The sequence below is a fragment of the Bufo gargarizans genome, chromosome 5 (assembly GCF_014858855.1).
Source record: "Bufo gargarizans isolate SCDJY-AF-19 chromosome 5, ASM1485885v1, whole genome shotgun sequence".
Taxonomy (NCBI): domain Eukaryota; kingdom Metazoa; phylum Chordata; class Amphibia; order Anura; family Bufonidae; genus Bufo; species Bufo gargarizans.
Window position 1 is genome coordinate 428,998,781 of NC_058084.1, and position 72,089 is coordinate 429,070,869.

General features: G+C 45.9%; 1 protein-coding gene across 2 annotated transcripts; it reads right to left on the reverse strand.

Annotated features, from left to right (window-relative positions):
- Positions 1–24,280: 24,280 nt before the first annotated feature.
- On the reverse strand, positions 24,281–55,806 carry ITGB1 (integrin subunit beta 1). Of its 2 annotated transcripts, XM_044292749.1 has the most exons (17): positions 55,581–55,806; positions 43,313–43,379; positions 42,326–42,411; positions 38,489–38,705; positions 38,232–38,402; positions 37,775–38,013; positions 36,172–36,327; positions 34,963–35,058; positions 34,782–34,871; positions 34,557–34,697; positions 34,248–34,450; positions 33,018–33,256; positions 32,702–32,924; positions 31,137–31,369; positions 30,854–31,020; positions 28,339–28,419; positions 24,281–25,921 (listed from the first exon to the last, which is right to left on the reverse strand). In XM_044292749.1, the coding sequence occupies exons 2-16, from the start codon at positions 43,377–43,379 to the stop codon at positions 28,345–28,347; spliced, it is 2,403 nt and encodes an 800-aa protein (XP_044148684.1). In that variant the 5' UTR covers positions 55,581–55,806; the 3' UTR covers positions 24,281–25,921; positions 28,339–28,344. The 2 variants fall into 2 exon arrangements, with proteins under 2 accessions (XP_044148684.1, XP_044148685.1); XM_044292750.1 differs by lacking the exon at positions 28,339–28,419 and having other exon boundaries at positions 55,581–55,805.
- Between the last annotated feature and the right edge of the window lie 16,283 nt (positions 55,807–72,089).

The window sequence follows — 72,089 nt, forward strand, 5'->3', positions numbered from 1 at the left end:
TTCCATAGTAATATATTAGTGCCGGATCCAGCATTCTAAATACTGGAATGCCAGATCCGTCCGTAGACCGAAAAAAAGGTGAAAAAAAAAAAAATGCTGGATCCGTTTTGCCGGATGACAACGGAAAGGATCCTGATCAGTCTTACAAATGCCATCAGTTGTCATACGTTTGGCCGGATCACTCAGCCGCAAGTGTGAAAGTAGCCTTAGTTGAGAGAATCTAGACACAAGACCTCCATGTGTGAGCTCCTTAGAGACTACCCTCGAGAGAAAGAAAACAGACCTTTACGCTGGGTTCACACCTGAGCGTTCTGAAAGGAGCGCTCTGTATGTGCGATTGTACCGGCGTTTACAATCGCGCATACAGAGACAAGCGAACGCCCATTGTCACGCGTTCCCGAAAGTCTATGTACGGGAACGCGCGACAAAACGCCCCAAAGAAGCTCAAGAACTTTTTGGGGCGTTTTACAGCACGTTCAAACGCGCTGTAAAACGCTCAAGTGTGAACCAGGGCCATAGGGAAGCATTGGTTTTTATGTGTTGAGCGTTTTACAGCGCGCTTGAACACGCTGTAAAACGCTCAGTTGTGAACCCAGCGTTCTAGAACGTACTGCTCGTTTATGGCAATAACACTTTACTGCTTGTGAAAAGGGTATATTGCTTCGGCGCCACCAAACTTTGAAGTAGACTGGCCACCCTGATCTGAGATCTGCACCCTGCATCCAGGAACTGCAGAAAGCATTGAGCATGAGAACAGAATTGCATGCCTGTAGTTATTTGGAAAGATTGCTAAGTGAACTTATCTATGCAACATACTCCAGACCTGTGCCTATTCCTGCCATATGAACTACTACTCCCATGATCAACTCGGTAAAGAGAGACTTTATTTATTGCAACCAAACATGCCTGGTCATTGACTCTACCATCCATCTGCTCTCCTGCCTTGCCTTAATTATCTATTAAGTGTGGTGTCGCTGTACTCAGGAGAAGTAGGGCAATGTGTTTTGGGGTGTATTTTTACATATACCCAAACTTTGTGTGAGAAATATCTCTGCCAAATGACAACTTTGTATAACAAAATTGGAAAAGTTGTCTTTTAGAGAGATATTTCTCTCACCCAGCATGGGTATATGTAAAAAGACACCCCAAAACACATTGCCCTAGTTCTCCTGAGTACGGCGATACCACATGTGTGACACTTTTCTGCAGCCAAGATGCGCAAAGGGGCCCAAATTCCAATGAGTACTTTCAGGATTTCACAGGGCATTTTTACGAATTTGGATTCCAAACTAATTCTCACACTTTAGGGCCCCTAAAATGCCCGTGCAGTATAAATACCCCACATGTAACCCCATTTTGGAAAGAAGACACCCCAAGGTATTCCATGAGGGGTATTTTTAGTTCATGTAAAATTTTATTTTTTGTCACAAGTTAGTGGAATATGAGACTTTGTAAAAAAACAAACAAAAAAAAAAACATTTTCCGCTAACTTGTGACAAAAAATAAAAACTTCCATGAACTCACTATGCCCATCAGCGAATACCTTAGGGTGTCTACTTTCCGAAATGGGGTCATTTGTGGGGTGGTTCTACTGTCTGGGCATTGTAGAACCTCAGGAAACATGACAGGTGCTCAGAAAGTCAGAGCTGCTTCAAAATGCGGAAATTCTCATTTTTGCGCCATAGTTTGTAAACGCTATAACTTTTACCCAAAACAATAAATATACACTTATTGCATTTTTTTTTATCAAAGACATGTAGAACAATAAATTTAGAGAAAAAATTATATAGAAATGTAGTTTTAATTGAAAAATTTAACAACTGAAAGTGAAAAATGACTTTTTTTTCAAAAATTTCGGTCAATTTCGATTAATATCAAAAAAAGTAAAAATGTCAGCAGCAATGAAATACCACCAAAGCTCTATTAGTGAGAAGAAAAGGAGGTAAAATTCATTTGGGTGGTAAGTTGTATGACCGAGCAATAAACCATGAAAGTAGTGTAGTGCAGAAGTGTAAAAAGTGGTCTGGTCATTAAGGGGGTTTAAGCTAGGGGAGCTGAGGTGGTTAATATCTGATCGTTGAGGGTCCAACACCCTGCATCCCCACTGATCAGCTGCTCCCTGCACCCTCCGGCACTGGAACTAGCGCTGTTTAGAAAACAGGAAGCGCAGCTCTATTCAAAGTGCAGTGGTCATGTTGTGTTACTGCAGATTACTCCCATTGACTTCAATGGTAGTAGGCTACAATAACCCAGCATGGTCACTACACTTTGAACAGAGCTGCGCTTCCTTTTTCATTCAAGTTCTAGTTCCATCCCTGGAGGCTGGAACGGATATTAATGACCTATCCAGAGGAGTGTAGAAAACCCCTGTAAGATTAAAGGTGATGAAACCTGCTGATTTTAGCGGGACTAGCCAGCAATCTAATGTAAATAGGAGTGTCCCTATGTCAGGAGATAGAAGGATTGGGTTGCTGGATTCCAATATGCCCAACCCTTTTGTGGTCAGGGGCATAAGACACCCCTATAAAAAGCTGGCTATGCACATTAGATCTATGTCGGCAGGTTCAGCCGACCATCTAATGCGTATGGGAACAGGCGCAGACTGGGAACTTAAAAGTAGCCCTGGGAAAAAACTAAAATAAGCTCCATGTTGTAGGTGGGCCCAAACTGAAAGAAGGTGGAGCAATACAAGTAGGCAGGGACAACAGATGTAGGAGGGGCTAGCAATACTGTTGTGCAGCACAAAATACCGCCCCAGCAGAACCAAATACTACAGCACAAAATACTGCTGCCCCTGCTGCAGTTTTCAACTGTATCACAGAATGGTGATACAATTGAATTCAGGAGGGCACCTGGTGCATAAGTACCTGATGTCCTTAGCATTTATTATTGCTGAGAGCTTCAGATTGTTATGTACCTGGCCAGCAGTGTAAGGAGGGCTTGGCCGGCCCCCGGGGCATCGGCACTTCGGGACTTCCTAACTCTTCTCTGGCAGCTGATGTCGGAACAGATAAGGATCAGGTGCATTGGATTTTAACTGCCCAATCCTTTTGTTCTCAGGAGATAAGCCTTTCACATCGGTGTCTGGCCGCGGCTTTCTCCACTCTCCCGATTTACTTCATATGCATACTCAGTCGTGCCGAGCATGCATACAGTGGGGGAAATAATTATTTGACCCCTCACTGATTTTGTAAGTTTGTCCAATGACAAAGAAATGAAAAGTCTCAGAACAGTATCATTTCAATGGTAGGTTTATTGTAACAGTGGCAGATAGCACATCAAAAGGAAAATCGAAAAAATAACTTTAAATAAAAGATAGCAACTGATTTGCATTTCATTGAGTGAAATAAGTATTTGAACCCTCTAACAAAAAAAGACTTAATACTTGGTGGAAAAACCCTTGTTTGCAAGCACAGAGGTCAAACGTTTCTTGTAATCGATGACCAAGTTTGCGCACATTTTAGGAGGAATGTTGGTCCACTCCTCTTTGCAGATCATCTCTAAATCCCTAAGGTTTCGAGGCTGTCTCTGTGCAACTCTGAGCTTGAGCTCCCTCCATAGGTTTTCGATTGGATTAAGGTCCGGAGACTGACTAGGCCACTCCATGACCTTAATGTGCTTCTTCTTGAGCCACTCCTTTGTTGCCTTTGCTGTATGTTTTGGGTCATTGTCGTGCTGGAACACCCATCCACGACCCATTTTCAGTTTCCTGGCAGAGGGAAGGAGGTTGTCGCTCAGGATTTCACGATACATGGCTCCGTCCATTTTCCCGTTTATGCGAATAAGTTGTCCTGTGCCCTTAGCAGAAAAACACCCCCAAAGCAAAATGTTTCCACCCCCATGCTTGACGGTGGGGACGGTGTTTTGGGGGTCATAGGCAGCATTTTTCTTCCTCCAAACACAGCGAGTTGAGTTAATGCCAAAGAGCTCTATTTTGGTCTCATCAGACCACAGCACCTTCTCCCAGTCACTCTCTGAATCATTCAGGTGTTCATTGGCAAACTTCAGACGGGCCTGCACATGTGCCTTCCTGAGCAGGGGGACCTTGCGAGCCCTGCAGGATTTTAATCCATTGCGGTGTAATGTGTTTCCAATGGTTTTCTTGGTGACTGTGGTCCCTGCTAATTTGAGGTCATTAACTAACTCCTCCCGTGTAGTTCTAGGATGCTTTTTCACCTTTCTCAGAACCATTGACACCCCACGAGGTGAGATCTTGCGTGGAGCCCCAGAGCGAGGTCGATTGATGGTCATTTTGTGCTCCTTCCATTTTCGAACAATCGCACCAACAGTTGTCACCTTCTCTCCCAGCTTCTTGCTAATGGTTTTGTAGCCCATTCCAGCCTTGTGCAGGTCTACAATTTTGTCTCTGACATCCTTGGACAGCTCTTTGGTCTTTCCCATGTTGGAGAGTTTGGAGTCTGCTTGATTGATTGATTCTGTGGACAGGTGTCTTTTATACAGGTGACTAGTTAAGACAGGTGTCCTTAATGAGGGTGACTAATTGAGTAGAAGTGTCTAACCACTCTGTGGGAGCCAGAACTCTTAATGGTTGGTAGGGGTTCAAATACTTATTTCACTCAATGAAATGCAAATCAGTTGCTATCTTTTATTTAAAGTTATTTTTTCGATTTTCCTTTTGATGTGCTATCTGCCACTGTTACAATAAACCTACCATTGAAATGATACTGTTCTGAGACTTTTCATTTCTTTGTCATTGGACAAACTTACAAAATCAGTGAGGGGTCAAATAATTATTTCCCCCACTGTATGTACAGGAGAATTGGGAAAGATATCTGTCGGATGAACGATCGTTTGTTTATGCACAGCTTTAGCCTTAGCTTACATGGACGCAAACGTTTGTGTTTTGCGGTCCACAAAAAAAACGGATGACGTCCGTATGGCATCCTTTTTTTTTTGCAGATCCATTGTAACAATGCCTATCCTTGTCCGCAAAACAGACAAGATTAGGACATGTTCTATATTTCTTTTGCGGGACTACGGAATGGAGCAACGGATGCGGACAGCACATGGACTGCTGTCCGCATCTTTTGAGACCCCATTGAAGTGACTGGGTTTACACGAGCCGCAAAAAAAATGCGGCTTGGATGCGGAACCAAACCACGTTCATGTGCATGTAGCCTTAGGCCTCTTTCACACGACCGGTTTTTTTCCCCGTTAAAGGGCCATTTTTTGCGTTCCGTATACGGTCCGTATACGGTCCGTATACGGAACCATTCATTTCAATGGTTTCGGGAAAAAAACTGAATGTACTCCGTATGCATTCCGTTTCTGTATTTCCGTATTTCCGTTCTGTTGAAAGATAGAACATGTCCTATTATTGCCCGCAAATCACGTTCCGTTGCTCCATTCAAGTCAATAGGTCCGCAAAAAAAACGGAACACATACGGAAATGTATCCGTATGTCTTCCGTATCCGTTCTGTTTTTTGCGGAACCATCTATTGAAAATGTCATGCCCAGCCCATTTTTGGTAATTACTGTATACTGCCATATGGAAAAAACGGAACGTAAAAACGAAACCGAAATGGAAACACAACGGAAACAAAAAATGGAACAATGGATCCGGAAAAAACTGCTTGCAAAACGCTGAAAAAGCCATACGGTCATGTGAAAGAGGCCTTAGATGAAGTTCCTACAGTGCATTATTTAAAGGGTAAATCTGACATATCATTTTCACAGCATTGGCTACATGCACACGACCGTATGTGTTTTGCGGTCCGCAAATTGCGGATCTGCAAAGAAACGGATGACGTTCCGTATGGCATCCGTTTTTTTTGCGGATCCATTGAACTTATGCCTATCCTTGTCCGCAAACTAGAAAAAAATAGGACATGCACTATTTTTTTTAACGGAACGGACATACTGATGCGGACAGCACACGGTGTGCTGTCCACGTTTTTTGCGGACCCATTGAAATGAATGGGTCTGCATCCTACCCGCAAAAAAAACGGATCGGACACGGAAACAAAATACGGTCGTGTGCATGAGGCCTTAGATTTACATCTGTAGGTAAGGATTGTCTGGCGTCTTTTACTCTGCCCATCAAGTAGAGAAGTATTTAACTCATGTATGGTTTTAAGGGCTCGTTCACATGAATGTATTTTGCGTTCCGTATACGGGCCGTTTTAATGCGTTCCGCATATGGTCCGTATACGGAACCATTCATTACAATGGGTCCGCAAAAGATGCGGACAGCACTCTGTGTGCTGTCCGCATCCGTTGCGTGGCCCCGCAAAATGATGAGTCCTGTCCTATTTTTGTCCGTTTTGCGGACAAGTAAAGGCATTTCTATAATGGGCCTCCTGGGCCGTTCCGCAAATTGCGGAAGGCACACGGGCGGCATCCTTTTTTTGCGGTTCCGCAATTTGTGGACCGCAAAAAAACGGTACGGTCATGTGAGCAAGCCTTTAAGGGAATATGTCATCAGAAAATTGCCTATTTTTTTATGAAATTACATTTTTGTGGTAAACATTTTTTTTTTGTTGTTTTTTTTTTTAGATATTCGATGTCCGTATCCATGTACAGTATCTCACAAAAGTGAGTGCACCCCTCACATTTCTGTAAATATTTAATTTTATCTTTCCATGGGACAACACTGAAGATCTGACACTTTGATACAATATACAGTAGTCAGTATACAGCTTGTAGAACAGTGTGCATTTGGTGTGTCCTCAAAATAACTCAACAAATGGCCATTAATGTCTAAACCGCAGGCAACAAAAGTTAGTACACTCCTAAGTGAAAATGGCCAAATTGTGCCCAATTAGCAATTTTCTCTCCCCGGTGTCATGTGACTCGTTAGTGTTGCAAGGTCTCAGGTGTGAATGGGGAGCAGGTGAGGAAAATTTGGTGTTATCTCTCTCACACTGTCTCATACTGGTCACTGGAAGTTCTACATGGCTCCTCATGGCAAAGAATGCTCTGAGGATCTGAAAAAAAGAATTGTTGCTCTACATAAAGATGTCAGAGGCTATAAGAAGACAGCCTATGAGTGCTGCCAGCATTGCTGCAGAGGTTAAAGGGGTGTCAGTGCTAAGACCATACGCCGCACACTGCATCAAATTGGTCTGCATGGCTGTCATCCCAGAAGGAACCCTCTTCTAAAGATGATGCACAAGAAAGCCAGCAAACAGTTTGCTGAAGACAAGCAGACTAAGGACATGGATTTCTGGAGCCATGTCCTGTGGTCTGATGAGACCAAGATAAACTTATTCGGTTTAGATGGTGTCAAGAGTGTGTGGTGGCAACCAGGTGAGGAGCACAAAGACAAGTGTGTTTTGCCTACAGTCAAGCATGGTGGTGGGAGTGTCATGGTTTGGGGCTGCATGAGTGCTGACGGCTGTGGGACCTACAGTTCATTGAGGGAACTATGAATGCCAACATGTACTGTGGCATACTGAAGCAGAGCTTGATCCCCTCCCTTCAGAAACTGGGCCGCAGGGCAGTATTCCAACATGATAATGACCCCAAACACACCTCCAAGACGACCACTGCATTGCTAAAGAAACTGAGGGTAAAGGTGCTGGATTGGCCAAGCATGTCTCCAGACCTAAACCCTATTGAGCATCTGTGGGGCATCCTCAAATGGAAGGTGGCGGAACGCAAGTCCTCTAACATCCACCAGGTCTATGATGTCGTCATGGAGGAGTGGAAGAGGATTCCAGTGGCACTCCAGTGAACTTCTAGTGAACTCCATGCCCAAGAGGGTTAAGGCAGTGCTGGAAAATAATGGTGGCCACACAAAATATTGAAACGTTGGGCACAATTTGGCCATTTTCACTTAGGGGTGTGCTCACTTTTGTTGCCAGTGGTTTACACATTATGGCTGTGTGTTGAGTTATTTTGAGGGCACACTAAATTTACACTGTTATACAAGCCGTTCACTGACTACTTTACATTGTACAAAAGTGTCACATCTTCAGTGTTGTCCTATGAAAAGATATAATAAAATATTTACAAAAATTGTGAGATACTGGTTTATATTTTAAAAAATATCCTAACATAATGTAGTTTTCACACTGGCCACTAGGCCTAAAATATGTCAAGACTTCCTGTCCTTGGAGAGCAGCCACATGGGCCATAGACACAATGGACAGGAGGTGACCTCATTTTTAATTTTCAGACCAATTTAAATTCTGTTGGAGTTCTTGACAATGGTACAAAAAAAGCATACTTTTTCCCAAGCTGTTATAAAAAATATGTATTTCTATATCTTTTACCAGGAACCAGACTGACCTCTCCTCTCCGCTGCTCCACCCAACCATTCAAAAGACTATTTGATACAAAGACTCAACTGTTCAGTTTTCTTCCACTGGATGAAGCAAGTGGGTTCATTATCACATCTGAAACTTAATTCACATATGTACGAGGTCCCATAATTATTCCTGTTTGAAAAGGCAGAGCTTTGGCGAGAGCGCTGCAATCTATTCACAGCTTACCAAGCACAGCGCCGTACATTGTATAGTGACTGTGCTTGGTATTGCAGTTTAGCCCCATTCACTTGAATGGAATTGAGCTGCTCCTAGGCCACGTGACCAATGTACGGTAACATTACTGGCCAAGAAGAAGGCCTTTGCGCTCATGGAGTGCTCAGGTCTCTTTGAAAAGCTGATCGGTGGGAGTCCAGGGAGTCAGAACCCTGCCGATTTGATATTGATGACCTATCCTGAGGATAGACCATCAATATCAAATTCCCATATAACCCCTTCAAGGGTATGTTCACAAATAACAGAAAAATCTGTTGCAGATTTTGCCAGAAATTCTGCAGCAAAATTGATTTTGGCACAGATTCACAGCGGATTTCATCCTTCTGCATTGAGAGAGGTGAAATCCATAGTGCAAATCTGCAGGAAATATTGACCTACTAACCTCATGTAGGACACTTTTATCCAATGCTTCTTCTACAGAGAGAACACATCTGCTCTACCAGAAAAGAGTCAACAGAAATGTACCAATGGACTATTCCACTCTTCCGCCTTTGACTATGAAGGGCCTTGGAAAAGGTAAGCTATAGAAAGACACCTGAACATCTGAGCCAGGGTCACAGTGTCGGACTGAAGTTCCTTGGGCCCACCAGAGGAAGTGATTCTGAGAGTTTTACACAGGCAGACGTACTGTAAATGATAAAGGGCCCCTGTGTAAGGAAAGTATGTGGGCCCCTTTTATATAGTTTGTTGGATGTGAGGAGCTCATCATAAAACTCCTTTCTAGCAAGTTGTTTGATGTTGTACCGACTTCTCTTCCGGATTGTAATCCAGCAGTACCAGCAGTAACAGCCACGACAATAGTTAAAGGGGTATTCCAGTTGGTACAAGTTATCCCTAACCACAGGATTGGGGATTACTTTAAGATTGGTGGGCGTCCTACTGCTGGGACCCCTACCGATCACAAGAACGGGGGCCTTGTACCTGCAGGGGGTACGGGGCCCCACATTCTTGTGATCTGTGGTTGTCCCAGTGGTAAGGACCCCTACCGATCTTAACGTTATCAACCGGAACTTGTACCAACCGGAATACCCCTTTAAAAACTACTTTACATGCAATGTAGGTATACATTAGGAAGCAATGGTGTTTTCTTGGTAAGATGGTGGTGGACCCCTATTCCTACTGGTTCCCTGTGCAGCTGCAAAGACCTCACATATGGTATGTCCACCCGTTATCTAGTTATTGGTGCCAAAGTCAGCTCCAAATGGGATTATCTTCTGCTAGACCTTTGGGGCCCTGTTTTATTAGAGGCTCTTTTTGTGGGGCAGTCCGACCCTGCAAGGTCACCACACCACAAACAGTCCTATAAATAAAGGTCTACCTTGCTGTTGACTATTTCTATATGAAATAGTTTGGCCATTACGAAAATAACTATTAAAGGGGTTATCCGACTTAAAGGGAACCTGTCACCCAAAAATCGCCTATTAAGCTGTTTACAGTACCTTATAGTGCTGTATAGTCGTTTCCTGATGCACTTTTTGTTAGTTTTGCAGCATGTATGCTCAGTCAGAAATCGATGTTATATTCAGCTGCTGCCCCGTGCTTCAAGTCAGGCTTGAAGTCACGGGGGCAGCGGCCTCGGCGTCTTACATGGCCCTCTCCCCGCCCCCTGCCTCTGTGACTGACAGCCGAAATCCGATTCCGGGACCGCGCTCAACGGCCGCATGCGCAGTAAAGGGCGGCAGGAGTGCGGTCCCGGCTGCCGCGCGTACTACGCGCCGTCTTACTTTCGCCGCACTGCGCATGCGCCCGACATCCTGTATCAAACGCGCCCGCGCCCAGATGCCGGGCGCGGGCGCGTTTGATACAGGATGTCGGGCGCATGCGCAGTGCGGCGAAAGTAAGACGGCGCGTAGTACGCGCGGCAGCCGGGACCGCACTCCTGCCGCCCTTTACTGCGCATGCGGCCGTTGAGCGCGGTCCCGGAATCGGATTTCGGCTGTCAGTCACAGAGGCAGGGGGCGGGGAGAGGGCCATGTAAGACGCCGAGGCCGCTGCCCCCGTGACTTCAAGCCTGACTTGAAGCACGGGGCAGCAGCTGAATATAACATCGATTTCTGACTGAGCATACATGCTGCAAAACTAACAAAAAGTGCATCAGGAAACGACTATACAGCACTATAAGGTACTGTAAACAGCTTAATAGGCGATTTTTGGGTGACAGGTTCCCTTTAAATAAATCTATTCTAATTGCTTTTATTGTAGACCAGTGAATGATTCTTAAAATCACTTTCATCACCTATCTATCACTATTTGGCCAGTTCAGTTCTGGGTCATGTGACCCCCGACGTCAGCAAGCCTGCTCTGCTGATGACGTTTCGTTTACAGCCTTTTCCCTGCTTGAGGGAGTGTCCAGGCTGTGTAAACGAGACGTCAGAGCCTCTGGTGCCCTCCCCCCTCCAGCTCTCCTCACAATGCCTCGGCTCTGGTATGCGATCTCTCATGCCCAGTACATACCAGAGCCGAGGTGATCTCTTCTCCAGCAGCAGGGTATGTTTGACTGTTTGTCCCTCCTGCATTCACTGGGGCTAGAGGTGGCAGTTTGTAAACATTCCCCTCTGCATCTGGGGATCATTATTACAGCCCTGTCCCCCCCTCCCCCACTAATACACATTGAACACCCCCTGGGAAATATAAATAAATAATTGGCCATCATTATCATCATCATTGTTCAGCTATATAAAATCCTTATCTGCCACCAATATATATATATATTTATCTAAGCAATATCCATATTGAATATATATTTGAATAATATAGATATTGCTTAGATACAGATAATGCTAATGATATTTTCACACTAGCGGCAGGACGTATCCGACAGGCTGTTCAACCTGTCGGATCTGCCCTGCCGCTATTTGCCCGTGCCGCTGGACGGATCCGTTATTGCAATTCATTTCTAGACTGATCCGCACCTGGATCCGTCTACAAATGCTGTCCGTTGGCACGCAGCTCTGACGACGGAGCTGCCTTGCGGATCCGGCATTGCAAGACAACTGAAGGACGGATCCATCCTTCCGGTCTGCGCATGCACAAACCGGGAATACTGTGAAAAAGACTGCCAGAGGGATCCGTCTATCCGCATGACAAGTGTGTATTTTTTATATTTTTTGCAAAGTGCAGAGCAGGGTGAAGGAAAGGTCAGGTTGTTCACGCCCAGAAATATTCATGAGGCAGAGCTCAGGCTTTGTCGGTACACGCCCCCTCAGCATGTACTTCAGCATGTAAACACAGCAATAACACAACCATGAAAAGGTGTACATATGGGTTTTAACTTGATGAAATCTAGCTTAACCAAATTATATGTATATCCTGATGGATTTTAAGTGTTTTTTTTTTTTTTTTTAATTAACTCGGATAACCCCTTTAATAGAGTTACTGCATATCTCTGTGTAGTTACCAAAGTCTCATCTTTTTCATGATTCTGAGAACCTGAAATGGCTACTCCTTACTCATTAGGCTGTTGATTTCACAACAGTCACACTACACCAAAAAACTCCTCAAAACAGCTTTCCTTTGCCTCTCGATCAGAGCTAGAAGTTACCCATTTGTAACCTTTGTCATGATGCTATGTGGTTAGAATCATTATGTGTAATACCAACATTGCTGACTCGCGGTGCGATGTCCTCAGTATCATATCCACTTTTATTTTTGACTTTACAATGTAAAAACCAAAAACTGTCTGATTTAACAGTGATTGCCAAATACTTTGCTTTTTCAATAAAAAGAGATTTGTTAAAAAAAACTGCTTTCCTTTTATTTCAATGGGAAGCAGCACTTGCTTTTTTTTCCACGTGGACAAAAGAAGCCGCGTGCTCTATCTTGAGGCGGAACCCATGCTGAATGTCCCATTGAAATGAATGCTTAGCATAGGAAAACAGCTCCATGTAACTCCATGTAATGTGTTTTTGTGTGTTTTCTGACCGAGCTGAAAATGCAGCTTTGTATCAAACACCCATTTAGGCCCCATGCACACGGCCGTTGTTCACAGCCGTGTGCGGGCCGTGGAACCGCGGCCTGGATCCCTCCTGAGAGCAGGAGCGCACGGCGTCACTGGTTGCTATGACGCCGTGCGCTCCATGCTGCCGCCACTGTACAGTAATACACTGGTATGATCTATACCAGTGTATTACTGTACTGTGCCGGCAGCAGGGAGCGCACGACGTCATAGCAACCAGTGACGCCGTGCGCTCCTGCTCTCAGGAGGGATCCAGGCCGCGGTTCCACGGCCCGCACACGGCTGTGAAACACGGCCGTGTGCATGGGGCCTTAGTGTTAAATACAAAAACAGCGTCAAAAACCACATAAAAAAAAATGCTATAAAAAAAAAACATACATGGATTCTGCGCTGAATTTTGTAAAATTTGTTGTGTGAACATACCCTATAAAATACATAGCAGGATTCTGTCCGGGTGTAGTAAGAGAGTTCTCCTTCTCTGGGAGAGCCAATACCTCCCTTTAAGGGTTTCCCCAACATTTTTTTATACTTATGACCTATCCTCAGGATAAGGGCTCGTGTAAATGGCCGTTGCCCGACTGTGGCCGTATTGCTGCCTGCATACAATGCAATACACGGGTACCGGCCGTGTGCATCCCGCATCACGGATGCGGACCCATTTACTTCAATGGGTCCGCAATCCGGGAGATGCGGTGCGGAATGGAGGCACGGATCGTTTTTGTGTCCTTGCCTCTGCACTGCAAAAAAAAGTAGTGCATGCACTACTTTTTTACGGTGCGGACCGTCGGATGTGGATTGTGGACCCCATTCAAGTGAATGTGTCCGCGATCCACATGCGGCGGACTCACGGTCGGTCCGCAGCATACATTGTAAAGCGGCTGTGCTTGGTATCGCAGCTCAGCCCCGTTCACTTGAATGGAGCTGATCTGCGCGCCTTCTTGCAGCTTAACTTATGCCATTGACTTGATGTTCACTGGTCACGTGGCCTAGGCATGTGAAACTGTCAAACAGCTGATCAGCAGGGGTCCCGGGTGTCAGACCCCCACCAATCAGATACTGATGACCTATCCTGAGGATAGGCCATCAGCATAAAAAAGTCAGAAAGCCCCTTTAAGGTGCACCCACAGCATCTCACTCAGCCAGAACCCTACTACGTACTGATGGGCACAAGCGCCCAAAAACAGCGGTGTGCAGATAGGTATATGGCTTGGCTATTTTCCATGACTATGTATCAAGGCTTGTTGAAAAGTTGAACACTAACTCATAGGGAGCCTCCTCCAGTAGGGGGCGCTGGCAAGGCGTTTCTCTTTCTCTGGTAGATACTTTTTTGCAACTGTAGAGAAAAACAAATTCTCCTCATGTATCATTTATGGACACACTAAGTCTTCACTTTAGTAGTGGTCTGAAGCTCCATATATGTGTTGGTATCTAGAACTTCCACAGTGGAATTTCCGTTAATGCTCAGTTTATCTATGAAAGTTTAGGTTTCTGTGGAACTCCTGATTTTGTTTCTCTCTATTGATCTAGGTTCCACAGGCATTCCATCAGGGAAATGGGTAAGCACGTGGTTTATTTTATTTATTGGCTTTCTGCACGGGAGAATGGAGGAGATTTAGCAGAACTAGTGCATGGGGAAAAATAGAGCAGCTGGCCATGGTAACCAATCAGATTACAGTTTATGGTTTCCAAAGGAAAATATGAGAGATGGCATCTAATTGGTTGCTAAGCTGCAGTCAGATCCCTGTATTTGCTCCCCTCTCACTTCTCTTCTGCCTTCATCTGTGAGGAAAAGGACCTGTGGTGACGTCACTGCGTTCATCACATGGTCTATCACATGATCCAGCACCACGGTGATAGACCATGTGACGGACCATGTGATGAGCGCAGTGACGTCACCACAGGTCCTTTTCCTCACAGATGAAGGCAGAAGAGAAGCCAGGCTGTGCGAACAAGTGGATTAAGGGGAGTTAAATTTTTTTAAATTTTTTTTTAACCCCTCCAGCCCTATTGTACTATGCATTCTGTATTCAGAATGCTATTATTTTCCCTTATAACCATGTTATAAGGGAAAATAATAAAATTTACACATCACCTAACCCAAACCCGAACCTCTGTGAAGAAGTTCGGGTTTGGGTACCAAACATGCCGATTTTTCTCCCGCGCGTGCAAAACGCATTAAAATGTTTTGCACTCGCGCAGAAAAATCACACATTTTCCCGTGATGCACCCGCATCTTATTCTACATTATAAATGTATACTTTCAGGATTTATGTGCGGACAATCCGTGCGGTCTATCCGCATCAATTCGTGCAGATATACATGCGGATTTGCATGAGGATTTTCCACTTGCAGAATTTACTCTCCTTATTGAAGTGAATGGAGAAAATGCGATCAGGAAAAAAATAAAAATAAATTGACATGCTGCAGATTTTAAAATCTGCACCTTAGGTTAAAATACACACGGAAAAATCTACATCGTATGCATGATAATTTCAAGTTCTCATAGAATATAACGTACAGGACCTACGGTGCAGATTTTCCGTACGCAATCCTGATCATGTGCATTTACCCTAAGCTGCCCTCTAATGCTGAACGTGCAATGTAAAGAAGGGAAAGTGAACACACCACGAATATCTGCTCTATATGATAGCTGAAAAAGCTATTCAGACACCACACATGGAACTCGAATATCCAGATATTAAAAGTTAGCAGTAAAAGTCACACCAGAGAATTAAGGTTTAGATTTAGTGACCTCATGTCTGCAAAATGTATTTGAGGGCTGGTGATGTCACTTCTGTCACATGATACCTTCAAACACCCGCCATATGCAATGTATAAGGTCTATTTCAAAAAGTTGGAAAGGTTTTCTTTCATCTTTCTGCTGGGATTCCTTCCAGTTTGTCCCGAAAAAATAAAGTACAAAACGTAACACAATCCTCAAGAAAAAAAACCACTTGATTCTCTATATGTCCGTGTACTGGATTGTATCACGGGGTTCAGATGAGTATTAATATCTAGAACAATAAGCGCTACACAAAGTATTACTCGTAAAGTGAGTTTCTTGTGATATACATTTCTAGCCTATTTTCAGGATCATACATCAGTGCCTGATTATTGGGATTTGATCTGTACAGATGAATTAACTATTTCCTGATGCACTGCCTTCCTGGAGCAATAACTTTTTTATTTTTCCATTCCGTGTGTTGCCTCTCATGGCTTCAAACTGGCATTTTTCAGCAGAATAATGGTCACCCACACACAGCAAGGGTTTCCCAGGAATGTCTCCATTAGGCCTCTTTCACACGACCGTATAGCTTTTTCAGTGTTTTGCGGTCCGTCTTTCACTGTTCCGTTTTTTTTTTCTCTGTTTCTTTTCCGTTCCGTTTTTCCGAATGACATATACAGTATACACTAATTACATAGAAAAAATTGGGCTGGGCACAACATTTTCAATAGATGGTTCCGCAAAGACGGAATGGATACGGAAGACATACGGATGCATTTCCGTATGCGTTCCGTTTTTTTTGCGGACCCATTGACTGGAATAAAGCCACGGAACATGATTTGCGGGCAATAATAGGACATGTTCTATCTTTCAACGGAACGGAAAAACTGAAATACAGAAAAGAAATGCATACGGAGTACATTCCATTTTTTTTGCGGAACCATTGAAATGAATAGTTCCGTATACGGACCGCAAAAAACGGGCCGTAAACAGAAAAAAAAACGGTCGTGTGAAAGAGGCCTTAGAGTGTAAGGGTGCTGGCACACAGTGCAGTTAGGATGCAGTTTTTTATTGTAGCTAGCTGAATTTCATTAAATCATTCCCACTATGCAGAACACCAGGGTTTACTGAGGCTGCTAAACTGAAACCTGCATCCTGAATGCATGTCAGAACTGCACTGTGTGCCAGCACCCTAAGGCCCTTTGAAGACGAGAGTGTGCGGATTAGGTCCAGATGCGTTGCGAATGCGTTCAGTGAAAAATGTGCGATTTTGCAAAAAAAGTCAGTTTTGTCTGCGATTGCAATGCGATTTAATGTTCTTTGCACGCATGTGATAAAAAACGGAAGGTATACAAACAACATTGCTTAGCAACCATCCGTGAAAAACGCATCTTGCGGATGCGATTTTCACCCAGCTTATTCACTTCTATGGGGCCAGCGATGTGTGAAAATCGCAGAATATAGAACCAGCTGCGATTTTTCATGCAACGCACATGTACACAGACCCATTGAAGTGAATAAGTCCGGATTCCGTGCGTTCGCATCACGCATTGCACCCACGCAGAATACTTGCTCGTGTGAAAGGGACCTAAGACTTCCTTGACCTGCCTGATCACCAATAAAGCATTTATGGGACCACCTGGGATGTCAGCTTTGGCAACCTAGGAGTGTGTAGGATCTACAGGCCCAGCTGGAATATCTGTGGGCAAATGTGCCACAGGATACCATACAGAACCAGTGTCCTTCATGCCCAACCGTATCTCATCTTGTATCCAGGCTAGAAGCGGCCCAACAGGGTCCTAGAGCCTCCTTCAATTGTACAGTTTTCCCCAATAAACTTCTCCTTTCGCTCTAATATTGTACAGTCGTGGCCAAAAGTTTTGAGAATTACATAAATATTGGAAATTGGAAAAGTTGCTGCTTAAGTTTTTATAATAGCAATTTGCAGAGTGATCAGATGAATTGCATAGTCCTTCTTTGCCATGAAAAATTAATTTAATCCCAAAAAAACCTTTCCAGTGCATTTCATTGCTGTCATTAAAGGACCTGGTGAGATCATTTCAGTAATCGTCTTGTTAACTCAAGTGAGAATGTTGACGAGCACAAGGCTGGAGATAATTATGTCAGGCTGATTGGGTTAAAATGGCAGACTTGACCTGTTAAAAGGAGGGTGATGCTTGAAATCATTGTTCTTCCATTGTTAACCATGGTGACCTGCAAAGAAACGCGTGCAGCCATCATTGTGTTGCATGAAAATGGCTTTACAGGCAAGGATATTGTGGCTACTAAGATTGCACCTCAATCAACAATTTATAGGATCATCAAGAACTTCAAGGAAAGAGGTTCAATTCTTGTTAAGAAGGCTTCAGGGCGTCCAAGAAAGTCCAGCAAGCGCCAGGATCGTCTCCTAAAGAGGATTCAGCTGCGGGGTCGGAGTGCCACCAGTGCAGAGCTTGCTCAGGAATGGCAGCAGGCAGGTGTGAGCGCATCTGCACGCACAGTAAGGCAAAGACTTTTGGAAGATGGCCTGGTGTCAAGAAGGGCAGCAAAGAAGCCACTTCTCTCCAAAAAAAACATCAGGGACAGATTGATCTTCTGCAGAAAATATGGTGAATGGACTGCTGAGGACTGGGGCAAAGTCATATTCTCCGATGAAGCCTCTTTCCGATTGTTTGGGGCATCAGGAAAAAGGCTTGTCCGGAGAAGAAAAGGTGAGCGCTACCATCAGTCCTGTGTCATACCAACAGTAAAGCATCCTGAGACTATTCATGTGTGGGGTTGCTTCTCATCCAAGGGAGTGGGCTCACTCATAATTTTGCCCAAAAACACAGCCATGAATAAAGAATAGTACCAAAACACCCTCCAACAGCAACTTAATCCAACAACAGTTTGGTGAAGAACAATGCATTTTCCAGCACGATGGAGCACCGTGCCATAAGGCAAAAGTGATAACTAAGTGGCCCGGGGACCAAAACGTTGACATTTTGGGTCCATGGCCTGGAAACTCCCCAGATCTTAATCCCATTGAGAACTTGTGGTCAATCCTCAAGAGGCGGGTGGACAAACAAAAACCCACTAATTCTGACAAACTCCAAGAAGTGATTATGAAAGAATGGGTTGCTATCAGTCAGGAATTGGCCCAGAAGTTGATTGAGAGCATGCCCAGTCGAATTGAAGAGGTCCTGAAAAAGAAGAGCCAACACTGCAAATACTGACTCTTTGCATAAATGTCATGTAATTGTCGATAAAAGCCTTTGAAACGCATGAAGTGCGTGTAATTATATTTCACTACATCACAGAAACAACTGAAACAAAGATCTAAAAGAAGATCAGCAAACTTTGTGAAAACTAATATTTGTGTCATTCTCAAAACTTTTGGCCACGACTGAAGTCACTTCCATATATCATTACATTCACACATAGAAAGTTTCATTCCATTAACTGCTTCTTGGTGGGTGGGTGGGTGGGTGGGTGGGTGTGTGTCTGTGTACACACACACTTTCACAGGGCTAGATTCAGTGGAGTAAACATAAATAATATAAAACAGACTACTTTCTGTCTTCTAGAATTCCCGAACGTTTATAGATAATGACCCTCGGAAACATCCTGCTCAGCAAATAACATGGCGGACGGGGCCTTTACAATTACAGGTTTCTCCACATAGAATGTAATTGGATTAAAAAGATCTAGTGAATGATGTAAATGTAATAAACCGGTGCAGATATAGAGCGGTTCTGTGTAGTGGCTGCATTTAATGTAACCAAATCTGTACACACATCAGTGATTAGAATATTTCCCAGAATAGAGAGAAAGAAATGTACTTCAAGGCTATGAAGACCATTTTATTTAATTTTTTTACTGCATCCATTTACTTTGGACACAAAAAAAAATTATTTCCTCAATTGGCCTTCATTAAAAATCCCGTTTGTCTTCTATAGCCTTCAGGTTTCACTGCGTCTGCAGACTGTTCTTTCTGCTTTTTAACTGAAGTCTGTGAGACAGCTGCCTTGACCTACAGATGTAGCAGAGTTAGGCCCCTTTCACACGAGCGAGTTTTCCACACGGGTGCAATGCGTGACGTGAACGCATTGCACCTGCACTGAATCCGGACCCATTAACTTCAATGGGGCTGTTCAGATGAGCAATGATTTTCACGCATCACTTGTGCGTTGCGTGAAAAATCGCAGCATGTTCTATATTCTACATTTTTCACGCAATGCAGGCCCCATAGAAATGAATGGGTCTGCGTGAAAATCGCAAGCATCCGCAAGCAAGTGCGAATGCAATGCGATTTTCACGCATGGTTGCTAGGAGATGTAAGTAAATTGATAAAAGTCTATTCCCTGTATTATTTTCCCTTATAACGTGGGTATAAGGGAAAATAATAATAGCATTCTTAATACAGAATGCTTACTAAAATGTGGCTTTAGGGGTTAAAAAATAAAAATTACTCGCCTCATCCTGTTGATCGCGCAGCCGGCAGTCTTCTTTCAGGACCTGCAAAAGTACCTTTCGATTACGTAATCGCGCTCACCATGTGGTGAGCGCAATTACGTCAAAGGTCCTGAAAGAGGATGCCGGCTGCGCGATCAACAGGATGAGGCGAGTAATTTTATTTATTTTACCCCTAAAGTCATTGCACTATGCATTGTGTATTCAGAATGCTATTATTTTCTCTTATAACCACGTTATAAGGCAAAATAATAAAATATACAGAACACCGATCCCCAAACTTCAGTGAAGAAGTCCAGGTTCGGGTCTGAGTACCATAGTCAGATTTTTATCACGCGTGTGCGCAAAATGCATTGCACCCACGCGATAAAAACTGAACATCGGAACGCATGTCAAAACTGACCGCAATTGTGTACCTACTCGCACAATTTTCCCTGATCGCAGACGCAACGCATCCAGACCTAATCCGGACACGCTCGTCTGCAAGGGGCCTATGTGTATATGAGCATCTTTTTTCCCACGCATCAGTTCTGCGTTGTGTAAAAATCGCAGCATGTTCAATATTCTGCATTCTTTACGCAGCCCTGGCCCCATAGAAGTGAACGGGGGGGGGCTTCAGTGAAAAACGCATTGCATCCGCAAGCAAGTCCGGATGCGATGCGTTTTTCACGCATGGTTGCTAAGAGATGTTGTTTGTAAACCTTCAGTTATCACGCGCGTGAAAAACGCATCAAAACACATGAAAAAACTGAACGCAATCGCAGACAAAACTGACTGAACTTGTTTGCAAAATGGTGCGAGTTTCACTGAACGCACCCGGAGCCAATCTGCCACACTTGTGTGAAAGAGGCCTTAGGGCTCATGCACACGAATGTGTGCCCCTGTGCACTTCGTATTACGCATGAGGACCCATTGACTTCAATGGGTCCGCAATACGCAAGATACAGAGTGGAGGCATGGACTGGATACCCAGGGAAGCACTAAGTAGCGCTTCTGTGGGATTTTGGTCTATCTCCCTGCACCGCATAAAATTTTTACACGGCCATTTTTTGGGAGGTGCGGACCTTCTCTTGCGGATCGAGGACCCATTCAAGTAAATTGGTCCACATCCGCATGAATGGTGTCTGTGCATTGCGGACCATAGCACAGGCCCATTCCTGTGCATGAGCCCTTAACAGTCACACCTGGAGAGGTATCGCATCTAGCTAACATGTTAGGACTCTTAACGCTGCTACATCTGTAGATCTCCAGCTTCTCTCTCTAGATCCCTGACAGCGCATAAACTAATTTAGAGGCGCCTTCACACGCTGCAGATTTTTTTGCAGATTTTTCTGTGAATAAAAATCAGTTCCAGTCACCTGAATGGGGCTTGCAGAAATCCAGGTGCTTGCCTCCCCATTCAAATGAATTAAACGGATCTTCAGTAGCGGAAAATTCTACAAACAAAATCTGCAGCGTGTGAAGGCGCCCTAAGGCTCAATAGGGGCTACAGAACAAGTTGTCCGTCTGCAGAGTGGAAAGCTGAAGGCAAACAATTTCTTTGTGTGCTATGATATGCACTAAAAAAGAATTTTGCAGCATGCTCTAGGTATAGAAGATAAATGCACCTGTTTAAGATTTGGAAAAAAAAAAAAAAAAGCACGCTGGAAGGAAGTGCTGCCAGAGCAACTCTGTGTAGCATCCATACAGCCTAAGGGCCATTTCAAACAAGTGTGTCCTGTGCGAAAATCATGCTCTGTGTGTGAGCGCGATTTCCCCGTCATGGACACTGCTGGTTTTACAGGAGCACACAGCATTATGATTTATAATGCTGTGTGTCTCTGCATGACCTTACTTTTAGACAATCATACTGACATAACGCTGTCAGTATAATTCAGTAGATATAGGTCATGCAGAGACACACAGCATTATAAATCATTATGATGCCATGTGCTCCTGTAAAACCAGCAGTGTCCATAACGGTTAGTCACACTCACACACCGAGCACGATTTCCGCACAGGACACACTTAATAGGTCATAAATGCAGGGCGGCGTTATATATTGACCACTGACTGATGCAAGTTACCCCAAAGGGCACTGGCACACCTGCCAAGTAATGTCAAACACACACTCACCTAAAGAATTATTAGGAACACCTGTACTAGATAATCATTAATGCGATTATCTAGTCAACCAATCACATGGCAGTTGCTTAGAATGCATGTAGGGTTGTGGTCCTGGCCAAGACAATCTCCTGAACTGCAAACTGAATGTCAGAATGGGAAAGAAAGGTGATTTAAGCAATTTTGAGCGTGGCATGGTTGTTGGTGCCAGACGGGCCGGTCTGAGTATTTCACAATCTGCTCAGTTACTGGGATTTTCACGCACAACCATTTCTAGGGTTTACAAAGAATGGTGTGAAAAGGGAAAAACATCCAGTATGCGGCAGTCCTGTGGGCGAAAATGCCTTGTTGATGCTAGAGCTCAGAGGAGAATGGGCCGACTGATTCAAGCTGACAGAAGAGCAATGTTGACTGAAATAACCACTCGTTACAACCGAGGTATGCAGCAAAGCATTTGTGAAGCCACAACACGCACAACCTTGAGGCGGATGGGCTACAACAGCAGAAGACCCCACCGGCTACCACTCATCTCCACTACAAATAGGAAAAAGAGGCTACAATTTGCACGAGCTCACCAAAATTGGACTGTTGAAGACTGGAAAAATGTTGCCTGGTTGGATGAGTCTTGATTTCTGTTGAGACATTCAAATGGTAGAGTCCGAATTTGGCGTAAACAGAATGAGGACATGTATCCATCATGCCTTGTTACCACTGTGCAGGCTGGTGGTGGTGGTGTAATGGTGTGGGGGGTGTTTTCTGGGCACACTTTAGGCCCCTTAGTGCCAATTGGCCATCGTATAAATGCCACGGGCTACCTGAGCATTGTTTCTGACCATGTCCATCCCTTCATGACCACCATGTACCCATCCTCTGATGGCTACTTCCAGCAGGATAATGCACCATGTCACAAAGCTCGAATCATTTCAAATTGGTTTCTTGAACATGACAATGAGTTCACTGTACTAAAATGGCCCCCACAGTCACCAGATCTCAACCCAATAGAGCATCTTTGGGATGTGGTGGAACAGGAGCTTCGTGCCCTGGATGTGCATCCCTCAAATCTCCATCAACTGCAAGATGCTATCCTATCAATATGGGCCAACATTTCTAAAGAATGCTATCAGCACCTTGTTGAATCAATGCCACGTAGAATTAAGGCAGTTCTGAAGGCAAAAGGGGGTCCAACACTATTAGTATGGTGTTCCTAATAATTCTTTAGTTGAGTGTATATCACCCATCTGTAGGAGCTTCATGGTGGATCTTGTAATATTCACTAAAACACTAAGCATCCTTTTGCCACTCAAAATAGCTTTAAGGGTACATTCACACGTGACAGATACAGTATGCTGTGTGTTTTTCCGTCTAGATTTACAGGTGGAAAATCTGCAGTGTACTATAGTTGCAGCAGATTTCCACTAACCTCATCCACAGGCTGCGAAGTCAGTATGGAAAGTTACCTGCAGTGCGCGATGCATTATGTGAAATCCATGGCAGAACATTTGTCCATATAGATGTATCCTTGGGCTGAAGCTAGACTACTTTGGACAATGAAGCCAACCTCTTATTTTGTTCAGCAGATCTTTTTTTTATTATCTGGCAGTTACCAGACATACTTACTGGTGGTTTAGGTTGGGTTCACATCTGTGTTGTGAATCCCAACACTGATCCAGTCACTGTATTGGGCATAAATGCAGGACAAAAATAAAATACAAACTACACGCAATATTTTTTTGCCTGGCTTAAAGCTGGCATATATGGCGGGAACCAGCCGGATCCCATTATAGTGAATGGGAATCTGGCGGTGCGATCTGGCTATTGTGAACTCCGGCAGTCTTTTCCTCCATGCAGATGTGAACATGGCGTTAGTGGGTCTGTTTCTAATAATTACTCTGCCAGCACCAACCTTACACTGGCTTTAAATGCCTTGATGACATATGCCGTATATGTACGGCACATGTCATCTCTTTAAAGATGGTGCCTGCTCCGGAGCGGAGCCAGCACCATAGCCTCCGGGTGCCTGTTTCACACAGCGGATACTCAGGACTAACAGATTGCAGACATTTAACCTCTCAGACCACGGCATCAGAGGTAGCTTTTCCTGGGAGCGCTGCGATAGGGGAAGCCATTCGTTCATGTTATTAGCCTGAGTCTCTCTCTCAAGAGTTCTGGCTATAATTAAAAAAAATAAAGATCATATCCATAGGACAGAATCACATTGCACTTGGGATAAATTACTACTAATCACCATTTTCATAAATCTGGTGCAAAGCAACTCCAGTCTGACAACTAATCTCAAATACACCTACAATGTTAAATTCCCCCAAAGTGTCTATTCCTGCACCACATCTATCATCCTGTGATAGAGCTGGTACAGGCCTAGACAACCTAAGCTTACAGCATTCGCCCATACAAATTTACTGAAACTGGAAAATGAGCAGTAGCAACACTGAATGAAGCCTGCAGGGGGCGGAAGTGGTGGATTGCTCAGACCCACAGGTGTACAACTATTAACGTACATAGGAAAGAATCACTGGACAAGCCCCGTTTTAGGTCATTTTATTTAATAAATAAGTTCCGTTAACAGTACTGTAAAAAGTGAACGACTGCTAAAATAAAAAGGCACTTAAAAACAAGAAATGTGACAAACATGAAACGGAGGCAAAGCAAAATGGTCCGAGGGGTAATATACAATGAATCTGTATGGCACAATTAAACAAAAACAATGTAACAAAAGGCTGCATATCATGAAATGGTCACAACGTCCACAACCAAGCATTACAGATTCAGAACTCCTGATGATAGACATTAACAGGAAGATGAGGAAGCACCAGATTCAGAATAAAATTAGAAGGTTCTCTGGGACCAGCATAGGATGAGCCATGGATATCAAGTCGGTGGAATCTGAATTTCGGCACCCAAGTCATTCAGCTGTTTGAAGGGGCCGTCGCACTTATGTGAGATTGTCAGCCTCCTCAGTGTTCATCTAGGTCCGTCTACCTGCAAAGCTGTACACAGAGTAGTGGTGGTGCAGGGGACTCCGGTTTGGTCCCATTCAAATGAATAGGCCAAAGCGGCAATACCCTGCAACACCACTACTATATGACGGACTGAGGTAAGCACTGAAGAGGCTGTGGTCCCTTCAACCAGTTGATTGACAGGGGGGGTGAACAGCCACCCACCGATCTGATATTAAGGATACGCCATCAATACACTTATCCCAGAAGACCCCTTTTAAAGGGTTTCCCACAGTTTTGAAAAAGTTCTGCCTTTAAATTTTTCTTTTACAGAAACAGCACCAGATCTGTCCACAGACTCCGTTATTTCAGCTCAGACCTATTGATTGGCATAGGATGCGCTGTAAAACCGGACACAGACTATCGACAGGAGAGGCTCCATTTCGAGGAAATAAAAAGCATCCTTTTTTGTATGCCTGGAAACCCCTTTAAGGAGAAAAGCAACCATATGCACGCTTTTAACAAGATTTAAGGCCTTTAAACAAATAATGCACTGTGATTTTTTGGGGGGCTAGATAAAGTTAGGCAGCAATTTGTGCAGAGCTGGAATTTACAGAGGATGCTCCAGGACCATGCCATCCGCTTTTCAAATATATACAGCATCTTGATTTTCTTCTCACTTTCACCGATATACACTCATAAGACATTACAAACCCAGTCTACCTTTCTGCACCTGCCAAGCCCGCCGACATCTGAGGTATGCATCGCATCTGTAAATTCCAGCCCCACCGTTCCCTGTGAAGCAGACCTCGAACACTTTGATTGGAAAAGCCTTCAGCGATTTACCCTCCATCCCTATAGACATCCGCTTACACAAAAAGGTCAAAGGCACAATGTGACCTTCAATGGCAAAGGTTGCGCATTCAAAGTGGCTTTTACAGTCCAATGGCACTGATTGCTTTTATCTTGCAAACCGGTTTTGCAAAAAAAGATTATTTTTTTTTACATAAACTGTACAAGTGAAAATCTGAACATCAAACACTGTTATGCTTTAGGGAAATCATTGCAGTACTGCCCATCTGATCCCAGCGGGTGGGGGGGTATGAAAATCAAAAACGCCGCTTTGCATACAGTGTAGTCAAATGTACACAAAATAACTGTTCATTTTCCCTCATATTTCGGATTCACCACCGTTGTCACCGCACTCTTGTAGATGGGATTTTCACCCTAAAAAAGTCAAAGAGGAAGAGAAAAAACACCATTAGTACAAAAACCTAGTGGGGGCGGGGGGGGGGGGGGGGAATGTAGAATAATCACAGCAGAAAGGAAATTGTGCAGCGATATCAAAGCATTCCTGCTGAACACGCACACGGACAGGAGCACACAGTGCACTCACGACACACAGATGCCACAACTGTTAGCACAACCGAGTCCATGGGTAAAAGTGGAACCATGTATCACAGGTCTGATGGTTCAAGGCCTTGGTGAAGTAATAGGGAATGATTAGGATATAAATGGTCAACTATTGAAAATAAAGGGGGGGGGGGGGGCATTCTTGCTGCCTAAGACCTCACACACATGGCTGTAAGTGTTTTGTGGTCCGCAAATAGCAGATCCCCAAACATGGAACCGGCCATGTGCATGCTCCCATTTTCTTTTTAACCAATAAAAATATCCTATACTTGTCTGCAAAACAAACAAGAATAGGACATGTTCTTTTTTTCGCGGGGCCACAGAAAACAGACATACGAATGAGGACAGCACATGGTGTGCTGTCCGCATCTTCGGTGGCCCTATTGAAGTGAATGGGTCTGCATCTGAGCTGAAAAAAAAATAAAAAAAAGGATCGAATATATCAGGGCTGGCCAACCTGCGGCTCTTCCAGCTGTTGAAAAACTACAACTCCCAGCATGCCCAGACAGCCTACAGTTATTAGTCTACAGCAGGGCATAGTGGGAATTGTAGTTTTTACAACAGCTGGAGAGCCACAGGTTGGCCAGCCCTGGAATATATGGTCGCGTGCATGAGGCCTTAGTGGTTTCCACATGCAACTCTCCAGCTGTTGCAAAACTACAATTCCCAGCATGTGCCGACAGCCTCCAGTTTTCCATTTACACCAAACCCATGTCCAAATCAATTTGCACTAGCTAGTGCAAATGCTATTTCCATCTGCTTTGGATGAGTTCAGTCGTTAACTGTTTAAAGACTGTACACCTTTGGGTACATTTTTTTTATTGCATTGTACTCGAGCTAAAAAAATAAAATAAAAATTTCAGTTGGTCTTTATTAAAATTTTTGAAACCCTGTCTTGTACAGTCTTGAGTATCTCTAGTAGCAGGATCTGAATTTGCACATGCTGACGGCTCTTTATCTCTGCCATTATAAACACTCATTATAGCTCAATTCTTATTTTACTGATAAGAATGTTGCTTAAATAATTGTTTACGATCTTTAAAAGGGACCTTTATAGAGGCCGAGAATCCACCAGATAATCGCCAACGAGCATTCATATGATCGCTTGTTTTTTTCAGCTGAAGGCAGGAGTGGATTCAATAGGAATAGGGGGATATAAAAGGACTTGCACTTCTTCCTGCTGGATCCACGCATTGCAGTGGTGTTCTTCCAAAAAAATGCTTTGCGTGAAACTACTCAAGTTGAAATTTTTTTTTTATTGAAGGACACGTCCCACTAATGCTTATAGAAACCTGGTGGACTGTAAATGAATCCAGACAATTCTGGAAAAGGTCTTTAAAAAAAAAATTAAAAAAATCATGACAACAGCTTCAGAGAGCAGTGTGTGCAATCTGACACGAAGGTACGGGAACACTACAGGGCTTAAAAAGGTTTACGGAGAGTCACTCAATGTCAACTATTTCAAGGCACTGCAGAAACTAACCAGGGGAGCAGCAAGTTATAATGATGATCTCATGGATAAACTAACCACTACCCTCAATGGGCAGGAGGGGAATTAAGCAACTGAGCCAAAAGTTCAAGCAGTGAAGTCATGTAACTTCAGTAAAGGAAATGCATGAGTAATATGAAGAAGCCTCCCTCAGAGGACAGAGGTGGTTTCCAAAGAGACATCAATATAAAACAGATGGAACCAAAATGTGTATTGGTAACGCATCTTCTGAAGTGAGGAAAGGTCCTGTTCTTACATATAGCGGAGAGCCACTGTAAATAGCAGCTATCCCTATGAAAGCCACTGCAACATTACTGTGCATTCACTGGCATGACAGACAATAGGGACCCAGCAGTGGGACCACCCCCTCACATTGGGGTAGCTGTAAATTAAAAGGAGGTTTGCCCAGATAAAAAGAACCCCCCTTCAATTATTCAAGACTGGATTACCAGAGAAGTGCTCCAGATGCAGCTCTTACCCCGCCAGGCAATTCTGGAAGTTTTCCCAAAGGCATTCTCACACTTTGTGCAGAGCAGGAGATTACAGGATGCAGAATTATATAATTTGACTGCCAAAAAACCACTCTGAAAACTGAAGCCATTTGTAAAACTAGTTTTACCATAAATACAGCAACCCCTCACCGGTGAGCAAACGCTGGTCCACACAGTGTTAATAGAAGATAGAGCAGTGTGCACAGAGCATGCATGAAAAAGGCACGGAAAAAAAGAGAGAAGATACAAACTGAGATTTAGAGAGCAGCTTTACGTCCATAATTTGGATTCTTGAAATTATTTATAGGACTCTTGTAAATAGGATTCTCTTGCTGGAGAAAGGAATCCACAAAGAAATAGGTTCACATTGAGACAGCAGAAATCAGACAATGTATGGAACAGTAAAATCTGACGCATGGATGACCGGAGAGGAGACCCGGTCCACTGTGGATTTGTGAAAGTTCTACTTCACTAGACCCATACTATAATCACTGCTGTGCATTGCCAGGCCGATGTATGTGACCCTACAAGAAGCTTGTCTTCATGTAATACTACTGGGAAATGCCTGAAGAACGGCTGCACAGCCTGGATACAGGAATATCCCATAACTCCTTTTTATCTAGAGGAGCAGACAATACACAATAGAACATACGTCTGTGGTCAAGGTGCTCAGTGTAACATACTTCCTGGGCCCTAATTCAAGATCTGAAAATGGGCCGTCAATTAACAAGTGCCATTGAAGATGCTGGGGTCTTATGCTGCTCAGCAACCTTTGATCTTCTTTAAGCACCAGAGCCCAAGTACGACTGACTTCAGACTCCCCCGTATAGCTAACCCTATGTATCTGCTACATGGTAATGATTCGAATGGTCATTTATTACTTAAAAGGGTTTGGCCATTTTCTAGTAAAACAGCTGCTCGAAGTTACGAGAATAACTAACGCCTAGTGTTACTAAACGGCATCTGTCGGCAGTACGTAAGTAATTGGCTGACCTGCTGCACGTGCACTTTAAGGCTAGGTCTACACTGCAACATTTGTTGCGCGACAATTTTTATAATTTAAGTCTATGGTGTCGCAATGCGACATGCTGCGACGTGACAGTAGCAACAAAATCCATCTTGAATGGATTTTTTGCGACTGTCGCTTCGCAGTCGCAGCATGTTGCAGTGCGACACCATAAACTTCCATTATAAAAATTGTCGTGCGACATTGGTTCAACAAAATGTCGTTATGTAGGCCTAGCCTAAAGCTGAAGGCATCTGCCTGGCCCTGTCAAAGTGCAGAGAGAGCTGAGCCTCTAGGTGTAACCGCAACACCCCTGTTGCTCATTTCCATATATTAAAACATCATGTTTCTCAGCAATGAGGGCACATATGAACATGGGACCAACACAGATGTCTTCAGCTGCCAAACGCATATGCAACAGGTCACCCAGTGTTATAAGTTCTACTTCTCCAGCCTGATCTGTAATGTGTTTGACGAAGGCAAATAAAATAACTGTGTTCATAGTGTCCCCAACAAATATACCCAGTCCTTTGTGTCCTCAAGGGGGATGAGCAGTAACAAGCTCATCTGAGCATGTATGTTTGGGGGAAGTAACTGTTCGACAAATACTGTACGACTACCTTAAAAGATCAGCTTCCCATTACTACTGTGTGGAGGTAGAAATAAAAATCAATTCAGAGGCCATACAGGAGATAATCCACTTAAGTCACCAGTTTCAATAGTTTCTACAAAATGTACCATAACATGGGCTGACCTGTTTGTAAAACCCATTCTCATACACCCTACTAGGGAATTCTGAGTTAAAGAGTTCCCTGTGTTCAGGATCCTCTCTTCTGGCCACAGTTACAAAGTGCATCTTTCGACCAGGAGGACTTGACCCGTCTGATATGACACAGAAAACCCCCATTGCTTCGAATAAGCACTGTGTAAATTTTCAATTTTTTCCAGGGCAGTTTAAAAGGTTTTCCCCCCCATCACAAACACTTAAGGTTTTATTAAAGCTCAATGTGGCAAACAATTGTCAGGCAGGAAGCGTTCCCTCGTAGCAATTGCCTGCTTGCTAGCGGAGGAGACCGCTGCAATTACATGCAGTCATCTCCTCCGCAGCATGGGGGAGGGGGAAGAGCGATCCCTTTGCCATCGCTCGTTCCCATACTGCATAGTAGTTTGCTGGCAGCAGATAGTTATTAGACACCACGATCTGCTGCCTGCAAATTTAAAAAAAAAAATTTTTTTTTAACATGTGAAAATATTTAAATTGCCTGATGATCAAGCTCGTTCACCGGCAGCAGTATTAGGACGTCTTCACACGTGGCAGAAAATCAGTTCCATTCGTTTGATCGGGGCAGCAAGCGCATTAATTTCTGCAAGCTCTGTTAAAGGTGAACAGAACTGATTTTCAGTTGTGGAAATTTCTGTAAAAAAATAAAAATAAAATAAAAAATAAAATCTGCAGCGTGTGAAGGCGTCATTACACTGCAAGATGATTGCTAAGGAGCGTTGATGCGAACATTCGTTAGCGATCATCTGCTGAAAAATCGGGCAGTGTAATACAGGCTTTAGGGAATAAGAGGATAAGGAGCCCGACTGCTGAGGTAGTTGGCGATTACAATAGATGTGTTTCTCGTTTCCCTGTCGGCTGATAAGTTGCTATGTGCAACGAGAACAATTCCGCTCGTTTTGATAAAAGGAGACCCAAAGAAAATCATCCTTTTAATGAGACAATTTTCTAAAACAATAAGAAGCCATTTGATACTTACAGCGTCCCATTTGGCATTCATTTTTTCTTTTTCAAATTTAGCAAATTCTCTTCTGTCATGGATGATCATCAGAAGCTTCCATATTAGCAGCAGCGCCAGTCCAATGAGAACAATTCCAGCAACTACACCAGCGACAATTGGGATTATGTCAGGGCCACTGGGACATTCTAAAAAGGAAGATAAAAAAATACATACATGATTAATTAAACTACCCACCAGAGCCAATGTAACGGGGGGGGGGGGGCGGGGCACTGGTAAAGACTGGTCCAAATTCAGCATTTACCTGGATCCTTCACCACATGTACATGAACCTCAGAGTTTGCATTGACAGAGTAGGTAAAGTAGAACCAGCAGTCGTCGGCGTCCTTCTCTTTGCAGTGTGTGAGAGCATCAACCTGTCCTGGCTGAGGTAACTTATCACGGCTATCCACCATGGTATAGTTGAAATGGAAGCACTGACTATTGCACACGGCTTGCTTCTCTCCTTTCTGGAAGGCTCTACACTGAACACACTCCCTAAAAACAGCCAAAGAAAAAAATAACTCATACAGCTGAAATACAGGACAAAAAAAGGGGGTTACAGACTGGAATATGAGGAGAGATGCACCGCAAAAGGGCATGAGAGGTGGGTGGTAGATACTGAGCTAACACCGTCTAATAAACTAACCTACCATGAGTTTGGCAGAGAAGGTGGTACTAATGACAAAGCACTAAAGGGGGTTTTCTGAGATTTTGATCAGGATAAAGCTACTTTCACACCTGCGTTTAGGTGCGGATCCGTCTGGTATCTGCACAGACGGATCCGCACCTATAATGCAAACGCTTACATCCGTTCAGAACGTATACGTTTGCATTACCATGAAAAAAAAATAATTTTTTGTTCATGATAGTGCAAACGGATCCGTTTTGACTTTACATTGAAAGTCAATGGGGGATGGATCCGTTTGAAGATTGAGCCATACTGTGTCAACTTCAAACGGATCCGTCCACATTGACTTACATTGTCCGTTTGCCTCCGCACGGCCAGGCAGACACTCGAACGCTGCAAGCAGCGTTCAGGTGTCCGCGTGCTGAGCGGAGGACAAACGCTGCCAGACTGATGCATTCTGAGCGGATCCGCATCCACTCAGAATGCATTAGGGCTGGACGGATCCGTTCGGGGCCGCTTGTGAGAGCCTTCAAACGGAACTCACAAGGGGAGCCCCGAACGCAAGTGTGAAAGTAGCCCAAGTCATCAGTATCTGATCAGTGGAGGTCTGACACCGGGACCCCAGCCAAGCCGCTGTTTGAGAAGGCACTGGCACCCCTGTGTGCGCTGAAACCTTCTCATAGCTCACCAAGCACAGGTCTGTACATTGTATAGCGGCTGTGCTTGGTATCACGCTCAGTCCCATTCACTTCTATGGGGCTCAGTGTCATACAGAGCACAGCCGCTATACAATGTACAGAGCTGTGTTTGGTAAGCACGGAAAACTCACATGAGCCCCGCTGCGCTCTCAAACAGCTGATCGGTTGAACCCTTACTGATCAGATACGGATGACCTATCCTGAGGATCAAAATCTGAGAACCCCAGGAAATTCACTGATAAACCAGGCACAATGCATAGTCACCTGGCCTGGCATTGGTCAATCAAGGGAAAGGAGGGGCTGGCAGAGGAGGCAAGGGTCCATCCTCATTTCCATATGGATTATAAGTTTTCTGTAGTGTAAAGCAACGGACTGCTAAGTGAAAGTTATTACATGCAGCTGAGCTAGTCCTGCAAAGCATTGTGCCTGGTTTACCAGGGAATTTCCTGGTGGTCGGGTTGAGAATGAAAAAATAAAAATAAATTAACCTTAAATACTTACTTGTGATCAGTGCAAACACCAGCACAGGTCTGACACATCTCACAGGTTTGTCCTTGGAACTTAGGATCTGTACATTTACACCTTCCACATTCACAAATGCCTCTTCCGTTGCATAGTTGGCCATTCGATGCCATACACGTTGACTTATCTTCCGAGCAATCGCACGCACTTCCAGAGAAATTAGGGAAACATTCACATACTCTGCATTTACAGATTCCATTACCTGGAATAAAATAAATAAATAAATAAATAATGGAATGACTTGATACTAAGGGGGAGAGAATAAAAATAAAATAAAAAAGGATTACACTCATACCTCCACAGATCTGACCATTGGATCGGTCACAGTTGAAATTGTCACAGTCACAGTATTTGCCAGAATACACCTCATTGGGATTGTCCCTCTTCTTACACACACATTGCCCACAGATACAATCACCGTTGTTGCTGCAAATCTCAGAGCTGTTTTCCTTCCTGCACTGAGCATCCATATCTTCATTGCTGACCTGCTCGGTACTGCACTCACAATGTTTTCCAATACGACCTTCATTACACCTGGGGAAAGGGAAGGAAAAATATATATATTTTTTAAAAAGGACAGCATTCATCAAAAACACCCCCATCTAGATGCCATGGTAACTTTACGAGTAAGTCCACATGGAACAATCTGCAGTGGCAAAATCTGCATGAGTCACATGCTGATTTGTCAGTTTACTCCCTGTGCATTGCATCTTTCAGACCATTCTCAGCATATTTGCCAAAATGCGGCCAGATCGCCGCTGGTCCCAGTTAGTGTGAATTGGGCCGGACAGAGCCTTACAACCCTCCGGCAATGCCAGATCTGATGCTAGTGTGCATTTAGCCTTATGCTGCAATTTCTTCAGCAGCGGGTGGATGAGATTTTCTAAAATCTCATTCGCTTTACTGGTACTGTAATACGCTGTGGATGTACCATACACAAATCCATAGTGTATCTGTCCCATATGGTGAAGGACCCTGAAGGTCATGATGAAGGACCCTGATTTACTTGTGGTCCGAAACGCGTTACTGTAACCTGTGATGTTTTGTATTGGATTTTAATCGCACAATAAAGATTCCACCTTTTGTATCTTGCAAGCTGGATTTTTCTAGGTTTTGGACATTGACAGCAATCAAGTCCGGAGTTTGCCATCCGTGCTCGAGGCAAGTGGACAGTGGCCGAGAGCTGCTATACCTTCTTTGTCCCATATGGTTGTACATCAGGATTTAGTAATTGATGGCCTAACCTCAGGATAGACCATCGATATCTCATTGGCCGGAGTTCTGACACCCCAGGATTAGAGCAATATGGCTTCTTTCCTCCGAATAGAGTGCGACTCCTGTCCTAACGTTCTGTGCGGTACTGCAGATCAGCTTCCTTCATTTCCTAAGTTGCAGTTACCAGTACCCACAGGTATGAATGTTAGAAGCAGGATAGTGGATGGGATACTATGTCACATTTGCAGCCAGCTAATCTATTGAAAGTCAACAGAACATAACTAACATGAACGCAAGGACATTAATTTACCTGCACGCTCCACATTCAAATGTGCCATTTCCATTGTGGCATTCGGGGCTGTCAGGTGTGCCACTTTCTTGGCAATCACATTCGCATATAAACTTCAGCAGGATCTCTACTTCTTCGGTAAAACCCAAAGGCTTGATTTTAATAGATTCGGGCTGGTCTTTCTTGGGGCACTTGTGTGCAGTGACACTGATCTCAAACTGCACCTGAAATAAAACCCGCAGGTCAGCAAGAAGCAGAGCTCTGCGCCTAATGCACTCAGCGCAATAATCACTTCATGAACAGGGAGGGAATCGCCACATGAACACCTACCTGATCTCCCAGGGAGATGTTGGAGCATTTCCTTCCATTCTCTCCGGTACCAATGACTCCGTTCTTGCAGAATGACTTATAGCTGATAGTTACGCCTTCCGGTAATTTGCTGTTTTCCAAGATCAGTTCTGAAGACAGTGACTGGAAAGAAGAATAAGATTGTTTACTGATCAGAATGCACATGACCCCTTTTGGATGCTTATTCTACGAATTAGCTATACTCACATTGTAGGAGTCAATGATCAACTGGATGACGTTGCTGGAGTTTGACGACAGAGTACCTACGGCTGACTTGGGAATCAGGTTCTTCAATTCCTATTAAAAATAACAGCAGCACAGATCTATCACTGGCTTTCTAGACGATTTTGGCCAACTGAAAGTATGGAACAGTAAGAAAATACTGAACCTTGTAAACTGGCTGGAAATCCTCTGTGACAGCAAAGATAGTCTGGATGTTATTTTCACTAAGTTTCTGGACTATATGAGCAATGGATGGATAGTCCTGTGGGAAAACAATATGGACAGGCAAGATTTAAAACTGACAGGCAAGACATGAGACGGACATCTCAATAACACCAGGAATAGGTGAAAGACATGATGATTTCTCAGACCCCTCCTCCTTCCCCATTTACACCCCGAATATACAGAGGACCAAACGTACTGGAGTTTGTGACAAAGGCTCCTATCGGCTTATGTCAGACATTCCTTATATTTAATGGGTAGTAAAATCAGGGTCTGTTTTGGCTGTGATCACATCAAAGCAAACGAGAAATGCTCTGGCTACCCACCGACTGTGCACGACTCACTTGGCCAAAGATTGCAATGCAGTGCTGTCTACATGACAAGTAATCACAACCAATGTAAGTGAATGGGGCAATGAGACCTCATTCTTTCACACTAGTCGCAGTTACTTGCAACGTAGGCAGTGCTACACCGCAATCTTTGGCCATGCGAGTCCCAGCCAACATCTGAATGTCTTTCAGGTGTTACAGTAGATGTTCCACATGTGTGTCTAAACCAGACGAGATGATGCATACACTAATAACTTAGATAGCGCACACTTATGGTCTCTTTACACCTATGTGTCAGCCGTTCTGTAGGGAAGATGACAAATACAATTTAAAAGAAGAAAAAAGTTTGCAGTTTCTTTGGCTTCATTGTAAAACAAAATATGGAAGAAAAAAAACAAACAGAAAAAACATTCAATATTAGGCCACGTTCACATCAGCATCATAAACAATGGGCTGCATGCCTTCAATCCGCTGTGTGTGAACTTTTTTTTTGTTTAAAAAGGAAAAACCACAGACATTCACTGGAAATCTACGACAAACCCACCATGTCTGAACGTGAAATTATAGACAATTGGGGCATTTCTTTCCCAGCTGAATCTCGATAAAACCAATGGTTTGCATTGAACAAATACAGGGCACTAGGAGAGGTGCTTGGGAGATGAGTAGATAAATTACGGCTCAGGTGAAGCATGGAACAGACAAGAAGCTTTTGTCTCGGTAGAAGGCGATCTTCTGTTCCTTGCAGGAAGTGCAATCACAGAAAGGAACCGCGTTTCAAATCATTAAACCTAGTAATTGAAAAAAAGCTCCATACACAGACTTACATAATAGTGGCTCATTGTGTACATGTTATCGTGCATGTGACATTTCCCATCGTTTGGCAGCACGATTCCTCCTAATTTTCCATCTCCAGCAAAATGGAAGCCTGCATCAGTGGAGAAGACCAACAAGCGTGTGACATTCCTCCAACCAATTTGCTCCTAAAAGAAAAGAATACAGCATGAAGGACACACTTTCATGGCAGACGTGCAAGACTGGTCTGTAGCTTCTAGGGAAAGCACGATAATGGAAGATACTGCTGATTATACGACAGTTACTCTAGATGTGGAACCATCCCAGTACAAGGATATACATACAATTCTGGAACTCATGTTGAAGGCCTAGGCCTGGTGGTTGTTAACTCCCACCATCAATAAGGATGGAGGTGCCATGGCGTTTTGAGTGATTGGACTAGTCAGAATGACAGCTCCCCCGCCGATCAGCTGTTTGAAGAGAAAGCGTTGCTCCACGCGAGCGCCACTTCCTAATCATTACACTGCATCTCGGAAGAGCAGTGTAATGACGAGTACTCTCTCCATTCACTTGAACAGAGCGAGTACTTGCAATTACGCATCTATATCTATTTGCAAATGATGGCCATGGGGCTGATCTGATGGTACTGGCTCTGGGGGACATGTATGATGATGATGGTAAATGCCATGGGGCTGATGGCACTGGCTCTGAGGGACATGTATGAAATTTGTGTTTTACTAACAGTCTTCATCTTTACATGGTTTGGAAAAAGATCTGTTACACAATACACATTAAAAATTTCTTGAAAAGTTTTGTAATTTGTATTTTTTGTATACATACAGAAGAAAATAATATATTGCAATATATATCGCATATGCTTCAAATTATATTGCAATATAGATTTTAGGCCATATCGCCCATCCCTAATCCGCAGCATGTCAATTTAGTTTGTGGATTTTCATCATGGTTTCCTCTCCTTTCAATGAATGGGGCAACATCGATAGTAAGCATGTTATACGGATCTGCAATAAAACCTGCTACAGGATTTACGGCATAAAAAATAAAAATATAGATCTGCCCTGTGTAGAGGTAATCTAAAGCTACAATGCTCACATAGCCTCACACAGAATATGGACTGGCTGACTTGTTGCATGTGTGTAAGCATCACCATGCCTGGCCCTGACTTCTCCTAACGTCAAAGTAGAGAGGGTGCAGCAGTTGTAGAGAGAGCAGAGCCTCTAGGTCAGGGATGGCCAACCTGTGGCCCTCCAGATGTTGCAAAACTACAACTCCCAGCATGCCTAGACTGCCTACAGCTATCAGCCTACAGCAGGGCATGGTGGGAATTGTAGTTTTACAACAGCTGGAGAGCCGCGGGTTGGCCAGCCCTGCTCTAGGTGTAACAGCAACGCCCCAGTTGCTCCTGGAGGTTCATTTGCATATATAAAAACGTAATTTTTCTCAGCAATGCAGACCCTTATGAATGTGGGACCAACACAGATGTCTTCAGCTGCCAAGATGCACATATAACAGGTCAGCCAGTGTCATAGGGACAAGTCTGCTGATAGATGCCCTTTAAGGAGGGATAGAAAGTTAGCACTTCCAGTCCATAAAGCATTGATAGACTGTACTTACCCCGCACACAGCAACTTGCATAATTGCATCAAAACCACCTTCCGGGGAATCCAGGTTACCGGAGATTTGCTGTTTGCCTACGAGGTCATTAAACAGTTTGCCATCGCTGGTAAGATTAAGGACATTCTTAAAGCTAAACGGACTAGAACAGTTCTGATCTGTGGTGCAGGGATTGATGAGTTTAGCGGGAGTGGTGCTAATGTATGGCATAACCGTTTTCTCCACAAAAGATCCAAAACCTAAGAGGAAAAAGAGAGACAAGAAGAGTAACACAAATAATTATGCACAGGCTGTAAAACATTTACACTCCAAAACAGGATCACAACTTCCAACATTCGAGGTTGAATGGAGCACATTTAAAAAAGGTCCCAGATTTTTGTGGAGAAACAGCCTCACAGTGGGTTGTTTCTGGCCTTCTGGTGGATGCGAGCGGATTTCAGTCTTCCTCAGTCCTTACCTATCCTGAAATCGGATGTAATTTGTTCCATTTCCCTCATCAGGGCTGTGCCGAGGCTCTTTACATTTTCCAAATCGTCCTTCATGGAGTATGACAGGTCCATAAGATAGTACAGATCAATGGGATAATCTTCTGCTCTTCTGAAGGTTAAATTAAATGTCTGGGGCTCGCCTACACCAGGTACAAAAGAAAAAATTTAGAATAATTTCTCCCAAGCTTAGAAACTTTATAAAAAAAAGTAACCTGACGCTACGTACCAGATCTCAGCTCGAATCTTAGCTGCTGGGGGCGGATCTGGGTGATGTTTACAGGATCCATACGTTCTCCTTTGGCCTTGTTAGTTATGGCATTGTCTTTTAGCTTTTCTTTGCTGCCTCTGGGGTTTTGAATACTTTCTTCAGGGCATCCTTTACTTTTTAATGCAGCCAAGTCGTCACAACGAGCAGATGTGGGTTCACCTTCTTGCAAGAAGTCCTAGAACGGGAAAGGGAAAGTTAACTTACTGGACACAAAGTAAAAATGGGGCTACACTTATCAGGCGGCAGCTTTAACCACGTTGTACAATTTCTATACCACAAGTGATTTTTAGGTTCAAGTTTTTTTTTTCCTGTCTCGTCAGATAGTTAGAAAAAGTTGCCAAGAACTAACATCAAAGCTCTACATCCGTTCTGTGGCCATATAGTGCATTTCCTCTCATGAACACTTTTTTTTTTACCTTATTCAGTCAAAATTAACGAGGATTAATTTCTTAAAGGGAACCCGTCACCAGTGACCTTCCTATCCAACTGTTCACCTGATAAAAACGCAGCCAGGGCGGAACCGGCCAAAGAAAGGAGCGAAGCTTGGGTGCAACAAGAGCAATGGTGACACTCGTTGCACCAACAGCTAATTTGCATATAATTAAAAAGCCTAAGTTGGGAACGGAGCCTCAGATCAACAAAATAAAAACAGTGTTTTATCATGTGAACCACAGCCATGTCTATGCAAACAGCTGGATAGGGAGGTCACCGATGACAGATTCCCTTTAACATATCTTTATAAAGCTCCAAATCCCCTTCATGGACAGAGGTAAATTATAAAATTCTGCCTGCCCATAGCCACCACTAGAGGGAGCATGTTAAATGTCAAAATGTATTTAGTGCTGGCAGCATTATATGCTTTTTCTGTCACAGCTTTTTTGAAAACGCAGCATGTAACAACGGATCCATATGAGCAGCATATCAATGGCTGAATTTTAGAAATGTTCCATTTGCACAGTTGACATTTGTTCAGTTTAACCCCTTGTTTAAAACAAAAAAAAATAAAAAAAATAAAGCGCACTGGGAAAACTGGCTGCAATTTCTGCAGCTGTGAAAACCAGCACATTTCGGGCAGTTTTAGCAACGGCGGATTTCAGAATGGCTGTATCCTAGGCCCGATAGAGCTCACTTCCCCATCTAAGAGCAGTGAATCATTTCTCTGAAACCAACCAGAACCACATCCTTAGAATAGGTCATCAGTATCTGACTGCCAGGACCCCCGACGATCAGCAGTTTGAGAAGGCAGCGCCGCTTGCAGTAGCACCACAGCCTTCTCTCAGCTTTTTGTAGTCCATGTGATGACACATTCATTAGTCACATGGCCATGGGGCTAAGTGAATGGGGCCCGAGTGCGATACCAAGCACAGCCGCTATATAATGTACGGCACTATGCTTGGTAAGCACGGAGAAGGCTGTGGCGCTCCCAGGAGCGCTGGTGCCTTCTTAAACAGCTGATCACTGGGGCTTGGACCCCCACCAATCAGATACTGATTAACTCTCCTAGAAAATCCCTTCAATGAACACCAAAGCCAGGAGTGGATTCACTCTTTCCTTTATGTTCAGTCCATTCATGATCTGTCCCTGGACTTGGATTCAAAACCTGCATCAAAATCCTGAATGCAGAATCCCAGTCTTTGAGAAGCAGACATGACAGTAATGAGGTCACATTTTCACAGCATGCCGCTTTGTGCTCACTTTGAGGGCCCATTCACATGACCGTATGGCCACTGTGCCCACGTTGTGGACAGCAAAGAGCGAGTCCACAAAACACAGGCACCGGCCACGTGAACTTTGCATTGCAGTGCAGACTCATTGACTTGAATGAGTCCACGATCCGCAAGATACGGTAAAAGATAGGCTGTCCTTTGCACAGCGGAGGCATGGACCTCGAAGCCCACAGAAACACACGGATGCCTTTTATGGGCTTTCGGTCCGTGCCTCTGTACAAGATAGGATATGCCGTATCTTGCGGATCGGGGACCCATTCAAGTCAACGGGTCCGCATTGCAATGCAGAGTTCAAACGTCTGGTGCTTGCATTTTGCGGATCTGCAGTTTGTGGTCCTGAACACTGGCAGCGCGCCCATACAGTCATGTAAATGGGCCCTTAATCAGCCATAAAGCCACAGCAACCATTAGACTATCAGCCCTGCAAAATTATTCACATCTCTGGAGTTTTTCCCTCTTTTGCAGCATTACAACTTGGAATTACAAGGAATTTTCATTCAGATTTTATTTAAACGGATCTGACAAAATAGTCCAGATTGTGAAAGTGAAATTAAAAACACACAACAGAAAAAGCTGGGAGTGCACATATATTCACCCTCTTTGGACCAGACCTTATTTCGGGATTTCATACCAACCAATTCACTAGATCACATAATGAGCTGAATAAAGTCAAACAAAAAACAACAAACACTGAAGGAGCTTCAACTATCCACAGCCGAGGTCACCCCCCTGCATATGTAACAAAATCCAAAAAATTAAAAAGTTCCAGGGTTGCAGAGCGGCGATGGAAGAAAACTCATTCTAAGGAGAGTTTTATCACGTACAAACAATCCCATTTCACATCCACATTTGCTGCTGTAAAACAGGCCTCCTTCACATCACTCATATCTTCCCTGTCTCACAACTCTAAACTATTTAACACTTTCAACTCTTCACCATCCCCCGATGCCCCCTCCTCCCATCTCAGCCGAGGACTTTGCCACGTACTTCAAACAAAAAGACTGACCACATCAGAGAAAGCTTCAGGCTACAGTCCCTGCAGCCACGCGTCCCGAGCAGTTGTAAGTACAATGCAGCGCCGCTACAAAGGAGATGATGCGCAGGTAAAAGAGGGAGCAGTGAGCGCAGCGACCCCTGACTATCTGATATTGATGACCTATCCTGACGACAGGTCATCAATATATACCCACTGCACAACTGCCTTTAAAAGTCTGACTCGAGGAGTGGACTCCACAAGAACTGTAAAGGATTCCCTTGGTATCTGGCACCAAAACGTTAGCAATAGAGCCTTTAAGTCCCGTTAGCTGCGATGTGCGACTTCCATGGATCAGACTTTTTTCCAATACATCCCACTTGAGATCTGGGGATTTCAAGGCCAAGTCAACACCCTGAACTCTTTGGTCACAGCTAATAGGTAATGTCGCTGCCATGAAGGGCTGTACTTGGTTGGTGCCAATATTTAGGTAGGTGTCCACACGAATGCCAGGATCTCCACCAGCTTGCTTTCTTTCCATAATGCATCCTGGTGCCATCTTTTCCTCAGGAAAGTGGTGCAAACGCATCCAAACATCCGCCTGATGTAAAAGAAAACCTGATTCATCTTACCAGGTCACCTACTTCCATGGTCCATTTCTGATGCTCAAGTGGCCCTTGCTGGTGCCCATTTTGGTATGTACTAACAGATGCATACTGAGAACACCCCACAGGACCTGCCATCTGGAGATGCTCTGACCCAGTTGTCTAGCCATCACAGTTTGGCCCTTGTCACAGACGCTCAGATCCTCACGCGTGCCCATTGTGCCCGCTTCCACTTACTGCCCAATACATCTGACCTGTGACGGATGCCATTGTCGCTACTTAATCATCAGCGTTATTCAAGTCACCCAGTGCCAGTGGTCATGGCTGATCGGTGAATGTGAAGCATGTACGGCGGCTTTCAGTACAAAATTCTACAGAATAGGAAATTTAGGAAGCCGAGTATAAACCATGTAAAAAGCATTATCGCGCAGTAACCAACCGGCACCTTAAGCCACACTCATTGCCACCACTAAAACATATCTCCACTTACCACTTTGGTGCACCACCCGCAGTTTGGTCCAGCCTGTATACACTCTCCACATGATTTGGCATTTGCTTTTAAACATTCAGTTCCACCTACATAAGAGAAACATATAGATTTATTACAGTACAAGCGCTCGGCTATCTCTAGTAATGGACTAACAGTGCGCCGGCACTCCAGTCATGTGATTGGCGGGATCCAACTCCTAAGTGTTTAAGGTCATCTGCACACTTTGCAGATTACACATTTTTCTGCACAGATCCGCGTGTGTAATACAGTACCAGCAAAGTGTATGAGATGAGACACATTTCATGTACACTTTGCTTATTTTTTATGTGCAGAAATTGACCTGTTGTGCGGATTTTGAAATCCCCAGCATGTTAATTGCTTGGGTGATTTTCACCCTTTTCCAATGGAAGGGTGAGACCTTCAAATCGCATCAAATATGCAATTAACACATGCGGATTGGGTGCAGAAACACACACACGGAATTTCTGCCAATCTAACTACACGGGTGCAGGCACCCTAAGGCCCCTTGCAGACTAGCGTGTCCGGGTGCGTTGCAAATGAGTTCAGTGAAAAATGCGCGATTTTGCAGGCAAAGTCAGTTTTGCGTGCGTTTGCCATGCGTGTGATAAAAAAAAAAACGGAATGTATACAAACAACATCTCTTAGCAACCATCTGTGAAAAGCGCATCGCATCCGCACTTGCTTGTGGATGCGATTTTCACGCAGCTCTATTCACTTCTATGGAGCCGGTGTTGCTTGAAAATTGCAGAATATAGAACATGCTGCGATTTTCACGCAACGCACAAGTAATGCATGAAAACTAACGCTCATGTACACAGCCCCATTGAAATAAATGGGTCCGGATTCTGCGCGGGCGCAATGCGTTCGAATCACGCATTGCACCCACGTGGAATACTCGCTCGTGTGAAAGGGGCCTAAGGATAAATAAAAGCTAGATCTGATACCCAAGGCAGACTGCAGACTTACCTTGTTGTGCACTGGTGCATGACAGTGAATAGATACACAGCCCCACAAGAAGCAGGATACGCGCCATCTACAAAACAAGAAGTACACAGGCTTAATTAGAATTCTGTATCAAAAGACCAGGAAATTCTAGCATATGGCGGATAATATACCCTTAAAGAGGAGCTGTCACCACTCCTGACCTGCCTGTTTTAATAGCTCCATGTATCCCCCATGTAATAATTCTGGAGCATCTATTTCTATGTTGAGTCGTTCATTTATTATTTCTACTAGAAGTTATGAATGAATTGCTAGCAGTCTGCAGTAAGGGTACAGAGGGGTGGTAACCAGTTGGGGGTGTGTACCTGCACAGTCCAAAAACGGCAGCACTGATTGGATAGAGAGAGTCTGTGCAGGTACACGCCCCCAACTAGTTACCACCCCTCTGTACCCTTAGGCCCCTTTCAGACAAGCGGGTACTATGTAACCCTTACAGTTCTGGAATGTATTGGATAACACTGACAGCATTAGGTCAGTGCAACCCAGTACATTTCAGACGTCTAAGGGTTACATAGCATCATAAAATCAATATAATGCTATGCGACCCCGACAGTGCTGGAAGGTCAGGCCGGGTGCTGCTCGCAGCTCGTCTGAAAGTGGCCTTACTGCAGACAGCTAGCAATGTATTCATAATTTCTAGCAGGATTAATAAAGTAATGGCACAACATAGAGCCATAAGAATAGATGCTCCAGAATTGTTATTACATGGGGGATGCATGAAGCCATTAAAACAGACATGTCAGGAGAGGTGAGGGGTCCTCTTTAAGGGGAGTCTGTCACCAGCATTTCACTTTAACCCTTCCCACAGCTCCCTAGCATGCTTACAGTTAATCAAAACGTTACCTCTGGCATCTTTCCTGCTGTTATAAATCCATCAAAAACGATCTTTATAAGATATGCAAATGAGGGCTCGCAAGTGCCCAGGGGCGGCGTTACTCTCTTAGGTGCCCTGCTTGCCCAGCCTTTCCATTGCGTCCCCCAGCCCCTCCTTTCCCTCTGACCGCCTTTCTCATAGCTTGTTATTCCGCCGATATCCTGCGCCTGCGCACTGCGATGCCCATTCCTTGTACGGCATCACAGTAACTATTGCGCATGCGCCAGCTAACGACGCGAAAACTCAACAAAGGAGGCGGTCCATCGGCGAATGCGCATTAATTACTGTGATGCCGTACAAGGAATGGGCATCGCAGTGCGCATGCGCCGGCCAAAGGAAGGAGTGCGCAGGCGCGGGATATCGGCAGAACAACAAGTTATGAGAAAGGCGGTCAGAGGGAAAGAATGGGCGAGCGGAGGGTAGGAAGGGGCAGGGGGGACGCAATGAAAAGGCTGGGCAAGCAGGGCACCTAAGAGAGTAACGCCGCCCCTGGGCACTTGCGAGCCCTCATTTGCATATCTTATAAAGATCGTTTTTGATGGATTTATAACAGCAGGAAAGATGCCAGAGGTAACGTTTTGATTAACTGTAAGCATGCTAGGGAGCTGTGGGAAGGGTTAAAAAAGTGAAATGCTGGTGACAGACTCCCTTTAAGTACATGTTACATCCTTTTCTGTGTCCATCCAATAACCCACAATACAGTGGAGACGTCACCCACATTGACATCAGGAACCCACACCAAGCCATAGCTGGACATATAAAGGGTTACATATATTGAAGGCCTATCCTCAGGATAGGTCAACAATATCAGATTGGGGGGGGGGGGGTCCCACACCTGGCACACCAGCGATCAGTTGTTTCAGGCTGCCACGGCAGTGGAAACTAACTGTACAGAGGGAAGCAGAAGACTGTGTGGTTTCTGGCGGTGGCATACTGAGGCTCAGCTGTCATTCACTTGACTAGGAGGTGAGCTGCAGTACCCCAGCGCAGCCACTACACAGTGTATGGCGCTGTCTGCCTCTAGCCATATACAGTACAGAGATCTTGGGGAGCCCAAAATAGCCGATCAGTGGGGGGTGACGGATCCCCACCAATCTGATATGGATTATCCTGTAGATAAGCCAGTTATCTGTAGCCAGGACAAGACCTTTAACAGTTCCATTCACAGTGCCACAAAGACATGCAACTATGTGAGATAAAGCAGTGATCATGGGGGCAGATCATTTCCTACGAGATGAGTGGCTGATAACAGAACATGTTGCAGATCTTTTTCCTTAGGAGCTTTTCATCTGGAAGAGAACACCTTCATAATACGGCACGGTATGGCGACACAGTCTACGGCCCCATGGCACAGAGCTGCGGGGACTGAGTGCCTCCATACTGCTCTGCATGAGGCCTGGAATTTGGATTCTTGTAAAATGTCATTTCTGAATGGAGTTTTCCTTTGCACATAGAAAACATCAGACGTTACAACGCGTGGAGAAAAGAGTTATTACCAGAAAAACTAATATAACTCCTGTTTAAGCAACGTCCACAGGGAGCAATGCTACCGCCGAAGTAGGGAGAAACCCCCGGCTCCTGCAGTAATTATCGGCACAGGGCTCGTTAGCAGGTCCCCATTTTTGGTAATCCTGAAAGCAGATGTTCGGCAGACTTCTGACAGGCCACGCTCACCCAGCGACAGGCATTCTTCAGCAAGTGTGAGGAGAGGAAGCAGCAGATTCCTGCACTGAACCTTCCCATATATGGGCCGAGTACTAGACGGGCTCCAGCCGGCTCTGCTACATTGTGCTATTCTCATCACACCTCGTAGGAGAACAGTGTGGGCACGTATGATGGCACACATCACTCCGGGTGGGCTTGTACTGCAGCAGTGACCCCTACACTCACTGTACCTGCAGGGCTATATACGATGGCCTAATATTTATATCATGCACACGACCACAGGCGTTTTTTGCAGTCTGCAAATAGTGCATCCGAAAACACTGATACTAGCGAGTGCATTCTGCGGAACGGAACGTCTGGCCCTTAAAAGCACAGTCCCATCATTGTCTGTAATACGGATGTGGGGGCTGCAGCACAGACATACGGATGCGCACAGTACATGGAGTGCCCCACTGAAGGGAACGGGTCCACATCCGACCCTCCAAAAATACGAAACAGGTGCTGAAAAAAAAAATAAAATTATATATATCTGTATCCGATTGGACACCCGGGACCCTGCCTATCAGCTATTTGAGAAGTCACCGCTGCACTCCGCGTCATGGCCTTCTATCAGCTTTGTGTAGGTCATGTGACATCACGATAGTCGGTGACATGGACTAGGCGCAGCTCAGCCCCACTGAAAAGATCCAGCGCTGGAATTACACAGCTCCACCCTCTGTGTAGAAGATCGAGCTGCTTACTGTAGCTCAATTAAATGAATGGGAGCAGCGTTGCAGTAACCAGCTCTGTCCACTAGTGGGTGGACTATGTATGCTCCTACAGACAACTCCCCGACAGATGAGATACTAATAGCCCATCAATAGTAAAATCCTGGAAAACCCCCTTTTCAGAGAACATGAAGCTGGTATTTGTCCACAGTACGTATTAACACAGGAGACCAACAACACTACAGCATAAAATAAAATAAATTAAAATAAAATCATGACTATAAAAAAATAAAATCAGGTTCAGTGCATTCAATTCTCCATCTTTGAAGGGTTTATAATACAGGTAGAAGATGAGGCTGATGACACCAGCCTATGAGACAAAAAATAAAAATAATCCACTGCCCCATGTATTGGGACCCTGAGAAAAAGATTAATAGGGCCTGTGCTAACTGTACTCCAATTTTTTTTTGTTCTATAGCAGGGCTGGCCAACCTGCGGCTCCTCCAGCTGTTGCAAAACTACAACTCCCAGCATGCCCAGACAGTCTACAGCTGTCAGCCTACAGCAGTGCATGGTGGGAAGTTTTCCAACAGCTGGAGGGCTGCAGGTTGGCCAGCCCTGTTCTATAGTAATCCGGAGATCAGCCCCTCTCACCTCATGCATGAAGATGAACGGTATTTTTTTATTTATTTTTTGGTCCACATGCGGCCACCACCATGTTGGGACACAGAATAATGGCTCATTCACATGACCATAGGCTGTCCGAGCCCATAATGCAGACTGCTAATCGACTTGAACGGGTCCGCAATACACGGCGCGCAAAGGCATTGGATCGTAAGACCGCGTATATTGCGGATTACAGACCCATTCACGTCAACAGGTCCACTCGGCACAGCAGTACTAGCCCTCAGGTACACAAGCGCTGCTACACTGAGGAGTGCAGAAATGCATTGGATCACGGATAAGCTAAACAGGTCTCAGCGAGCGAGGAAGTGACTGACAACGTCTTCTGAAAACCTGCTAAAGGCAAAAATAAACACCGCAGTGACCACCGGATGTGGAGGAGACACGCTGCGGTAATAAATGTGGCAGAGCCAAATGACTCAAGTAAAAGGAAAGCTGCAAATGTCATGACAAAAAGCCTAAAGCTAATAAGTCTTCACTGCATATTCCTTTTTATTGGCTCTTTCTAACTGTAGGGGATCAGCGGTCAGTAAACGCCTTCACTGGTGACATCTACAGAATCACCAAAGCCTGGAGCAAATGACGACACCAGACAGGGACACTAATGTCTAACTGTGGAGACACCTGAAGGTGCAGGTCTCACTTCGGACACGCTGCCCCTTTCCTAATCTTCACTGATCAGAGCCGTTGTGACAAATCTGCTGTAATATGAAAACGGAGAAATATTACAGATTTTGGATCATTAATGTGCGAATGTAAAGGGAGTTCATCAGTTTCCAAAACGGTTTCAAACTAAGCATACCGCCACATAAGGTAGGTGCTCAAAAACATAACCGTACCTTTCTTGTGAAAATCCGATCCTCTAAGGCTACTTTCACACTTGCGTTCAGAGCGGATCCGTCTGCATTATATTGTTAAAAAATTTCTAAGTGTCAAAGTAGCCTCAGACGGATCCGTCCAGACTTTACATTGATTGAGCCATAGTGTGTCATATTCAAACGGATCCGTCCCCATTGACTTACATTGCAAGTCTGGACGGATCCGCTTGCCTCCGCACGGCCAGGCGGACACCCGAACGCTGCAAGCAGCGTTCAGGTGTCCGCCTGCTGAGCGGAGGCCAAACGCTGCCAGACTGATGCATTCTGAGCGGATCCGCATCCACTCAGAATGCATTAGGGCTGGACGGATGCGTTCGGGCCGCTTGTGAGAGCCTTCAAACGGAGCTCACAAGCGGAGCCCCGAACGCTAGTGTGAAAGTAGCCTAAGGCGTCATGCACACGACTATTTTCCATCTGCGTCCGATCTGCATTTTTTGTGGACAGCACACTGACCTATTCATTTCTATGGGTCCACGAAAAAACAAAACTAGTGCACAGATGTCATTTATGTGCCGTCCCCGTCCGTATGTTCCTTTCACAAATAACAGAACATGTCCTATTCTGGTCCTCATTGCAGACAATAGTCATTTCTAGTGACAGAGTGGGGAAAAAAAAAAAAAGAAAAGTGGATCGCCTACGGAAAGTATCTATATATTGTACACAGTTGTGTGCACGAGGCCTTACCCTGAGAAATGCTTGTTTGTTTTCTTGCAAATAAGGTGGTCAGTGCACTGTGGGCAGGGCCCCTATGGTCAGTGCACTGTGGGCAGGGCCCCTATGGTCAGTGCACTGTGGGCACTATGGTCAGTGCACTGTGGGCAGGGCCCCTATGGTCAGTGCACTGTGGGCAGGGCCCCTATGGTCAGTGCACTGTGGGCAGGGCCCCTATGGTCAGTGCACTGTGGGCAGGGCCCCTATGGTCAGTGCACTGTGGGCAGGGCCCCTATGGTCAGTGCACTGTGGGCAGGGCCCCTATGGTCAGTGCACTGTGGGCAGGGACACTATGGTCAGTGCACTGTGGACACTATGGTCAGTGCACTGTGGGCAGGGACACTATGGTCAGTGCACTGTGGGCAGGGCCACTATGGTCAGTGCACTGTGGGCAGGGCCACTATGGTCAGTGCACTGTGGGCAGGGCCACTATGGTCAGTGCACTGTGGGCAGGGCCACTATGGTCAGTGCACTGTGGGCAGGGCCACTATGGTCAGTGCACTGTGGGCAGGGCCACTATGGTCAGTGCACTGTGGGCAGGGCCACTATGGTCAGTGCACTGTGGGCAGGGCCACTATGGTCAGTGCACTGTGGGCAGGGCCACTATGGTCAGTGCACTGTGGGCAGGGCCACTATGGTCAGTGCACTGTGGGCAGGGCCACTATGGTCAGTGCACTGTGGGCAGGGCCACTATGGTCAGTGCACTTGGCCTCCCCGGCATCATTGCTACCAGCCCTGGAATCTCAGGAACTGTCAAACAGGAGGGGGCACTGGGTGGAGTTACCCCTTGAATTCCAGATATATTGGATTGTAAAAGGATTTTGACAGACCCAGCCACAGACACCTTAGGGATCACGAGTACTGGCATAAGTTTGGACAGGGGTACTTACCATTTTTACCATCTTAGCAGTCATGAACCCGGAGAGACAGGCCGTGCTCAGACCTGGCAAATGGGTTCTGCACCAAAAAGCTGTGATGGATTATAGTACAATGCTGGTGAATGGAGAGGTGTCTGGGGCATGCAAAGTGGTTTTAGGACTCTTTCACACAAGCGGATCCTGTGCGTAGAATCCACTGCGTGAAAGAGTGCCAAGCCCCGTTCTGGACATGATTGATAATGCTCTGTGCCGCTCTGACCTTTTTACTACAAAATCATGAGGCACAGAGGATTAAAGATCACAGAGAGGCACAGAGCATTATCAATCATGTTAATGCTCCGTGTCTCTGCTGTCTGGAACAGGGCGTGGCTCTCTTTCACGCAGCAGATTACATGCACGGCATTCGCTCGTGTGAAAGAGCCCTTAAATCTGCCTTTGTGGTGGCTTAAAGGGGTTCTCAAGGAATAATCAGTTTTCAGAAAGTGCCCACAGCCTGCCTCTCTAAACAGAAGATTCATACTTACCTGCTCCCCGCAGTGTTCACATGCTCCACTGAAGCCAATGACTGGCTTCAGCAGTAATGGGCTGCTTGTGCCCATGTGACCGCTGAAGGCAGTCATTGGCTGCAGCAGAGCATGTGACCATACCCATGCACAACCAGATGTCAACACTGAACACTGGACACTGGAACATGGACACAACGGTGGTAGCACAGAGGACCAGAGTGGCGGGGAGGAGGTAAGTACGATGCTTCTTCTATGAGAAGCAGGCTGCGAGCGGTTGCTAAAAACGAATTATTCCCGGAGAACCGCATTAAGGAACTATGCGCATGACCGTATTCAAATTGCAGTCTGCAAATCACAGATCCGCATACTGTCCACTTATTTGCAGAATTGTTTTCAATGGGTCCGTTGCCAGCTATTTGCCGCCGCTACATTCACACAAGGAAAAAGGACGTGCGATTGACTTTAACATCCCGACGGTTACTCCTGGAAAGTTTCACAACCTTTCCAAATTTTTATTTTTTTCCCTGCATTTGGAGACTGAGCCGGTATACAACAGTTTTGGAACATACCGTAGTTTATTAAGTGGTTCCTTGATCACCTACATTACAATAGGCGCTGGTATGGCCTCTTTTGGTGGCAGAATTTGGCAGGGATTTCAATAGAGGGCTACATTGCAGTACATGCAGCTGTGCTTCATTGGCGTGAAGAGAGGATGTGACATTCTCGGTATGGTCACAGCCACAAACCGCAGCCTCCGCGTTAAAAACAAGAGACGGCAGATTCCACAGAGCCGCCTTTTTGGTTTGGAATCTGCGCAAAAATCTGTGTGTGAACGCAGGTTTATTTCAAGAAGCAGATGAAACATGTCTGGATCCATCTTCAGTTCTGTACAGACTGCATTCGAACCACAATTGGCTTGGTTAAAGCTCCCAGTGTATATGTACAAGGATTCATAGGGCTCAGACAGAGGCGGTTAGTCGTAGTAAGTACAGTATATGCAGCCTGTGCTTTCCTATACAACACATACTGCACGGTAACTGCCCATATGGATTTACAGGGGCACATGTCAGAGGTAGACACTGGAAGTCTTCATGACGTATGCCCCAGAAATAAAGACTCCATATACCGTCTGTGGTTGGGGGGGGGGGGAGGAAACAGTTGGGCTGCCTCTACAACTAAGGGTGGGTTCGCATCAGCGTTAGTATATAACCCCGTTATAACGGAATGCAAGATGAACACTTCAAGAGGCATTTGGTTTTCCTCCGTCCTAATACATTTCTATGGGCACAAATAACGGTTCTGCTTTGTTCAGTTACGCATAACAGGAAAAAAAAATTTGATAAGAAAAGGTCCTGTCGACAGGTATTATGACGGAGCAAAACGGAATACCTCTTAAAAGGGGTTGCATTCCATTATAATAGAACAGTATAACAGAATTACTAATGCTGATGGGAACCCACCCAACCCTACCAAAATCTGTGGGTTAGGGCTCATTTTTTTCCGTGTCCATTTCGGGGTTTTTTGCTGGCCGTATGTGGAACTATTAAAGGGGTTCTGCACTTTCATTTAACTGATGATCTATCCTCTGGATAGATCATCAGCTTCTGATTGGTGGGTTCACAAAAAAAATAAAATAATAATAATATAAATGGAAAAAGGCTATGTGCATTGCGTTGCCATATATCTGTTCTGCGGACAAGGATAGGCATTGTTACAGTACTTTGGAGAGAACAAAGCCACAATGCAATAGGAACCGCAAAATGCATACAGTCGCGTGCATGAGCCCATAAGCTACAGTCTGGTGCCTGTATTAGGCAGACGGAAATGGAGAAAAGATCTGCGGTGACTGCAAGAAAGTTGTGCAATGCTCATATCCCAAGATAGCCTACACATGCACTCTACGGTCACACTAAATGCAGGGATGTTAAAGGGGTATCCCAACCAAAGGCTTTGTGGCTTATGTCATTATTATAAATGCTCCAAGTAGTGACCGATATCCATCCACAGGCCTCCTGTATGATTATTATTTTCAAGATTGTCTGGCTTGGATGACCTAATGCACCGCAGGACCCAATCATTTGTGCTGAATCAGCTTTTAAAGAAGCCACAAAGATATGTTCAACCAAATACAATCAAGAGCAGAGAACCGCCGTGGACAAAAGGACCTTCTGGGTCTGATATACTGAAGGATTGCATCTGTACTACATGTTTTCACAGGGGTAAGGCCTAGGGCGTTAGCAGCGATCCGCGGCAGTTAACCCCTCAGGTGTGGCACCTGAGGGGTTAACTACCGCACATCGCAGCTACTTGTCAGAGGTCGGGAGCCGGCTATGTGGTTCTGCAGCTCCCGCCTCCTGTATATGAATTGAGAGTTATATTCATTGGTGGCGCAGTGGCCACAATCAATGCCACAGCCCCTCCCCTCATTGGTGGCAGCAGCAGCACAGGGGGAGGGAGACACTGCTTCCCTCTCTCCTGTGCTGCTGAGGGAACACGGAGAGCGCTGACAGCAGTTCGATCCTTGTTTCCGATACGTTATAGGTATATCGGCAAAATAGATGCCGATAACGTTTAAAATCCTGAATATCGGCCGATATCAGTAAAACTGATAATCGGTCGATCCCTAGTGGCAATGCTAATGGACTGCACCTTTGATAAATCAGCAATGTCTGAGATGCTTTGGAGAAATACAGTATATAAATTTTTTGGGGAGAGGCAAGAACACATGAACACCACTTTCTGGGGCTGCACAGGCCCCTTTGTCAGGCTCATATCAATAGTGAGTAAAACAGTAGTAGGTTTAAGGCTGCATTCACAAGTGAAGGATAAGGGCTCTTTCACACTTGCGGCAGGACAGATTCGGCAGGCTGGTCTCCCTGTCGGATCCGTCCTTCCGCTGTTTCGCCGAGCCGCCGCTCCGTCACTATTGACTATAATAGGGACGGGGGCTGAGCGCCGACGCAGCACGGCGAAAGCCGCCGGACTAAAAAGTCCTGCATGTCCGACTTTTTAGTCCGGCGGCTTTCGCCGGAAGGACGGATCCGACAGGGAGACCAGCCCGCCGGATCCGTCCTGCCGCAAGTGTGAAAGAGCCCTTAGCTGCATATTTTCTGCAGGAGAAAAAATAAAAATAAAATCAGCTGCGGATTTTGTTGTAGAAAAGCTGCAGATTCAGTTTTATTCTTTGCATTGAAAAGGGCGAAATCCACAGTATAGATTGACACTGCAAATCTAAAGGGGTTTTCCGAAACTTTAATACTGATTGGCGGGGGTCCGACACCCGTGACCCCCAGTAGCTCAGCTTTTCCTAGGCCAGTGACATTATGTTCATCGTTCATGTGGCCTAGGGGAAGCTCTGCCCCATAGAAGAGAATGGGGCTGAGCTGTGATACCAAGCACAACCGATACACAAGGTACAGCGCTGTGCTTGGTGAACACAGAAGGCCTTGGCATTCACGCAATTGCTTTCGCAAACAGCGGATCGGCAGCCGCGTCAGCCCCCCACCAATCCACAGAATAGGTCATCAGTATGAAAGTCTCAGAAAACCCTTTGAAAATATGCACCGCAGGTTCATTTCTGCTGTGTGACTGAGAATTGCCGAAAGCAAAAAATACAGATGACGTCTGTGTGCATTCCGTATTTTGCGGAACGGAAAAGCTGGCCCCAAATAGAACAGTACGATCCTTGTCTGTAATGCGGACAAGAATAGAACAGGTTCTACTCTTTTGTGGAACGGAAATGGAATGCACACAGTACCTTTCCGTTTCTTGTGCGGACCCATTGAAATGAATGGTTCCGTATATAGTCCGCAAAAAAAAAAAAAAAACACAACATGGAAAGAAAATAAGTTTGTGTGCAAGAGGCCTTAAAGTCCCAGCTCGCGGGCAAGTAATACACACTCCCTACAGGGCATGGCAGGTGCTCGAGGTGTAAAGCGAATACATACGTAAAAAAGGGAAACGTAAAAAGAAAAAAACTGCAATGCAGCAGATCCTGTAGCTGTATAATTGCAGAAGCTCCGAATACAAAGGAAACTAGAAAAACATACCTAGAGGGTAAAGAAAAAGAGAAAAAAAAACGCCCACAACACAGACAAGTGCTGACACATCAGCTCCTGAGGCCACTGATCCGACCGTCCAGCCTCCTAACCAGGAAGTCTACACGGAGATCCAATGTCCACGCGGCAGGAGGACACTATCAGAAGTCGTACAGACAGGAGACCGCACTGGTGAAACTACAGATCCCAGCAGGCCCTCGGGACATGCCGAACGTTGCAGTTTGGCAATAGCTGGAGAAGCTGAACACAATCCTGATTCAGATCCCAGTCTGATTACTGACAAAAAGGGAAACCTTCCTGTCCCTAGAGGTTACATTGTACCAAGGGCGCACACTACACCCCCGCCATGGGCAAATACCCCACTCACAACGCACTCCTGCAAATCTACCCAGCAACGAGATCCCCCCAAAAAAAAGAGGGGACACAGGGACAACACCGCAGGCGGTATTTCTGTCTCTGGCTGTGTGTGCAGTTATTTGTGGTGGTCTGGGCTTATAAATAACTGCACCCCCCCCCCCCCCCCCTCTCCCTCACACTACCACTCCCAGGATGTCCTGCGCTCCCCTCCCACTGCACATTCCTACAGGGAAACTCCCTGCTGCCTCTGGGGGTGGAAAGGACAGAGCGGATCATAATATGCCACCACCGAGACACACCAGGCCCCTGTATCAGCCGGGCCCACCAGGAAGCCCCCTGTATCACCCAGGCCCACCAGGAAGCCCCCTGTATCACCCAGGCCCACCAGGACACCCCCAGCACTTTACATTCCATCTCCGTGGGGCAGGGGATCATCATATATTCAACACAGGACTATAACCATTAACCCCTTCACAGCCATGCCTGTAGCCTATTTCTGCTGTTACTGCAAACTATCACCCCACTCAGGTGCTATAGTGAGAACAGGCACCCAGAATCACTGCAGGGACCTGTCCACAGACACTATATACACATCTCAAATATTTATACACACTGTATCCATCTCACACTGTTTACAAGAATTATATATATACACCCATGTGCATTGCAGATCTGATAGCTACATCGCGTTCTAGAGGAATATACATGATATATACACCTCCATCTATATATTCAGTATCTACATAAATATAAGTAATAATACAACACAGACACACACACATATATATATATATATATATATATATATATATATATATATATATACATATATACACAAACACACACACACACACCATAGGACTATATACACACAGTCTCTATACAGAGCGCCCGGTCTCGGCAGCTGTTCTCACCTTGCGGATGGCGGCGCGGTCCGGTAAAAGTTAGCGGAAGGTTCCAGTGAGGAGAGGGCTGTGAGCTACGCCCCGGTACGTGGGGAGGATGCAGGCTCCGGCCCGTCTCCCTGGCTCTGGACTCAGTGACTGGCCTCGTCCCGGGCGCCTCTAACGGTTCCCGACTTCTACGCGGTGACGTCCCGCGCCCAGCCCAGTCCGCACGCCGCGCCACAGGAAACGCATTCCTGGCCCGTGACGTCAACAACGGGGGGCGGGGATTAGTCAGGACACGTGGGTCGGGGGGAACAGGGAGGTGACGTCAGTACGGGGGCGGGTTCATCCTGAGAGGATGTCGCCACAGCCTGCAGCCATCTGCCTGTGACCGGGAAGGGGCAATGAGGACGTTTCTGCAACGTTGGCAGTTTAGGTTCTCATGCTGTTTTCAAGATCTCATCTTGCTGTCAGTGATGGAAACTTCCATACTGTTCCTTGAGGAGCTAATAATGTGTCCTGATGATGCGCTGTTAGAAAACTGATATTTAGGGGGGAATTTATTGCAAGTGATTGCATCCCATATTGGCAGCTTTTCTAACAATTGTTGCAATATTTTTTTTTTATTACTTTGGACAGAAAACGGCGCAGATTATTTGTGACAGCAGAGCTAAGGCCTCACCAGTCTGTGTCCATGGTGACAAGAGGGTCAGTGGTTCATCTGTGAAGGATCCGTGTTTCTGTTTTTTGCCCTCCGTGTGTCATCTGTATTTCACAGAAAATTAATTTCCAGAGCATCTCCTACCACGGACCAAACACGGATGGCGTCCATGTTGTATCGGTGGTTTTCACGGACCCATAGACTAGAACGTGCTCGAGGGATCCTTAAAGGGGTATACCGAGATTGTAATACTGATGACCTATCCTCTGACACACAGGACCCCCCGCCGATCGGCTGTATGAGAAGTCATCGGCTCTCACAGTAGCACCACTGCCGTCTCACAGCTTTTCCTAGGCCGTGTGACATCACACTCATCGGTCACGTGGCCTGGGAGCAGCTCAGCCTCATAGAAGTGAATGGGGCTGAGCGCAATACCAAGCACAGCCACTATACAATGTACGGCGCTGTGCTTGGTGAGCAGGGAGTGCTCTATCTATCCATCCCATAGCAATCCTATTTGCAGGACTAAATACATACTAGCATTGCCAAAGCACGTAGGAAATAATTGGGTAGGTATGGGGACACATCCAGGGTGGGGGTATAAGAGTCCGTGGCATATCACTCTCCTGTCAGTCTATGGCAGGCACTGACATATTCTGCTGCTTTGGCCACTATGTTCTCCTCTTCCCCCAGCAGTATGGACAGTCTCTTGTCCTCCTCCATGGAGGTGAAGTCTGGGCAGAGATCAGTCAGTCTCCTGAAGTGAGTGTCCCTCACTGCTGAGTATTTGAGGCACCACAGCAGGAAGTGGGCCCCATCCTCCATGATTTCCTGCTCACAATGCTGGCACAGTCTGCTCTCCCTCGGCTTGTAATTCTGTCGGTGCCGTCCAGATTCAATGAGTAGTAGTGATGAGCGAGCATGCTCGGCCAAATACTCGTTCCGAGTTATGGTCGGCACATGGCGGTACTTGCCCGAGTACCGCATGCGCTCGAGCGCCATGCTCGAGTCTCCTACCCGCACGATTCGCGGCTGCTAAGCAGCCAATAAACTTGCAGGTAAGTACTGCCATCGCTGTAATGTCAGTAGCCATGTTGGTTACTAGCATTACATTGATTGGCTGGCCGGAACGCGTCATCAGCACCCGATGACGCGGGTTCTGCTCATTGCGAGTCAGGGAGAGCTGCGCTTAGGAAGGGACAGATAGTGTAAGGAGTTTGTGATCGCAATTTATTAAATTTTAAAACATTTCAAAGACCCCAAAGTCCTTTTAAGGACTATTGTGTGTGTGGTGGCAGCAATTTAATTGTGCAAAGTAGTACTTTTCGAAATAGCGATTATTTTGCTATATAGAAGGTGTCTGCAGTGACTTCTGTGCAGCAATACCTTCTGTGTGTCAGGGGCAGAGATAGGAGGAATATTAGTGAAAATAAGATTTTTTTTCCCATAATCCACATTTTTGCTGTCAACGGTGTAATCCGTGAATTGTGTGAACTGCGCTTCAATACATTGTGTGGTTGTCAGGCCCAGATATAGTGAAAAATATAAATGTAAACTACATCAGAAAACAGTGTCTGTACCGCAAATTCCAATAATCTGGGCCTAAAATAGTGTCCATATTCTGTGGTGTTCTGTGACATATACTGTCCTGCATCTGAAAACTGTGTCTTTAGCGGATTGTAAAACAATCTGCGCCACATCTAGTGACAAAACCATTAATATGAAGAAGGCGAGCACTAAGGGACGGGGAAGTGCGAGTGATGCTGATGGTTCACGCAGAGGTCGTGGCCCTGGGCACAATGAAACTGTGCCTGCTGCCAGTGCATCAGAAAAAATTAAATCCACCGTACCCAGCTTTATGTCCAACTTAGCTGGGCGGCGCAGGACAACACTGTTCAAGTTGGACCAGTGCGAACAGTAGGTCGGTTGGATTGCTGAAGATAATGCTTCCCGTCGGTTAAGCACCACCCTCTGTTCCACCAAGTCCAGTCTCTGTAGCCAAGAGTCTGGTTAACTGAATCCTCTCTCTGATCATCCTTCCTCCCACCATGGAGAGTGATCCCACACTCGGATATTCCGAGGAGCTCTATCCAGCGCCACTATTACATTTGACCCTTGCGCCCAGCACGCTTGAAGAGGGACCTGAGATATTGTCTTCGCAGTCTCAAGAGGATGACGGTGGTGAACGGCAATCATTCGTTCACGAGGTGGAAGATGAGATACAGTTACCAATCACTGAAGTTGTGGTTAGGTCAAGTCAGGAAGTGGAAGCGGAGGTGGTTGACGATGAGGTCACTGATCCAACATGGGAAGGTGAAAAGCAGAGCGAGGACAGCAGTACAGAGGGGGACGGATCCGCAGCACTGCAACAGGCTGAAAGTTGCAAAAGGGAGAAGTCGGCCCACACCAAACAGGCCCGCAACCGTTCCACCGAGCACCCCCATGCGTAAATCTACCTTGCCAAGGGGTAGGTGTTCCGCAGTATGGCGCTTTTTTTAGGAAAGTGCAGACGACTAAAAAGTGGTAGTTTCCAACCTGTGCTGTACCAAAATGAGCCGGGGCGTGAACACTAGCAACCTCACCACCATCAGCATGATCCGCCACATGGCATCCAAGCACCCTAACAAGTGGGCTGAACGCATGGGTCCACAATCTGGGTATGTGGGTCACACCACTGCCGCCTCTTCGCCTGTGTTACGCACTGCTTGCCAATCCCCTGTCGAAGGCGCAGACCCAGATGCCCATCGTCCTGCACCTAGACCTTCGCATGAACCATCAGCAACAACATCCACTTCCCTGTCCGAGCGCAGCGTCCAAATGTCCATAACAGTCATTTGAACGCAAGCACAAATACCCACCCACCCACAGGCCATAGCACTAGATGCGCAACTTTCAAAATTACTGGCCCTTGAAATGTTGCCATTTAGGCTTGTGGACACTGAGGCCTTCCGCAGCCTGATGTTGGCGGCCGTCCCTCGGTATGCAGTCCCCAGCTGCCACTATTTTTCACGGTGTGCCGTGCCCGCCTTACACCAGCATGTGTTCCAGAACATCACCCGTGCCCTGACCAATGCAGTTACTGGGAAGGTCCACTTAACCACGGACACATGGACAAGTGCTGGTGGCCATGGACACTACATTTCCCTGACCGCACACTGGGTGAATGTTGTGGAGGCCGGGAGTGAGTCGTACCCTGGGATGGCACAAGTGCTATCCACGCCCAGAATTGCGGGCCCTACGTCCATCAGGGTCTCCGCCAGCAGTTATATTACTGGCTCCAACCCCCACTTCTCCTCCTCCGCCGCCTCCTCCACTTCCACCTCCAGCAGCAGTCAGCCATCAGTTGCTAGCTGGAAGCAGTGTAGCACTGCTGTGGGTAAGCGTCAACAGGCCGTGTTAAAGCTGATTTGTTTAGGGGACAAACAGCACACCGCCGCAGAGCTTTGGCAGGGTATAAGGGACCAGATCGAGCTGTGGCTCTCTCCACTCAACCTTCAACCAGGCATGGTTGTGTCTGACAATGGCCGTAACTTGGTGGCGGCTTTGGAGCTCGGCAACCTGACACACATCCCATGCCTAGCCCACGTCTTAAACTTAGTGGTTCAGCGGTTTATCAAAACCTACCCCAATTTGCCAGAGCTACAAGTGAAGGCGCGCCACGTGTGTGCCCATTTCCGCAAGTCGTCCACACCTTCAGCCGGTCTGTCAATGCTGCAGCATCACTTGCGGCTTCCAGCTCACCGATTGTTGTGCAACGTGAGCACGCGCTGGAACTCTACGTTCCACATGTTGGCCAGGCTTTGTGAGCAGCAGAGGGCAGTTGTGGAATACCAGCTGCAACATGGTCGTCGCTATTCATAAGCGAGGAGTGGGCATTGATGTCAGACCTCTATGAGGTTTTAAAAAACTTTAATGAATCCACACAGATGGTTAGTGGCTATAACGTTATTATCAGCGTAACCATCCCACTGCTGTGTCTACTCAAACGATCGCTGCTCACAATTAAGGGCGACGCTCTGAATGTGGCAGACGAGGAAATGGGGGAGGACATTACACAGGGTGATAGCCAGCCCACCCTCAGTTAGTCTTCTCAGCGCAAATTGGATGATGATGAGGAGGAGCAGGAGATAGTTGCCTCTGCTACAGAGGGTAGTACCCATGGAACCTAAATTCCATCTGTTCAGCGTGGATGGGCAGAAGAGGAGGAGGAAGATGAGGAGATTGAGAGCCATCCTGATGTCGACATCGACGTCTTGCCTGTTGGTACTCTGGCACACATGGCTGACTTTATGTTAGGCTGCCTTTCCAGCGACCCTCGCGTTATATGCATTTTAGATTACACGGATTACTGGGTGTTCACCCTTTTCGACCCCCACTACAAAGAGAACTTCTCATCTCTCATTCCTCTGGTGGAGAAGACGAGCAAAATGGTGCAGTACCAGAAGATCCTTGTTGGAAAATTGCTCCAAAATTTTCCATCTGACAACACTGGCGGCAGAGTCCGTACTTTCTTAGGCAACTGAGGAAGGGAGACAAGCGGAACACACAGCAGTTCCAACAAAGGCAGGGCAACACTCTCCAAGGCATGAGACACTTTCATGACACCCCGCCAGCAACCTCACCCTGAATCGCGGCCTAGTGGTACAAGGAGGGAAAAGTTTTGGAAGATGGTGAAGGAATACATAGCAGACCGTGTCAACGTCCTAAATGATTCCTCAGTGCCTTACAACTAACGGGTGTCCAAGCTGGACACGTGGCACGAACTTGCGCTCTATGCCTTGGAGGTGCTGACCTGCCCTGCCGCCAGCGTTTTGCCTGAGTGTGTATTTAGTGCTGCTGGTGGCATTGTAACAGATAAGCGTATCCGCTTGTCCACTGGCAATGAACAAGGCCTGGATTGCCCCTGACTTCTCAACTCCACCAGAGGAGAGCTGAGGTAATGATGAACATAAAGGCAATTTCAATCTATAATTTATAATGTACTCAATCTACTGTAGTGTATTCCCATGCACCTTTTCCACCACAAAAAAGAGTATATGATTAAATCTTGTTTTCTCCTCCTCCTCCAGACTGTATATATTCTCTCCACTCTAATTTTTTTAATACGATCAGCTCAACTGCAGGCCCTCAACTCAAATTTTTTTTATAGGGTCATCTCACCAGCATGCCCTCGCCCCTAATGTTTTAGAGAGTCAGCTCAGCAGCAGGCCCTTGCCCCTAATGTTTTAGATGGTCAGCTCAGCAGCAGGCCCTCGCCCCTAATGTTTTAGAGTGTCAGCTAAGCAGCAGGCCATCTCATATAATGCTTTACAGGGTCAGCTCACCAGCAGGCCCTCGCCCCTAATGTTTTAGAGGGTCAGCTCAGCAGCAGGCTCTCAAATATAATGTTTTACAGGCTTAGCTCACCAGCAGGCCCGCACCTAAAATATTTTACTTGGTCAACTCACCTGCAGGCCCGCAACTCAATGTGAACGAGGTCCTCCTTTATGTGAAGGCCCTCCTTTATGTGATATACAGATTGTATCGGAGTGCCTCTTCCTTGTAATTTTTGGCAGCACTTGCACTGTATATACAAGTAAATATACAAAAAATAATGTTTTCAATCAATTTTTCCTATAAAATTGATTTTTTACTTTGGTTTTGTACGTAAAACCTTAATTAGATGGCTAAGCTGCATCAGCAGCAGCATGGTGATAAAAATGAGTGGCAAAGTGACATGGTGTGTAGATGGCAGCACGAGGAGGCCACATAGAGTCTGGATAAAAGACTGAGGCCACAGAGTGTTTAAAAAGATGCAGATGGAAACCATCTGTGGAGCTGTATCATGGTCACTAGCAGATTAATGCAGACTAGGGCCGTAGCTATAGGGGAAGCTGTAGCTTTTGGGGCCCATCCAGGAGGAGGAGGACTAAAGGATTTGGTCAGGGCCCCCTCAACAGTATTACACAATGAAATTATATACAGTGACAGTATAGACAGTGTATAAAACGGATGGAACAGCTGCCGGCCCTGGTCTGAGAGATCGATCTTTACTAGCCACAGGAATGGGGGACGGCATGAAAGCCCCAAAAAATTTGCTGTGGGGCCCAGTCAATTCTAGCTACGCCACTGATGCAGCCCACAAAAGCAAGTTAAGTTTATCGATTACAAAACTAATTTAAATAAAACTTTATTAAATTGTGGGTCTTGTGATCAGTTTAAGCCCTTTTAAGCAGCATCAGTAGCAGGGTGATACAAATTAGTGACAAGGTGACATGGTGTGGAGATGGCAGCATGAGGAGGCCACATAGTGGCACAATGAGTGAATCTGGATAAAAGACTAAGGCCACAGATTGCTTAGAAAGATGCAAATGGAAACAATCTGTGGAGCTGTATCACTGTCACCTGCAGATTAATGCAGCCATCAAAATCAAGTTGGGTTTGTTGGTTCCACCTCAGCTCACCAGCAGGCCCGCACCTAAAATCTTTTACTGGGTCAGCTCACATGCAGGCCCGCAACTCGAATCTTTTACTGGGTCAGCTCACATGCAGGCCCGAAACTTAAATTTTTTACAGGGTCAGCTCACATGCAGGCCCTCGCATAGAACTTTTAGAGGGTCAGCTCAGCTGCAGGCCATCGCATAAAATGTTTTACAGGGTCAGCTCACCCGCAGACACTAGCATATAATGTTTTACAGGGTCAGCTGACCAGCAGGCCCGCAACTCAAATCTTTTACAGGGTCAGCTTACCTGCAGGCCAGCAACTTATGCTGCCTTGCTTTAAAGTAGTAGCCCTAGCCATTTATCAGCCTTCCTCTGCGAAATCAAACAATGAATCTCCGTTACCGGTGGTCACCATGTTAGGCGCATAAAAGAACATCGAAAGTTGATACGGTAGATATCCAAATGGATCATGGACGTGCGATCAGGCAGAAGTTATCTAGAGTCAACAAAGCGGCAGCAGGTCCTCTCCTGTATAACGTTTTCTCATCCAAAATACCCCAGTGACATTCCCTGTAATTTTTTATTACTCATTCCTATAACAGGGCATCTTAAGAGTCCTGTATTTTTATTTATCGTCACTACCTCCCTGAGTCAGGAGTGGGTAATTACTGCGCGCCTGATGCCTTCCTTGGATGTTTCTGCTTTAATAACTTCACCCACCCTCTCCACCCAATCAGATTTCAGCCATTGACCTCCCTTGGATGTGGTATCCCTTTCTCAAGCTCCCTCTCCGGCATCGAACCCCTGATTCCCCGTTACCTGTTATCACCATGGTAGGCGCAGAACATTGAAAGCTGATAGGGCAGATATCCAATTGGACGTGCAATCACCCAGAGGTTATCTAGAGTGACCAATGCGGCAGCAGGCCCTCGCCCCTAAGGTTTTAGGTGGTCAGATCAGCAGGCCCTTGCTCCAAATGTTTTTGAGGGTCACCAGCAGGCCATCAATCATATGTGTAACAAAGGGTGTTTTGGAGTGCTGGTTCCTTGTAATTTTTGGCAGCCCTTTCACTTAGTGCATAGGCTTTATGAGTGTAGGAGTCCCACTACCTGAACAATTGTACCACAATGTGAATGAGGCCCTCCTTTATGTGATATACAGGCTGTTTCGGAGTGCCTCTTGCTTGTAATTTTTTGCAGCACTTTATATACAATTGAATATACAGGAAAGAATGTTTCCTAACAATTTTTCCTGTAAAATTGATTTTTTGGGGGGGGTTTGTGCATATTTTTGTCAGTCTGTAAAAGTGGCGTACAACTCAGACAACATGGTTCCCAGCAGCGACCTGGGAGTCCAAGATGCATACAGACATCATCCCCATGGTGTTGTCGATCCATTTCGGTGGTGTTTCTGTCACTTTCTGACCTTTTCCAATGGACCAGGCACCCTCCCCTCTTCAGAGCAGGGGGTGCCTGGTTGTCTCCCATTGACTTCCATTATACTCGATAGCTCGGCCGAGCTCACGAATATAGCAATGTGTTCGGGCCGAACACCCGAACACTTTGGTGCTCGATCATCACTAATGAGTAGGCTTTGGCGCTCAGGATCTGTCAGTCTCTGGGGTTGGAGAGTTTCTCCAGATATGGGGCCAGTTTATACTCCCTCTGTAGGCTCTGGTATATTGTCAGCTTTTGTGATGTTCTTATGTCATTCCTCCAGAAGTTGCTATATCCCTCTTTGCTGTTGTCTATCATCTTCTGGATTTCCCACTTTGTCGTGGCCATACTGGTTGGTGGCTTGGTCAGGTTGGGTTTCAGTGACTTGTTCCAGGGTGCTTTGTTTTCCTGGGGCTTCTTGGTGCGGCAAGGCTTTGTGATGGTAGGAGCTGGGACTGCTGCTGTATCGATGGGCCCTGAATGATAGAGCAAGAATTTCACCTGGGTGTCATGGGGGTGAGACCTGGCTCTGGGGAGGATTCCAGTGCTGCTGCTATCTCATTGATGTAGATCAGGGATGCTCAACCTGCGGACCTCTAGCTGTTGCAAAACTACAACTCCCAGCATGCTCTAATAGCTGTAGGCTAGCCAGGCATGCTGGGAGTTGTAGTTTTGCAACAGCTGGAGGGGCACAGGTTGAGCATCCCTTATAGATGTTAAAAAGCATTGAACTTAGGTTGCAGCCCCTCTGACTCCTCGGCTCTGCTGGAGATAAGCTGTTCTATTCCCATTTACCCTTACGCTGCATCTGTTCTCAGTCTTCTGATGACATCATATCTTTTTCTTCCTATTCCCCTTTCAAGAAGTCTCAGAAATAGGATGGGCGCCACACTGAGTCAAAGGACTTCTTATAGTCCACAAAACAGACACAGATCTTCCTATGCTTTGTATTGCGGACGTGCCTGTTGATGAGGCTGTGCAGGGTGTAGATGTGGTCCGTGGTATGGTGGTTTGGCATGAAGCCTGCTTGGCTTTTGCTGACGATGTTGTGCTGGGTGAGGAAGCTGAGGATCCTCTCATTCAGAATGCTGTCTGTGTGTCTGTCTATCTACAGAATCTGTCTGTCTACATTATACCCATCAGTATGTATCTATCGTATCTAGCTGTCTATCTACAGTATCTAATCTCCTATTATCTATCTACAGTATTTATCTCTTATACAGTATGTTTATCAATCTACAGTATCTATCTAATCTCCTACGATCTATCTATTTATCTACAGTGGGATAAACAAGTATTTGATACACTGGTGATTTTGCACGTTTTCCCGCCTACAAAGAATGGAGAGGTCTGTAATTTTTATCGTAGGTACTCAACTGTGAGAAACAGAATAAAAAAAATAAAAAATAAACTGAAAATCACATTGTATGATTTTTAAATAATGAATTTGTATTTTATTGCATGAAATAAGTATTTGATAGAAAATAGAATTGAAAAACAGAACTTAATATTTGGCACAGAAACCTTTGTTTGCAATTACAGAGGTCAGATGTTTCCTGTAGTTCTTGACCAAGTTTGCACACACTGCAGCAGGGATTTTGGCCCACTCCTTCATACAGATCTTTCCAGTCTCGGGGCTGTCGCTGGGCTAAATTGAGTTTCAGCTCCCTCCAAAGATTTTCGATTGGGTTCAGGTCTGGAGACTGGCTAGGCCACTCCAGGACCTTGAAATGCTTCTTATGGAGCCACTCCTTAGTTGCCCTGGCTGTGTGTTTCAGGTCATTGTCATGCTGGAAGACCCAGCCACAACCCATCTTCAATGCTCTTACTGCAGGAAGGAGGTTGTTGGCCAAAATATCGAGATATATGACCCCACCCATCCTCCTTTTAATACGGTGCACTCGTCCTGTCCCCTTTGCAGAAAAGCACGCCAAAGTATGATGTTTCCACCCCCATGCTTCACAGTTGGCACGATGTTCTTGGGGTTGTACTCTTCTTCCTCTAAATACGGTGAGTGGAGTTGATACCAAAAAGTTCTATTTTGGTCTCATGTGACCACATGACCTTCTCCCATGCCTCCCCTGGATCATCCAGATGGTGATTGGTGAACTTCAAACAGGCCTGGACATGTGCTGGCGTGAGCAGGGGAATCTTGCATGCCCTGCAGAATTTTTAATCCATGACGGCGTAGTGTGTTACTAACGGTAATCTTTGAGACTGTGGTCCCAGTTCTCTTCAGGTCATTGACTAAGGTCCTCCTGTGTAGTTCTTGGTTGATTCCTGACCTTACTCTGAATTATCCTTACCCCACGAGACAAGATCTTGCATGGAGCCCCAGACCGAGGAAGATTGACAGTCATCTTGTGTTTCTTCAGTTGTTGCATTCTCACCAAGCAACTTGCCTATTGTCCTGTGTTTTTTTTAAGTGTGGCGGCCAGGCCCTCTCTATATTTTAAGTGCTGCTGCGCTTCATAACCTGTCATAGGTGGCCAGGGGGGCAGATGATCAGTGGCACTAATGTCTGAATTCAGAAAGGGGGGGCCCACGCCGGCCATATGAGGGTAGGGCAGGGGCAGCAAATGATGAGGGGGCAAAATGAAAATTAAATATATAGAGGGGCAAAAAATTAAATATATAGAACTATATAGATCTATCTATCTTCAGTATCTATCATCTGTCTGTCTCCAGTCCCCAGCACCACCAGATAAATTGATTGAGTTTCAGCTCACTTACTGTCACAATCCCTCCTGTAACAGAGGTTAGAAGATTTGAGAGACTGACTGTATCTGAGGTTATCTGACAGCCTCTTGGTTTTCACTTGTTGCAGTGTTGTTGTTGGTAATGACCACACCTCTTGTCTCAGGGGTAGCTTGTGGTCATTACTGCTCCTCTATTTAGTCTGGACTCATACCTCTTACAATGTGGTTGATATTATCTGCCTGGAGTTGGATGAGCTGGTGTGACGCACATCCCTTGCCTGGTGCATGTGCTGAATTTGGTGGTGCAGAAATTCCTGAAAAATTACCCCAATATGTCAGAGCTGCTGCAGAAAGTGCGGGCCGTCTGTGCACGTTTTCGGCATTCTCACCCTGCTGCTGCTCGCCAGTCTCTTCTGCTTTTTGATGACTCTGCTAGCAGGGTTTCCCAGGGCCATCCACATAGCCCTGCCCCAGAAGTGGAAGAGAATGCACCGATGCCCAACCACTTATGTTTTAGGATGAGTACATGGGAGAACCACCACAGCACGTCTCGGATGATGACGAAACATAGGTCCCAACTGCTGTGGCTTTCTGCAGTGTGCAGATCGACAAGGAGGGCAGGGGTGAAGACTGGGTGGAAGATGATGTGGAGGACGATGAGGTCCTCGACCCCACATGGAATCAAGGTCATGCGAGTGACCTGTGTAGTTCAGAGGAAGAGGTGGTGGTCGCACAGAGCTACCAGCACAACAAAAGAGGGAACAGGGTGCAAAAGCGGAGTGGCCATCCCCTAGATGGTACGCCTGCTACTGCCCACCGCACCAAGGGACCGAGCACACCAAAGCCAGCTCCAAGGAGATCCCTGGCGTGGCAGTTCTTCAGACAATGTGCTGACGACAAGACGTGAGTGGTTTGCATGCTGTGCAATCAGAGCCTGAAGCGAGGCATAAACGTTCTAAACCTGAGCACAACCTGCATGACCAGGCATCTAAGTGCAAAGCACGGGCTGCAGTGGAGTAGACACCTCAAAAACCAAGAAAGGTCTCTGGCTCCTCCTGCTTCCTCTTCTGCTGCAGTCTGGGCCTCTTTATCCCCCTCTGGAGTGACAGTGGCACCTGCCCCCCTGCAAACATAGGATGTGCCAGAAACGCCACCACCACCTCGGTAACCAAGCATCTCCACAATGTCCCATGGAAGCGTTCAGCTGTCTATCTCCCAAACACTGGAGCGAAAGAGGAAGTACCCCCCTACCCACCCACGATCCCTGGCCCTGAAGGCCAGCATTTCCAAATTCCTGGCCTTTGAAATGCTGTCATTCCGTCTGTTGGACACAGACAGTTTTAAGAATCTGATGGCGGTGGCTGTCCCATAGTACGTCGTGCCCAGCCGCCACTACTTTTCCAGGTGAGCCATCCCTTCCCTGCACAACCAAGTGGGGGACAAAATCAGGTGTGCACTGTGCAACGTCATCTGCAAGTGGACCAGTAAGAACGGTCAGTGACGTTATATCTCCCTAACAGCACACTGGGTAAATGCAGTGGCGGCTGGGCCTGAGGCGGATAGCAGTTTGGCACATGTCCTTCCACCACTGAGGATTGCAGTGCGGTTCTCTTTGCCTTCTGTTGCTTCCTCCTCCTACTCCGCCTCCTCATCCTCTACCTCCTCCTCATCCGGTCAGCGTAACACCTTCACCACCAACTTCAGCACAGCCAGGGGTAAACGACAGCAGGCAGTTTTGAAACGTATCTGTTTGGGTGACAAACCCCACACCGTGCAGGAGCTGTGGACAGGCATGGAACAACAGACCGATGAGTGGTTGGTGCCAGTGAGCCTCAAGCCCGGCCTGGTGGTGTGCGATAATGGGAGAAATCTCGTAGCAGCTCTGGGCTTAGCCGGTTTGACGCACATCCCTTGCCTGGTGCATGTGCTGAATTTGGTGGTGCAGAAATTCCTGAAAAATTACCCCAATATGTCAGAGCTGCTGCAGAAAGTGCAGGCCGTCTGTGCACGTTTTCGGCATTCTCACCCTGCTGCTGCTCGCCTGTCTGCGCTGCAGTGTAACTTCGGCCTTCCCGCTTACCGCCTCATATGCGACGTGCCCACAAGGTGGAACTCCACCTTGCACATGCTGGCCAGACTGTGCGAGCAGCAGCAGGCGATAGTGGAGTTTCAGCTGCAGCACGCACGGGTGAGTCGCTCTGCGGAACAGCACCGCTTCACCACCAATGAGTGGGCCCCCATACGAGACCTGTGTGCCTTGTTGCGCTGTTTCGAGTACTCCACCAACATGGCCAGTGCCGATGACGCCGTTCTCAGCGTTACTATCCCACTTCTATGTCTCCTTGAAAAAACGCTTCGGGCGATGATGGAAGAGGGAGCATTTATAAGGGTTTCAGTCCAGTAATTCAAAAGTGGCTCTGAGGGTGGGTTCCTGCACCAACATACGCCAGGAACACAATTATCCAGCCAGTACCAGCTCATGGGCATCACTTTTGCGTGGCTGGGGGGATACAGAGGACACAGACGATACACCTCCCACAGAGGACAGCTTGTCGTTGCCTCTGGGCAGCCTGGCACACACGAGCGATTACATGCTGCAGTGTCTCTGCAACGACCGCCGAGTTGGCCACATTCTAACTTGTGCTGATTACTGGGTGGTCACGCTGCTGGATCCTCGTAAGATGCACGAGTGCAAGCGCACGCTGGTAGACGCGCTGCTGATGGCATTCCCACCTGACAGCGGGGGCACAGTGGAAGCACAAGGCAAAGGAGGAGGAGGAAGAGGTCGCCAACGCAGCTGGGACACCGCCAGCACCTCAGAAGGCAGGGTTAACATGGCCAAAATGTGGAAAAGCTTTGTCAGCACGCCACAACAACCAGCACCACCAGCTGATATGGAACGTCTTAGCAGGGGGCAACATTTCAGCAACATGGTGGAGCAGTATGTGTGCACACGCCTACACGTACTGAATGATGGGTCTGCCCCGTTCAACTTCTGGGTCTCCAAATTGGGCACTTGGCCTGAGCTTGCCCATTATGCCTTGGAGGTGCTGGCCTGCCCTGCAGCCAGTGTATTGTCTGAACGTGTGTTTAGCACGGCAGGGGGCGTTTTTACAGACAAGCGCAGCCGCCTGTCCACAGCCAATGTGAACAAGCTCAGGTTCATTAAAATGATCCAGGCATGGATCCCACAGGACTTGTCCGTACCTTGTGCAGAACAAACAAACGGTGTTGACTACCTCCTCCTCCTCCACCGCCGCTTCCACCTACACCGCCACATCCACCGCTTCCTCAACCTCCTACTCCATATGGACCTCCTCCTCCTAGATCAAGATTATTATTTTTTATTTTTACGTATTTTATGTTATTTGAAGTCATTTCCCTATCCACATTTGTTTGCAGAGCACTTGCCATGCACATTTTGCTGCCTTTTGCAGCCCTCTAGCCCTTTCCATGACTTTTTTAGAGCCATTTTAGTTCTCCAAAGTTCAGGTCCCCATTGCCTTCAATGGGGTCAAGTTCGGGTCCCGAACTCAAACTTTTTTGCGAAGTTCGGCCAAACCCGTTGAACCCGAACATCCAGGTGTCCGCTTAATTCTACTAATAACTTATAAGGTACCTAGAAATCACCAAACACCTTCATGATACATGTAAGGCATCAGTTTGGCGCACAGCGGAGTGTAGCTGGGACTGTGGTTTCCTGTCAGTGTCACCTTTTGTGGATGACCTCATTGCAGTCTTGGTTTTAGATGTACTACTACATGATTACAGTGTAAATGTATCGCTCCACGACTACTGTGTAAATATACTACTCCACGACTACTGTGTAAATGTATCCCTCCACGACTACTGTGTAAATATACTACTCCACGACTACTGTGTAAATGTATCCCTCCACGACTACTGTGTAAATGTACTACTCCAAGATTACTTTGTAAATGTACCGCTCCACGACTACTGTGTAAATGTACTAATCCATGATTACAGTGTAAATGTATTGCTCCATGACTTCTGTGTAAATTTACTACTCCACGATTACTTTGTAAATGTACTGCTCCACGACTACTGTGTCAGTGTACTGATTGTGAGCCTAGAGGGGACAGGGACCTATGTGAGTGATAGCGTTCTCTGAGCAGAGCTGTAGGAAATGTAAGTGCTATACAAATGAATAAAATAACACAGTGATGTCACAGTACAGGAATGATACAACAGTGAGGTTACAATTCAGAGCTAATACAGAGTGATGTCACAGTGCAGAGACACATACACAGAGTGATGTCACAGTACAGAGACACATACACAGAGTGATGTCACAGTACAGAGCTAATAGAGTAATGTCACTGTACAGAGACACATACACAGTGATGTCACAAAAGCCTAATGTCACAGAGCAGGGGTAATAAAGATAGTGTTGTTATAGCTAAAGTGTAAAGACCATAGTGATATCATAGCTCAGGGATTATAAACACAGTTTTGTAATTCAGGGCTAATGCACACAGTGATGTCACAGTTCAGTGGTAATAGCCTTCATTAGTGCACAGCGCAGAGATAATATACATCACATAAAAAAAATGATAATGGACTCTCTACAGAAGACTGGAAATCAGTTATCACATGTCTCCCATCAATACAAATGTGCCTCGTGCAGCTTTTTAGAACATTACAATAATTGAAAACTTGTTTTTGCAAGTAGGAGGGAGTTTGAGCAGCTGCAGCTGTCTGAAAATACTTTATCTCCATCCTCCAGCTGTTAATGTATGTGTAAATGTACTGCTCCACGACCTCTGTGTAAATGTACTGCTCCACGACCTCTGTGTAAATGCACCTGTCACGTACCGGCAGGACAGGTAGTGGATCCTCTGGACCAGAGAGGCGATGGCGCGGGTTGTACTAGAGGACCGGTTCTAAGCAGTTACTGGTCTTCACCAGAGCCCGCCGCAAGGCAGGATGGATTTTCTGCGGCGGTAACTACCAGGTCGTATCCCCTAGTAACAACTCAACCTCTCTGGCAGCTGATAAGGCGTGGTACACAGGGAGAAGGCAAGAGCGTAGTCGGACGTAGCAGAGGTCAGGGCAGGCGGCAAAGGTTCAAAGGCGAGTAGACGGTAGCAACGGGTTTGGCAACAGGCAAGGCAAACAAACACACTGGAACGCTTTCTCTGAGGCACAAGGCACAAAGATCCGGCAGGAAGCTGTGGGAGGAGAAGGTATAAATGGGCAGTGCACAGGTGCAGCCTAATTAAGTCTGCACTGCCTCTCACAAACCTTAACCCTTAATATCCCTTTTGGACCAGGCACCAATCACTGGTGCACTGGC

Coding starts and splice junctions, on each gene's coding strand:
- ITGB1 (XM_044292749.1), bottom strand. CDS start 43,379: ATGGCGCGTATCCTGCTTCTTGTGGGGCTGTGTATCTATTCACTGTCA. Junction 34,872..34,962: donor ATTTCCAGCCAGTTTACAAG/GTTCAGTATTTT, acceptor TATTTTTAATAG/GAATTGAAGAACCTGATTCC. Junction 34,451..34,556: donor ACATCTCCCTGGGAGATCAG/GTAGGTGTTCAT, acceptor GTTTTATTTCAG/GTGCAGTTTGAGATCAGTGT.